The sequence below is a fragment of the Prionailurus viverrinus genome, chromosome F1 (assembly GCF_022837055.1).
Source record: "Prionailurus viverrinus isolate Anna chromosome F1, UM_Priviv_1.0, whole genome shotgun sequence".
NCBI classification, from domain to species: Eukaryota; Metazoa; Chordata; class Mammalia; order Carnivora; family Felidae; genus Prionailurus; species Prionailurus viverrinus.
This window is the reverse complement of record NC_062577.1, coordinates 32833952-32906040: the sequence shown is the minus strand read 5'-3', so window position 1 is coordinate 32906040 and position 72089 is coordinate 32833952. Positions and strand designations below refer to the sequence as shown.

Genomic DNA, 72089 nt, shown 5'->3' with positions numbered 1-72089 from the left:
GTGGGGACTCTGGAGAGCAGCACAGCCTATAATTCCCCAAGTGAGAATCCAAGAGGGAAAGGGGAAAAAAATAGATCTCACCTGCAGTAGGTTCTAACCAGTCACAACTCCCTTGGGAAGAAACCAGCTCAAAATGTCCCTAGGAGTTACTGAAGTTAGAATAGTCCAGTGATTACCCCATAAGGACAGGCAACCAAAGGGAAGGTAAAATTTGGGTGAAATGCTCTTAACCTGGCCAAAGTCATTGCTAAAATATGCCATTGTCTGGACAAAAGTTTTACAAGTGTGGTCTGCGGGTAAAGGGGAGATGTAAAGTTCGGCTTTTAAAAAAAATTGTTCCCAGCGGTGGCCATCTCCTGAGCCGGAATGAGGGTTACCAAGCAACAAGAGAAACAAAGGCCAGTTCCAAGAAGTTCATTAATCCTCACAGCTGCAGGGCTTTGCTCTACTGTTCTCCACCCCAATGGAAGAGACGTCCCCAGTCAGAATTGATCCCACTTCTCTCTGTCTCTGCCCTCCCCACACCCTCGTGTGCCACAGCACTCTGTTAATTTTAGCATAGAAATCACTTTTATTTAGTATGTCTACATGTTTTCCAATTAGATCACTGGCTCCTTTAGGACAGGACTCATGACTTATTTGCCCTACTGAGTGCCTCAAACAATATCTTCCTGTACATAATAGGTTTGTGATATATTGAATGGTAACTGCACGTTCATTCTCTTTGCCTATCAACATTCCAGCCCCCCTTTAAGGTCTATCTCAGCTGCTCCCTCTTTCAAGAAGCCTTTCCTTATCTCCGACGTGCTGTCATTTCCCTCTGAATTCCTACAGAATTTCTTTACCTCGTCTATGAAACTTATTTTGCCTTGTATTGCAGTGATTCTACAGTGCTCCTTCGGGATAGAAACGACATCCTCCTTGGCTCTATAACCTTGGATACAAAGACTTGCACAGACTTGCTCATTCACTTACTCATTCCTTGCGTGAAGATAACTGAGCAGCAATTCTATGCATTCTCTCCTAGGGCTAGTGGTGTAAAGCGAATAAAGTAGACTTGGATTTTAGTCTCGCAGAGCTTAAAGTCTCAAGGGGAATTTTGACAAGGAAATGGAAAGTTAAAGTTCAGTGCTTTGATGGGATATAGAGACCACCAGATCACTTGACCTGATTCGGGGGATCAGAGAAGATTTCCCTGAGTAGGTGACACACGTGCTGAATCTTTTAAAAAATTTTTTTTTTCAACGTTTATTTATTTTTGGGACAGAGAGAGACAGAGCATGAACGGGGGAGGGGCAGAGAGAGAGAGACACAGAATCGGAAACAGGCTCCAGGGTCCGAGCCATCAGCCCAGAGCCTGACGCGGAGCTCGAACTCACGGACCGCGAGATCGTGACCTGGCTGAAGTCGGACGCTCAACCGACTGCGCCACCCAGGCGCCCCTCACACGTGCTGAATCTTAAGGAATCAAGGAGCTGCATATCCGGAGAGTAGGAAGTGAGAGAGAGAGACTGGTATATTTAAAATGGAGGGAGAAGCTTAGAAGTTAAGAAGATGTGGTATATATACACAATGGAATACTACGCAGTGATGAAAAAGAATGAAATCTTGCCTTTTGCAACCACATGGATGGAACCGGAGGGTACTATGCTAAGCAAAATAAGTCAGTCAGAGAAAGACACATAGCACACGATTTCATTCATATGTGGAATTTGAGAAACTTGACAGATGATCATAGGGGAAGAGAAGGAAAAATAAGATAAAAACAGAGGGGGAGTCAAACCCTAAGAGACTGTTAAATACAGACAACAAACTGAGGGTTGGATGGGGGTGGGGAAAGGGATAATGGCTAATTAAGGAGGCCACTTGTTGGGATGAGCACTGGGTATTTCATGTAAGTGATGAATCACTGGATTCTACTCCTGAAGCCAAGACTACGCTGTATGAAAAACAATGTGGATATTTCTATCAAGAGTGTTTGATGTACTAGTTTTGTATTTGGGACTCATTCTCTTCTTTTTTTTTCTTATTTATAACGGGAAGTTTGTATCTTTTTAAAAATTGAAGTATAATTAACATACAGTGTTATATTAGTTTCAGGTGTACAGTATAATGATCGAACAATTCTATTCATTATTCAGTGCTCATCGTGATACATGTACTCTTAATTTCCTTTGTATATTTCACCCATTTCCTTCCCCCCCCCCACTCCCCTCTGGCAACCACCAGTTTGTTCTCTGTATTTAAGAGACTGGTTTTTTGTTTCTATCTTTTTCAATTTATTTTATTTTTATTTTGTTTCTTAAAGAGATTCGTTCTCAATGACATAATTTTTAAACTTCTTTATTGAAAAATTATGACATACAAAAGCTGTATATACCAGGGTGCCTGGTGGCTTAGCCAGTTGAACATCCGACTCTTGATTTGGCTCAGATCATGATCTCACGATTGTGAGATCAAGCCCGATGGTGGGCTCTGTGCTGACAGCGTGGAGCCTGCTTGGGATTCTCTTTCTCCCTCTCTCTGTCTCTCCCTTGCTTGTGCTCTCTCTCTCTCTCTCAAAATAAATACATAAACACTAAAAAAAAAAAAAAAGAACAAGGGGCACTTGGGTGGCTCAGTCGGTTAAATGTCTGACTTCAGCTCAGGTCATGATCTCATGGTTCATGGGTTCAAGCCCCTCATGGGGCTCTGTACTGTCAGTGCAGAGCTTGCTTGGGATTCTCTCTCTTTCTCTCTCCCTCCTCTTCTCTCTCTGCCCCTTCCCCACTCATGCTTTCTCTCTCTCTCAAAATAAATAAATAAGCTTAAAAAATAAAAAATGGAAAAAGAACAAAGCTGAACATATCTAATGTATGCAACTTGATAAATTTGGAGATAAGTATACACCCATGATGCCATTACCACAACCTATGCCATAAACACCACCATCACCTCCAAAAGCTTCCTCTCATCCTTTTTTTTTTTTTTTACTTATTATTAGTTTGTGTGTGTGTGTAATCAGATCACCTATCATAAGATCCACCCCCTTACCAAATGTTTGAGTATACAATACAGTATTATTTACTATAGACGCTATGGGGTACAGTAGATCTCTAAGACTTATTAATCTTGCATAACTAAAACTTCACTCCCTTTGATTACTACCTCCTTACTTCTCTCTCTCTCCTCCAAGGCCTTGGCAATCACCATTCTATCTCCTGCTTCTATGAGTTTGGTGATTTTTAGATTTTTCATATCAGGGTGTCATGTATCTTTTGTGCTTCTGTGTCTGACTTATTTCACTCAGCATAATGTCCTCAAGGTTCATCCTTGTTGTTGCAAATGGCAGGATTTCCTTCTTTCTTTAAGATCGAATAGTATCCTATTGTCTGTATATACTTTTTCTTTAAAAACATTCATCTGTCCATGGACATTTAGACTGCTTCCATGTCTTGGTTATTGTGAACGCAATGAACATGGAGGTCAGATATCTCTTCAGGATTATGATTTCATTTCCTTTGTATATAAACCCAGAAGCAGAATTGCTGGATCATATGGTAGCTATATTTTGAATTTTGAGGAACCTCCATACTGTTTTCCATGGTGGCCATAAAATTCACATGGCTTCCATCCTTACCTTGTCATCTTTTCTTTTGTTGGTAATAGTCATCCTAACCGGGATGAGGCGACGTCTCACGGTTTTGATTTGCATTTCTCTGATCATCAATAATGGTGAGCACCTTTTCAAATACATGTTGGCCATTTGTGTCTTCTTTAGAGAAATTTCCATTCAGTTCCGTTGCCCATTTTTAAATTGAGTTATTTGTTTTTTTGCTATTGAGTGATAGTAGTTCTTTATGTATCCTGAGTATGAATCCTTTAACAGATATATGGTTTACAAATATTTTCTCCTGTTTCATAGGCTGACTTCCATGTTGTTGATTGTTTCTTTGGCTGTGCAGAAGCCTTTTAGTTTGATGTGGTCTCATTTGTCTCATTTTGCTTTGGTATCATATCCCAAAAATCATTGGCAAGGCCAATGTCAAGAAGCTTTGCCCTGCATTTTATTCTAGCAGTTTTATGGTTTCAGGTATTACATTTAAGTCTTTAATTCATTTTGAGTTGATATTTGTGTATGGTATAAGATAAGGATCCACCAAAGAAATGATTTAAATACTGGAAAATATACAAAGAGGATGTTCACCTCTGCCTTATTTGTGATAGTGAAAAACTGGAAACAACTTAAACATTCAACAGGAAAATGGCTGAATAAATTACTGACCAATCAGAAATGTATTATTGTCTGGGGCACCTGGGTGGCTCAGTCAGTTAAGCATCCGACTTTGGCTCAGGTTATGATCTCACGGTTTGTGGGTTCAAGCCCTCCATTGGGCTGTGTGCTGACAGCTTGGAGCCTGGAGCCTGCTTCAGATTCTGTGTCTCCCTCTCTCTCTGACCCTCTCCCGCTCGCACTCTGTCTCTCTCAAAAATAAACATTAAAAAAATTTTTATACAGAAATGTACTATTGTGTAACTATTTTAGAAGTTTTCATTTATATAAGAATGTCCACAATACAATATTAAATAAAAATCATATAAGAAAAAAAAAATGGGATGGAATACACCAAGATATTGAGTAATGACTTCTGAAGTTTCACTTAGAAGGTGTTTCTTCCCTCTTTCATTCTTTATATTTTACTTAATATCAATGATATTAAATATTTTTGAGTATGTAGTATGTGATGTGACACCAAGTCTTTCCTCTTTTTTTTTTTTTTTTTTTTTTTTAGAGATAATTCTGACTAACAGAGACTCAGGACAATAGTCAAACTTCTAAAAAGCCAAGTACTCAAAGATTATTTGTTTTATTTGCTTGTTTCTTCTTTGTGGAGAAAGGAGGGTAAATGACTTGACCTGCTTTAATCCGGCTTCTTGATTTTGAGCAACAGGCTTACATGCTTAATATTTTTTGTGGCCAGAGAAGTGAGAAATGGCCAGCAGTGAGTTCCAAACATATTAACACGAAATTGTATCTCAATTCTAATTTGTATTGATCTTTTTAAAAAAAAAAATGGGTGTTGTAAAAGAATAAATAAAAGACTAGCCCTCTTAGGAAAACTAAAGCCAGTATAAACCATGGGATGAGATGATGGGTATACTTTTTATCATAATGTAGAGCCTCACCTGCCGGCAAAAGCCTTGCATCTTCAACATGGGTTCCTTTCTCTCTAGCAGATTTTTTAAAAATTTGGGTAGGACATAAGACAGCAGAAGAAACCAAACAGCAAGTGGGAGAAAGGAAAGCTTGGGAAAGCCCAGATGAGACTGTGCAGGTGATGTAGCTCTTGCAGTCTCTTCGGGACCCTGAATGCCCCCGTCAATTCAAAGTTCGCTACACAAAGCTTTGCATAAAGTAGACAATTAATATGTATCGAATGAATTAAAAACAGAAGGAGTTCATGGTTCACTTACTTAGACTATTTGTTCTTCAGAGTTTTCTTCTGGTGAAATGTGCTTTTTCTGACAGGTGTAATTTAAAGAGTAGGGACTAAAAAAGAGTTAAAAATCGCAGAAAAATCGGAGAAAGGTATAAACACAGTCTTTTCCTGGAGGATTTGCCATTTAAAACTGCAACTGTTTTTAATGTCAGGTATCCTTGGTGGCCAGTGCCTCATGAAAGCATAGTAGCTGCAGAGAATGGGGTTCAAGTGCTCCCAGGGGGCATGGCTTGTAGCTTTCCACTCATTATGGAATCAAGCCTTTAGAACCAGTTCCCTGACTAAGTCCATTGCACCTCCCCGCCAGAGAGAGAGAGAAGAGGTGAGAGGATCTGAAGAGTATCGGACAGTGATTAAATTCAATGGATCTAAAAAATTTTAATTTAGCCTTCATTGGGGTATGAAAAACATAGCCAGAGAACATATGGTAGGCCATTAGCTAGGCTGAAGGAAAGGGTAGAAGATAAGGTTGAACAAAATTTCCTGTTCCAGATCCTTGGGGATATGAGATACATGAATGGTTTTCCAGTTCTCTGTTGGTTTCAATAACATCAAAAGAATCTTTTTTTCTTTGTTTCCTCCTGATTTTTCCTGTGCTTTATCTCCTTGGTTCCTGAGGGAAATTCAAGGGTTGTCATAATTATGCTTAACTGTCCCTGATCACATTTAACCTAATCAAGCCTGTATACGTGCAAAGAATAAGGGCTTTGGAGCCAGAGAAGTTTGAATCTGGTCCCTTCTCCTCTACTTCCTAATTCTGTGTTCTTGGGCAGCCATTAAACTTCTCTGGTTCTCAGTCTCCTTAGATGGAAAAGGAAAATCAGTGCTACCCTTTGTTGGATTGTTGTATACAGTAGCCCAGTGTCTGATGCATAGTAATTACATAGTGGATTTAAGTTGTTAGTATATGCTCAACAAATATGTTTCAGGCTCTTGCCTTCAGAATTGAGGTAAGGTCAAAGGTAGACAAATCCAGTATAAGGAATAAGAAAAGACTAGGCAATTAGAAAAAGGAAGGAAGGGAGGCAGGGAGGGAGAGGAAGAGGGAGGGAGACAGGATGAGACTAACAATAAATAACACTGGAATCCAGGGAAGAAAGATCACAGGGATAAACCACTCTCAAACTTCCTATTTCATCTGACACTCGCCTCAATTCTGTTACGGAGGTAGGGAAATGATGAATGCATTTGACAGGGTGGAAAAACCAACACACAGACAGATCCCCCTCCTTTTCAGCTGCTGTAAAGTGATGGATTAAGAAAATTCTGACGTGTCTTTTAAGACTGTAATCCCATTATTCGTTGACTTGCCTAAAGTAAGCCTACTTGTCACTATGAGATTTGATACTAGAACTCACATTTCTTGATTCTCAGCCCAAGACTTTGTGCCTAGGCCACAAGAGCCTGGGAACTAGGAGAATTTTGCTTCAGAGGAAAATGAAAATTTCAGCTGTGCAGAAATGTCCTCCTTTCTTTTCTATTGGCATCATTTCCCCATAGACTTAAAAATCTCCATTCGATGCACCTGCCAATTGTGCTGTTTTCAATGGCTTGTCTTCCAACGTGCTCATGCCTAAATAACGACTTCCAACCTCAGATGTCAAAGTACTTTCACTGTGTTGCAATCACACCCAGTTCCTAACCGCTTCTTGGTGTTTGCTTAGTTCTCTGTCAGACTTCTCCACACCCAAGCTTTCCTCCGTGCCAGAAGAAACAACTCTTTTTACCTGTTGGCCTTATTTGTTTTTGTTTAAATGGCTTATTCTACTCACATAAGTCAGTCTTGCTTTCCCAAATACATATTTAGGCTGAGGTTCTACTCTTCTGTCAAAAGACAAGAACAGAAGAGGCTGTCGCACACTTAGAATAGTAACAGTGGAAATCAAGCATTTATACGCATGGGTGCATTCGCATATATATAAAATACGACTCTACTTTCTGTTGTGTACTTTATGGTTGACTTCTTTAGACTCCAATCTGATCTGAAGTCCAAAGTGGCCTCCGCTCCCCAAAGACCTGAGGGCCTTATTTTGTTCCAAGAGACAATGCCATAGCAATGTCATGTTTGCTTGGTTACAAAGCCTTCCACAGAGGCCACCGTATTCCTGGCAAGGTTTAGCAGGCACTGGATTTGAAAAAAACGATCGCATCTCTGTAATTTGGTTCTGACTGCTTTTATTCAATGAATCTGTAAACGAGCATGCAGGTAGTAAATTCCTAGTAGGTGGATCAGGGGATCTGGACTAACTTCTTTAAGTGGAGAAATTACATTTGTGTTAAAGGTAAAAAAAAAATAATAATTTTGGGTGTGCTGAGTCATGTTTCTAAAAATCCCTTACTTTATTACCCTTATTAGAAGAGAAGCATCTCAGTGTGCGGAACCTGTTCTTGCTGCCCTCAGCCAGCACCTAAAATGGAAATCAGTACAGAACAAATGCTACATGATGTGGGATCCACCTAAATGTCAAGAGCATTGAGACTTGTCATGGCCGATACTATACTGTGGAAAATTAGAGGCCCTGGAGGTATATGTGGGATCTAGCGTCTTCTAATGCGAAACTTGGCTACCTGACCAAGTCGTCGACATCCTTCTATGTAAAGTGGTGGTAATAATAATATCTTCAAAGTGTTGTGGACAAGACTTATGTGAAGGTTACGCGCAATTAATGGATGGAGGCGCTTAGCATAGTACCTGGCACATGATAGGTGCTCACTAAAGTTTGTTAAATCTGAAGTAATTGAATTTCAAAGAACATACGGAAGGCTGGGCATTGGGAAGGAGGATAAACATGTTGAAGAGCAACTAAAGGAAACGAGAGAGAATGTAGTTTTGTGATGGGGGTGAAGGGACGTCTCAGAGGTAAGCCAGGCCAGAAAGAAGAAGAAAAGAAAAGGTCCAGCGTGGCAAGAAGGGAAGGTGGACCCAGAGGACGGGCTGCAGCTATGGTAAGGACCTCTATGAATCTTCGTGCTTGGTGAGCCATTTTCTGTAGGACAAATTAATAAACTTATAATTGTAGAAGTGTATAGATTCATTTTAGTTAATAAATTAAAATGAATTTTGAAGTATGTCTGAATTCATGGTAGCTTTTTCTAGCGATATATATATATATATATATATATATATATATATATATAACTTTAATCAAAAGAGCCTAAAAACTAAAACTGCCCTTCGTCCAAGGATCTAGATTTTGACATTCAAAGAGAGTTGTAGTTGTAGGTTGGAAACTAGTTGTTCAGACAGAGAGCAACTGAGGGACTGTAAAACCTCGTATGAGGTCTGATACGCTGGCCCAAGAAACTCCTAGATTCCAGTGATGGCATTCTGCATGTTCTCCAATGGAGCCAACAACACACTTTCATGAAAGCACACACAAATGGCATGTTAGCTTTACACACTTATGTATGAAATATTAAAATTCCCCCTTGCTGATGATGTGACAATGGTGTCAGATCAATTATTATGAATTATAGTGATCGCACACACGAAGCCACACATGGAACTGAGGCCCAAACATGGTCTTTAAGCTGGAGGACGGTTCCTGAGACTGCAGACAAACTGGTTGGAAAGAGTAATATCAGAAAATAGGGGTATTGCATAGTCTAAAGTCCTGAAGGGAAATCCCTCTTCAAAGAGAATGCTTCTTGGGGCACCTGGGTGGCTCACTTGGTTGAGCGGCCGACTTTGGCTCAGGTCTTGATCTCCCGGTTTGTGGGTTTGAGTCCCGCATCAGGCTCTGTGCTGACAGCTTGGCGCCCGGAGCCTGCTTCGGATTCTGTGTCTCCCTCTCTCTCTGATGCTCCCCTGCTCAAACTCTGTCTTTCTCTCTCTCTCAAAAATAAATAAACATTTAAAAAAATTTCAAAGAGAATGCTTCTCTGTGTCTCTGTCTCTTACAGAACTGGACTCAGCTAGCTTTGAGGTAAAACGGTGTTTGCTTATTTTTGTACAGGTCCTGGTAGGCCAAGGTGGGGTGGGGGGCGGTTCTGGGCTTTCAGTTAGAGCAGGCAGTCAGGAATCAAAAGCTCTGGGTTCTATTTTCATTTGTTGCCAACTCTTTCTCTCCCTTCCCTGCCAGCTTACCTGTTGGTAAGAAATGGGTAAAAACTGCTGCCTCTCAAAATTATAAGCTTCTTTAATGAGGATGTGCTGTTACATGATAATAGGAAGGTAATAGGGAGCTCATATAAGTTTTGAGGGTTGTTAACATTAAGTTGCTTCCTGTTGTTAAAATAAGTATTAACTTGCTATTAAATATAGGCTCGCGGATGCGTGTCAGGAACATAGCACCCTGCAGGGGTGACAGATACACGGCATTATCTACACTTAGTCTGCTAGTCATAGGTGGACCAAGAAGTTCAGGTTCAAGTGAAATGAACATTACAGAAGAGCAATCTGAACTCCAAAGGCATAGATGAGAAAAAAAGGAGATGAAGTCAAAGATTACCTGTGCTTCTCAGAAGAAAAGACAAGAATATCAGGTACACAATTTAGGCAAAGTCAACATCAAGATAGTCTCTGTTTATGTCTTCTTCCTCTAGTCTCTCCTCTGTTGCCTCAAATATTTCTCGAAAACTTAACTCTTGATCAAGCCCTGTGGTAGGTCTTGTGTTTCAATTAGACCTGGATGAAGTTTACATTCAAGCATAGAGACACATAAAATAAACTAAAGGGAAGGAGGGAAATATTGGTATGTTAGTTGGAGAGGCAGGCATGAAAGAAATAGAAAGCAACAGTGTGGATTGGATAATGTTGGAGTGGGCTGCAATATTAAAGAGGAAAGCAAAGAAATGCCTTACTGGGAAAGGGAGGTCCGAGAGAAGGCCTTAGGGAAGCGAAGGAGCAAGCCGCTCGGGTAACTTCTTTCACGTTCACAGAAAAGAGAACAACACACGTCTCCTAGGTAGGACTTCCCAGCGAGTTCAAAGAGGCCAGTGCAACAGAAGCAGTGAGACCTCGAGGAACAGTCTGGAAGGATGAGGTGACAAGTATGGAGAACAGGACCCTACCGGGTCTTGTTGGCCATGGTGAAGGTCTGGGCCATTATCCTGGGTGAGATAGGGAGCCACTGGTAAGTTTGAGCTGAGGAGGAACTCTGTGCTCGCTCTGTTGAAAGCACACTTCTACAGAGTCAGGGCAAGAATAAGGAGACCCGAGACCAAGCTACTGCAGGAACTCAGGCTAGAGAGGACAAGACTGGGAGGGGGAGACAGAACCAAATTTGGGATGTATTTGGAGGCAGAGACAACAGAACCCGCTACTAGATTCTACGCAGGGTGTGAAAGAAAGTGAGGCATCAAATAAGACTCCCAGGATTTGGGGCATTGACCTGGAAGGATGGGTTGTCATTAACCAAGATGGGGAAAACTGTGATCTTGGGGGTGGAGTGAAAAATAGGAGCCTTTTTATTTTCCTTTTTGCCTGTTATATTTGGAATTCTTATTAGATCTCCAAGTTGTCAGGGCGCCTGGGTGGCTCAGTCGGTTGAGTGCCCAACTTCGGCTCAGGTCATGATCTCACAGTTTGTGGGTTCAAGCCCCACGTCGGGCTCTGTGCTGACAGCTCAGAGCCTGGAGCCTGCTTCGGATTCTGTGTCTCCCTTTCTCTCTGCCCCTCCCCTGCTCATGCTCTGTCTCTCCCTGTCTCAAAAATAAATAAAAACATTAAAAAATTAAAAAAAAAATCTCCAAGTTGTCAATTAGGCAACAGGGTATTTTATGCTTAGAATTCAGCAGGGGAGGTGATCCAAAGTGGACATACAATTTGGAAAATAATACCATTTAGACTAGATCTTATCAGGGAAGCAAGTGTTGATGGAGGCAGGAACACATCAAACGACTGAGCACAAAAGCACGGTATTTAGAATCCGGGGAGATGAGGAGAAGCCAGAAAAACCGAGAAGACACAGCCAGTGAAATAGGAGAGAAACCAGGCGAATGTGGTGTCCAAGAGAAGAAAGTGCTTTAAGAAGAAGGAAGAGGTCAACTAGGACATACGATGTTGCCAGTCCCAAGAAATGACCATTTGGCAATGTGAAGATCATCGCTTCTCAGCCTTTGGCTAAGATCACGTGTAGCTACGTGAAGATCATTAAGGACCTTGATAAGAGCAGTTTTAGTGGAGTGTTGGGGGGCTGGGCAAAAAAGCCTGATGAGAATAGTCTTAAGAAGGAGGAGAAAAAATAAACCCAGTGAGTATATACAAATCTCTTGAAACGTTCTAAGGGAGGTATAAAATGGAGCAGTAGCAGAAGGCAGAAAGGGGTCAAAAGAGGAGTTGTATTTCATTGAAGATCAGAAAACTAAGAGTACATGTGTACGCTCTCAGGAAAGATCCAACTGAGAGAAAAAGCTAATGATGCAGGTAAGAGAGGAGACAAGTGCCGGGAGAATGTCCTAGAGCAGGAGAGGTAGGCTGGATGGGGATGGGAACCCGGCTAATAGTGCACACTGAGCATCGGGTCCAGCTTGCAACCTCTGTATATTTGACCTGCTCATCCTGAAAACACAATGGACCTTATAGATCCTCCACAGCGGAAAAGCCTTCCTTTGGAAACCCTACCAATATTCAGATTTTCTTCGGTGTAAACGTTGCCAAACTAAAGCTGCTACCCATAATTGGTGAGACATTGATGGACTCGTGTTCTGGAAATAGTCCATTAGATTTTGGTTTGGAATGAAGAAATAAAGACTGAATTGACTTCAAACTGCGGCACCCACATGAGAACTTACATTTCTTTTAAACATGTTGGTCTTGGTCCATGAGGAATAGATAGCTGTATCATTACAGCTACTAGATTAAAACTACTGACATTTCCCAAAGAACTTGATTTGTTTGTTAAGTACATGCTGTTATCATTCCAGAAAAATTCTTAATTTAGAGCCCCCTTTTGGAAGCTTAGACTCATCACCTAATTGAAACAGTGTCAGCTTCAACAAGTAAGAACTTTAGTGCTCTGTCCACAGATCTGGAACTTGTGATCCCTGGCAACCCTTCTGGACTGGCTGCTTTAGAGAAGGAAGGCTCCCCAAGGAGCCCTATTTCTTTATCCTGGGGAAATCCTCACATCAAAGGACCAACAATCCCAATTCCTGGTGCAAAGTGAGCGTATGATAGACAGTTGCTAAACTAATGAATAAAAATTAGTTCTGTCTACTCTCTGAAGCATTGCTACCTCCATTAGACCCTGGACTTTGAATTAGCAATTTTTCATGTGATTTTTTTACAGACAGGGCTAGACCCTGAAGATTTTCTTCCTTTTTAAAAATTTTATTCCAGTTAGTTAACATACAGTGTTATATTAGTTGCAGGTATACAATAGAGCATTTCAACACTTCCATACATCACCCTGTGCCCATCAAGATTTTTTTTTTTTTAATAACTCACAAGGTAATGACCTTTCCAGAGGCCGTTTTAGGCCTTTGATGCATTGTAGGTAATATTCAGGGTATCCAAGCCATTTAAAAGGAAAGAGCTGATCTACGGTTTGCCTTACTTGTTGGATGTGTTTTTTTCCTCCCCTAGGAACAAAGAGTTTTCAACTTATGCCTCTGTTCTGGATTTTAAGTTGACATCCAGTTTTTTCAAAGTTCCTAGCTAAGTGCTTCATAAATATTGGCTGATAAATTGGTGTCCGTTCTTTAGGTGATAATAACATCACCTGAAATGGTTAAGCTGTACATAAATACATTTATATTGACACTGACTTCTAGTTTAAAATGATGCGAAATGAATATTCATGTTTATTTCTCTTCTTTCCCCGATGCCACTGAAACAACAGTAATTTTCTTCAAAGGCATAAAAACGTAAGAGAATAGCAGTGGGTAAGATGTTTGAATGGTTACTGATTTAGCAAAGAGGAGAAACCTAGGTGCCCCCACAGGGAGAAGCACGTCTGTTTATGCTGAAGAACCTCAGAAAAGCTGAGAAATTGGGGGCACCAAGAACCTCTGAAGGTAAGGGTGAGAGTTTGTGCTGAAAATGGGGGAATAGGTAGAAAAGCTATGCAACGTAGTTGCATCCCAAGGACTCTTCTCATACGCAGAGCGCCCACGTGACTATCCCATAGAAGGCACAGGGTTTTAAACGCAAAAAAATCATATCAGAGTAATTCTCAACTGTAGGATGCTAAGGGGAAAGATTTTCAAACCAGAAAGTATGAAACAGATATTATTAAAATGCAGATAAGTTGTAAGAAGCTCAAGTAGAATACCTGCTTCTTAAAAAATTGAATTCAAGGGGCGCCTGGGTGGCGTAGTCAGTTAAGCGTCCGACTTCAGCCAGGTCACGATCTCCCGGTCTGCGAGTTCGAGCCCCGCGTCAGGCTCTGGGCTGATGGCTCAGAGCCTGGAGCCTGTTTCCGATTCTGTGTCTCCCTCTCTCTCTGCCCCTCCCCCGTTCATGCTCTGTCTCTCTCTGTCCCAAAAATAAATAAACGTTGAAAAAAAAAATTGAATTCAAAATACTGGATTCGAGCCAGTCATACCCCAGAATAATCAAATGTTTTGCAATTATGATCTTCAATCAGCTGATAGGGTTTCTTTTAAGATGAAAATAAAAAGGGGCACCTGGGTGGTTCAGTTGGTAGAGCGTCTGATTCTTGATTTCAGCTCACGTCATGTCTCACAGTCGTGAGATGGAACCGAGTCAGGCTCTGCCCTCATAATATGCCTCCTGCTTGAGAGTCTCTCTTTCCCTCTCTCTCACTCATTCTCTCTCTCTCAAAATAAAGAAACTTAAAAAAATAAAATGAAATGAAAATAAAGATTTCTAGAATTAATAGTAATATATGCTCACTATGGAAAATAAATACAAGTAGAAAGAAGAAAAAAAAACCAGTAAGCTTACCCTCCAGATATATCCATAGTTAACATTTTGGTTTTTTTTTTTTTCAAGGTCTTTTTTTTTAAATTTTTTTTAACGTTTATTTATTTTTGAGACAGAGAGAGACAGAGCATGAATGGGGGAGGGCCAGAGAGAGAGGGAGACACAGAATCTGAAACAGGCTCCAGGCTCTGAGCGGTCAGCACAGAGCCCAACGTGGGGCTCGAACTCACGGACCACGAGATCATGACCTGAGCCGAAGTCGGCCGCTTAACCGACTGAGCCACCCAGGCGCCCCTCAAGGTCTTTTATATAAAGCTTATTTCTGTGTTAATACATAGTTAGATTGATTATCATATTATGTGCAAAATTTATCATTTTCATCTTATTTGAATAATGAACATTTTAATGAAGCATTTCATAATCCATTACAAATATATTTGTGAACATAACTCTTTTTTGGGAGAGAGAGAGAGAGCACACGTGTGTTAGCACAAGCAGGGGAGGGGCAGAGGAAGAGAAAGAGAATCCTAAGCAGGCTTTATTCATGGACCCTGATGAGGGACTCGATCTCACGACTGTGAGGTCATGACCTGAGCCAATCTCAAAAGTCGGATGCTCAATAGACTAAGCCACCCAAGTACCCCTGTAAATACAACTCTTAACATCAGTAATGTGAGCCTGTGTCCTAAAAGGTATTTAACCTAATATAATGATATGTAAGCACATTCTAAATGTTCTTCTTATATAGTGTAGTATCTTTTTGCTTAAAATCTTTCTTCTGTATTGTGAATTACCTCCTTAGGCTACTTTCCGAGATAACAACCTTTAAGGAAACCAATGGAAAATGAAACGTGAACAGTTTAAATATAACTTCTATTTAAGTGAGGATGAAACAGTTAAACAGCAAAACCTTAGCAAGGCATCAAAATGACTGTTTTCTAACCACACTGCTGCCCCTGAAGGACAACTGATAATGACTCTCGGGAAATAATCATAGCATAGAAAATATCTAAGGAAGCACAACCAGGGCTCATCATGAACGGCAGAGGCACACTCTAGTTATATCTATATTTGTGTGGTTTTATGATGCACTTAAATGTATTTACATGTATCGACGCTTAAGTTAACTAGGAGTATGGACATCGTACATTCTGAAGTATGGTCGTTAATTTTTCTTAGTTCATCGTGTTGTTGTTTTAAATTTTTGAATTTACAGAAACGGTAGACGTTATTAAGAAGAGATACCGGAGCCAGTTAGCAGCGCCTGGCTCTCATAGCGAAAATTCTGGTGCCAAGTAACCAGACTAGGTACGCAGCACCCTTTAATAGATGGTGCCTGTAGGGGTCGGCTTTGCATTTGCGGTATGTTGGAAGTGTGAGTGGCGAGCCGTGCAAATCGCAAAATCTGCAGTCAGATGATTTGGGTTCAAGTTTCAGCCTGATCATTACCAGATGTACGACTGTGGACTAGTTAGGTAATCCTTGACATTCACTTGGGAGATGGTCCTGATACCTACCTCACAGACTGGAGCTGCGGATTAACTGAGATGTCAGTGAAAAACACCCCAGGGGCAATAAAGTCCTGTGCATACCTAAATTGTTGCTGTCATTACTTCGGTCCTCTGCATCGTGCCAGCACAAGGTTTAGTGGGGACTGAGCAAGGGAGAGGTCATTGGGAAAAGAGACAGAAACTCTCTTCACCAGCTCTGAAAACATACTCAGCTGGAGTGTTAAGAGCAGGCTGGGGTTGAAACCATCTGGATCATGGAATCTCTTTGGTTCTTCTTTGGTGGAAGTCACACTGGAAGGTCCCCTGGTTGTCCTGGCAACAGTGAGCATTCTGATCTGACCCTGTGCCTCTCAGAATATAGTTAACAACCAACATTATGCCATCGAAATCAAAAGGTTGATCTAACATGCTTGTAATTATTTTTAGGGGCACCCAGGTGGCTCAGTTGGTTAAGTGTTCAACTTTGGCGCAGATCAGGATTTCGCAGTTTGTGCGTTCGAGCCCCGCATCAGGCTCTCTGCTGACAGCTTGGAGCCTGGACCCTACTTCAGATTCTGTGTCTCCTTCTCCTTCTGCCCCTCCTCCTCTTGCACTCTGTCTCTGTCTCTCTCTCTCTCTCAAAAACAAATAAACATAAAAAATTAAAAAAAAAATTGTTTTTGTCCTATCAATTTCCTGGTATATATGTAACAATTTGGTTTTTTTGGAAGCCAGTAAAATGCACTAACATTGTTCCATATAGGCTAAGATTATTTCACAAGCAAGGTTAATACTACTTAAAACTGATCTACTAAATTAGGAGGCAAAAAGGGGAAAGGTATGTTTGACTGTGCTATCCTTGGCATAATGGCTTATTTGGATCTTTGTAGCTAAAGCCCACAAACTCCAGAAGTGAAGTCTTTGATCTCATTTTATGGTTTTTAATCAACTTTAGGTGTAATTTACATGAAACAAATAGAAACATTAAAAACATACATTTTTTAACTCGAGTAGGGTTGACACACAATGTTAACATTAGTTTTAGGTGTGCAACACAGTGGTTCAAGAAGTTTATTCATTATGCTATGTTCACAAGTATGGCTATCATTTCTCACCATAAAGCACTATGACAATATCATGGACTACATTCTTTATGGATTTTATTCCCACGACTTATTTGTTCCATAACTGGGAACCTGTATCTCCCACTCCTCACCCATGTTGCCCATCCCCCCCACCCCACCCCTCTAAGCAACCATCAGTTTGTTCTCTGCTTTTATAGTTCTGATTGTGCTTTTTGTTTGTTTGTTTGTGTTTATTTTAGATTCGACATATGAGTGAAATCACGTGATATTAGTCTTTCTCAGTCTGACATATTTCATTTAGCATAATACCGTCTAGGTCCATCCGTGTGACCACAAATGTCACGATCTCATCCTTTTTTATGGCTGCATAATATTCCACTGTATATAGGTACCACATCTTCCTTATCCATTCATCTACCAATGGATGTTTAAAGTTTTCAGTTTGATGTGTTTTGATAAATTCATACACATGTAATGTAACCCAAACCTAGTCAATATAGAGAATATTTTGTTGTCCCTAAAAGGTCCCTCTTGCCCTTTTGTAGTCATCCCTCCTACCCCTCTGAACTCCCTATTCTAGACAGCCACTAGTTTGATTTCTGCCATTGTAAATTGGTTTTGTCTGTTCTAGAACCTCACATAAGTGGAACCCTATGCTATGTATTCTCATCTATTTAGCTTCTCTTGCTCAGCATGTTTTTAAGATCTGTCCATATTGTGTATGTAGCTAATTTGTGTCTTTTCAATGCTGAGTAGTTGTATGGAAATTTCAATGTATGGAAGCATCACAATTTGTTTATCCTTTCAGCTGCTGATGGACATTTGAATTGTTTGAATTGGCCGTTCCACTTACGCACAAGTCTTTTGTAGACAGGTTTTCATTTCCCTGCATCAATCCTTAGAAATGGAATTGTTGGGTCATAAGGTATCTGTTTAATTTTATAAGAAGTCACCAAAGTGTTCTCCAAAGTGGTTGTATTTTCTTACATTCTCACTAGCAATGCATGAGAGTTGTTTCCGCTGTTCTATATCCTTACCAACACCTAGATTTTTTTCAGTCTTTTTAAATTTTTTTTTAACATTTACTTATTTTTGAGACAGAGAGAGACAGAGCATGAACGGGGGAGGGTCACAGAAAGGGAGACACAGAATCTGAGACAGGCTCCGGGCTCTGAGCCGTCAGCACAGAGCCCGACGTGGGTCTCGAACTCATGGACCATGAGATCATGACCTGAGCTGAAGTCGGCCGCTTAACCGACTGAGCCACCCAGGCACCCCTTTTTCAGTCTTTTTAAATATTAGTTGTTCTAGGGGGTGTTCAGTAGAGTCTCATTGTGCTTTTGATTTGCATTTCCCTGATGAATAATCATGTTGAGGCTTTTTCTCCCCGCTGTGCTTCTTTTGGCCATTCCAATACCTTCTTTCGCAAAAGGTCTTCAGGCAACAGATGTGAAGACACCTAGGTGTGGGTGGAGAATGGTACCATTCTTTGAGGTAAAGCAGGTTTGAATTAGAGACAAAGATGAAGAGAGTATGGAAGTGAACTCACTTCCATATATTTCCTATATAAACTCAAAATCATCTTATCTAGGTCTTTTATTCTGGGAAACTGGTTCCTCTCTTTTCTACCTATTAAAATTCAGATCTGGTATAGAGGTCAGGGAGAGTTTACCTAAACCATAGAGTAAGAGACAAAAAGAGCCAAAGGTTGAAACAATGTTTTCAGTGCTAATGCAGGATCCTGTCTGCAGGATTTATTGAATGAGTGAGTAAGTTCTAGGGTCACAAAGAAGGCAGACCAATAACTATGATTTCACAAACATTTATTCAGGGCCTCCATTAGGCATGGTATTGCACTGGAGAGTAAAAGACACAAAGATAAAACTCAACATTACACTTGCCCTCAATAAATTCATATCTCCCTGGGATTTAGATTTGAGCCTCAGTTGGCCTAGATGTGGCAGAACAAACTAAGAAAGTACCAAAGGAGAGTCCAAGTGCTCTGAAACACAAGGACTGGCATTCAGGAGAGGGCAATAAAGGGTATCACAGAAGTCTTTGATTAGAGATGGAGGTGGTAATAGATGGGGACCTTGAGGAAGAGAGTAGCATTTTCAAGAGTAATTGCAACTATTGTGTTTTTTTTTTTTTTTCAGGTAAATTGCCTTCTTTAAAGCAGACTATTTGGTTTTGTACAAGAAATTACAATTTATCCTAGGGAAGTGCTCACCATTTGGGTAAATGGCTTTGATTTGACAACTGAGAGAGAAGTGTTAGGAGAATATTTACCCATTAATGAATACTCCGGAGAAATATCAAGGAAACATTTACTTTTAATTATGCACCAACAACTATAAGGGGACGCACGTAGTGGAAACAGCATGATTTCAGAGCTACTTAGACCTGGGTTCAAATCTTGGCTTTGCTATCTATATCCTTTGGTCCGGGCATTTCCCCATCTGAACCTCTGTTTCATCAAGTGAAAATGGATGTTATAATAGTTTAAAAATGGCACTGATGTAATGGCTGAGCAGGAAGGGTTGGTCTCAAACTAAGAGCACAGGGTATGTGATCCTTAAAGGCAAATTTCTTTCTTCTGTCCCCACCCTTATGCGATTCTCATGAGTGCAGTTCTTCTTAATCTGAAAGATCATAAGTCAAGGCAAACAAAATACAGATGGACTGGAGGGAGGGAAAGAGGACAATGTGTAAACAAATCTGGACACTTTGCAAATCATCTAATCTTTGCCAAAGAACATATTCCATTGGGTGGGGAGAGAATGGAGAATAACCGAATGATCTCAACTCTATTAGCATCTCCTTTGGACATTTTCCATTTCTTTTATAGATTTTTTTTTCAGATCCTGCATCACGACACGTCCCTTTTTATAGATTACATGAAAAGTGGGCAAGTTCTGGTATATGATGTGTTCATTCATGGCCATCATAGCCATCAATTATTGCTACTATTTCTTGGGTATTTACAGTGGGCCATGCCATGTACCAAATGCTTTACGTATATCATCGAATTTATCCTCCACGGAAACTATGAGGTGGGTAATACTATCACACCGGTTTTAAGAATGAGGAATGTGTGGTATGGAGCAGTTTGAAAACCAAGCCATACAGAAAGGAAGAGGGCAATGGAGTCAGTATTTCCGCCTAAGTCAGTTAGACTCTCAAACCTGCCCATTCAGTCCCAGTGCTATGTTGTCACTCACCACACACACACACACACACACACACACACACACACACACCATACGCTCACATTTACACACATACATACACACACACACACACCACGCTCACATTTACACACATACATACACAACACACACACACACACACACACACACACACACACACCCCACGTAAGTTTTCTGGCTCCTGCCACCACTCCCTCCACTTTGGCAAAAATTCACTGCAATCTCAGAAAATTAGGGCTTGGCAAAGAAGTGTTTGCTCGTGTGAGTCAGGCATTGCCCCTCCGTTTGGCCCGTGAGCCTTTCCTCACATACCGGGAAGCCAGAGGGAAGGCAAGATACCATCAAGTCAGGTAAAGGTATCACATGAGAGGAGGCCATTTTACTAGGTCCCGCTACCCCTTTACCTCATGAGGAAAAAAAAAATACTGTATTTGATGAAGTACACTGATAACTTGATTAGTGAATTCCTGGAGAATTAAACTTTCCTTACGAAAAATAGGAGTCTGCTAATTTGTTTTTCAAAAGTACACCACACTTATTCTGCAAAGTACAACTGCCCTCATTTGCAAACATACCTCAGTTAAAAGTTTTTTTTTGTTTGTTTGTTTTTCCTTGGCCATGTCAAGATTAGTTGGGAATAATTCTAGGCTGAGCTCTGAACGCGAGTATGAAACAGACGGATGTCTTAGACTGGAAGACTGACGGACGCATAGAGTACTTTGGGAGGGTAGAGGAAGGGACAGGGTCTGATGTCGTAAGCAGGGAGGCTTCCTGGACGAGGCGATGCCTGAGCAATGTACCAGAAGGGGTAAGATCTTAAGCCTAGCTCCACCTCCACAAACCCTGTGGTTTGGGGCTAGTTACTTAACTTCCCTAAACACAAGTTGCCTCACCTATAACTGGAATGATAACATTTGGCTCACTATTTCATATCCCTGGGCTTTAAGGAAATTGCACTACCCTCCTTCCTTTTCCACTACCCTCTCCTTCTGCTTTATTGTCTGAACTCAGTTCAGTGTGGTTGTGGGGAGTACCCAAGGCTCACCCTTTGGGCCTCTTTGAGTTTTGGTTTACACTGTCTCCGTTGGTCACCCTGCCTGTAGCCGTGTCTCATCCAGGCTCCAACTGAGTCTGCCCACGTGTCCATCCCATGCTGTGCATCTGCACACAGACACCTGCCAAGCATTTTAAATTCAACAAGTGTGCGGCCAAATTTGCTATTCCTTCCCTAAATCCTTCCCTTGACTTTGGAATGGATAGTTCTTCTAAACAGGGCCCCTGGTCTCACAGACACCAAACTTCTGAGTCATCTTGAACACTTTCTCCCCCACTTGTTCCTTATCTAATCAGTCACCGAATTCTGTGAGTTCTTCCTTTGAAACTTCTTTGATCAGAACAGACGCAAACACTTCAATGGCTATAGTAATCGTGTCAGGGGTTTTATAGAGTAACAAGGCTATTTCGTCATTATAGATTTATTAGTTTGAAGACGAAAAGACATTTCTATTCTCCAATCTTAACAGCCTGAACTATTGCATAGTTAGTAAAATTGGGTCTTTGCTCACGGTCACCTTCGCTGTGGCATCTTGCACACGACGTCCAACCTGTCCTTGGACTTCTCTGCTGAAGATGTTCAACAGTCCATCAACGCTTCTGAGTAGCAGAAGAGGAAGAAGCCTTGCGTTTAAGGCTCCCACGTCTCTTGCCAGACCATCTCTTGCCCTCTTCACCACTTCCTCTATGGTTGTAGTTCACTCCCCCATCTTCTCTGTAACCTTACTATTCTTGGAAGCAACTAACCTTGTTGTGACTGCAACATGTGCTCATACCATACTTATCACCTCTAATATTTTTTTCCCTATTGCACTGATGATATTCATTCGTCATATTTAGCTGAATCACTAGGCCGTTGGCCTCCTCCACCCTGGTGGCCATGGTCTTTTCTCTCTTTTTGATCCCGCCCCCCACTATACTGGCTCTGGCATTCTCATAGCGCTTGTCCCCTAACACCTCCATCGTAGATCACAGAGTCATGAACGCAAGTTTTGGCACTTTCTTAATGCGCTTCGGAATACTATGTGCACCTCAGTTTATTAAACGTCTTTGATTTAGTCATTGTATGGTTTCTGGGACAGAGGGACAGCCATGTTCCCTAACCTCTGCCAAAGTCATAGACCTACGTGCTATTTTTTAAAAATGTTGTCGACCTACTGACACAAACCTACCATTTTGGAATTGGAAAGCTCTGCAGAGACTATTTCATTTCCACTCCATGCCCTTTCTAAGTCAAAGTGGGAATGAGGCCTTAAGGGGCAGAGTGACTCATTGAGAACACACAGCTAGTTTCAGGAAGATCAGTTCTGAAGACTTGAGTCAACTGTTGACACCAGAAGCAGCTGGATTCCCTAAGCACCTCCCAAGGGTCCTAATTCAGCGTCCTCTCTTTAGAAGAAATCTTTGCCAACTGGTCCCAATAAAAAGAACGTTGTGTGGTAGAACTGGAGAAGTATAGGTTTTCGAATCACACAAGCCGGATGTAGATTCGGGCCTGGTCACTTGTTGGCTGCATGGATTCTGGAAACTTACTTAACCTTTCAGCATCTGAAAAAGTGGACAGTGATTTCCACTTCTGGAAGTGGTGTTAGTAAAATGGGGTAATGTGTGTATGAAGTGTCTGGAACACATTTATTTATTTATTTATTTATTTATTTATTTATTTATTTATGTGTACTTATCTCGGAGAGGGAGAGACAGAGTGCTATCGCAGAAGGGGCAGAGAGAGAGAGAGAGAGAGAGAGAGAGAGAGACAGAATCCGGGGCAGGCTCCAGGCTGTCAGCACAAAACCCCCGAACTGTGAAATCATGACCTGGGCCAAAGTTGGATGTGTAACCAACTGAGCCACCCAGGCACTCCTGAAGCCATTGTTTAAAAGAATCCTTGTAACTTACCAAATTGCATATTTCATTTTTCTCAATGCATAGGTTTTTATAGCATCTTTTTTCTAAATTGAGTAAATGGGTACTGGATTCCTTTCTTTCCCTTTGCCCTCAAAATGTTGAAATTTTGGGTGGTCACAGTATTACCCAGTTGTTCTTGGAAAAGTTCCTTTTTTTTTTTCTTTTTTATTGAGAACAATATATTTTGGAAGGTGAGTGTAGCTAAACCGGGTGTTAAAGATCTTTTTTAGAAAACCCTTTTCAGAGCTCATTGTTTTCCTGGATAAAAAGGTATTACATTCACTTAATAAACAGAAAGTGCTAACGGGCCTCAAAGTTTTCTGACAGGTCTTAAGGTAGTGGCCTTGACCTTCAGATCTTTTTCATGATGCCACCTTGCCTTTCACACCAATTTGCCTATAAATGTAGGACAGAAGGGGATGGTGGTTAAGGTCACGGGAGCCTCTTAGGGAGAATACACGAAGATCTGGTATGAATTCCAGAACACTGCTGGGCCCTGATATACTTTGTTTTTATTTCACATATGGGAGTAAAACCAAGGTGTTTTAATATCAAGTATGAGGGTCACGGTAGATAATTTTAAGTGTCCCTGCCCAACTTCTAAACTCTACAATGTTTGGGCTTTTTTTTTTTTTTTAAGTTTATTTATTTTGAGAGAGAGAGCGAGAGAGCAAGAGAGCGTGCAGAAGCGGGGGAGGGACAGAGAGAAAGGGTGAAAGGGAGAATCCCAATCAGGCTCTGCACTGTCAGGACAGAACCCAACTCCAACTCAGGGCTTGAACTCACAAACCAAGAGATCAAGAGTGGACGCTTAACTGACTAAGCCACCTGGGTGCCCCTAAACTCTAAAATGTTTTAATACTGATAGGTTTCCGTGAAAGCCTACAGGACTTCCTTTCCTGGAATGCCCATACAATTGGTGCTAGCACTGGGTGACACTGGGTTCATCCAGTTCACTACACTAAGCATGAGCCAGAGAAACTGGTATTGTCGAAACTGTTGTTTTCCTTCTTATAAATCTCGTACTAACATAAAAAGAGTGATCAAAAGCATTTAGGAAAGAGTATCATGACAGGATGCCACAAATACCCCCCCACAGCTGGTCCACGGACCAAGGCACATTTCCAAGTCAAGGATTTCACCTAACAAGGTAAGATATTTGAGGGAATAGGAAAATCTAGGGTAGGCCTCTGCTAACCAGATCCAGGTGAATTACTAAAGGAAAATGTTCTTGGGGTTACTCTCCATGAAGAGGAGTAACCAGCCTTTCCATCAATGTCCTTTCCTGTTTCTGACAGGGACAGTGCTGGCCTGGTGAGGGTGGGAGTCCCGGGGGGATCATTACTCTGACCACCACCATGTAGATTTGTGTTTCTCAAACTGCTGCCCAGTGGAATCACCTGGAATGCTCTAAATCATCCTGCTGCCCCCTTCCGATCCCCAGAGATTCTAATCTAGCTAGTCTGAGGTGCAGTTTGAGCATCTGGAATTTTTAAAAGCTACCCACGTGATTCCAATGTGTAGCTAGTATTGCAAAGCACTGGCATATACGTAAAGTCTTCCAACAAACTTTCCTCTTAAAACCACCACCCTATCATTTCGTTTTCTGGCGTTTGGTTTCTGTTTCGGCATTTTTCTCCCCACCCAACACACACACACGCACACACACACACCCGCAGGATGGTGAATTTCTCCCAGCAGACGGACTGAAATCGTCCCAAAGTGGAATTCATGAGCTGTCCTTGGTAAATGAGAACGCTGGCGAGGAAAGTGATTCCCGCCCAAGCATAGTATGAACAATGGCCACTCCTTGCTGTGCTGCTCGACCTTTCTTGGGCCATTTCCCACTTGCAGTTTTCAGATTAGGGACTGTCCTGGGAGACCACACAACTTTTTTTTTTTTTTTTTTTCCTATTCTGGTTGGCATTTGACAGACCTCTAGTTGAAGGCACGTCCCTGGGCGGGCACTCTCTCAGCCTCCAAGAGCTACCTCCGAATCCGAGGCACCTTCCTTTCCGCCTCAAGAGCGCTTACTTTCCTGGTAACCTAACTGAGATTCCTGGGGAACCAAGCCAACGCCACTCGCTTCTCCTCCGTTCCCCCCAGTTTTTTACTTGGAAGGCAGATATTTACTTTGCAGATGGGAGCTCATCGCAGGCCCCACCCCAGCAAAGAGAAAAAGCGAGCCCCTCTCCCGGCCCCTTATCCGCCTTTCCAAGTCTGGGATCCCTGGGGGCGGGTGACGCGAGAGCCCCCGCCCTCGCCCTCGCCCTGCCCGGCACCTGGTGCAGCAAACTCCCCCACCCGTCTCTTTGCCCCACCCTTGGTGATTCAGAGCGCCAGCCCCGCCCAGGCGCTAATTTAACTCGCCCGGCGGAACCGTCGGGCGCTGCTGCTACTTACGGCTACTTGCTGGAGCCGCTTGGACTCGCTCCGGGTCCTCGTCCCCGCGCGCCATGGGTCCCGCGCGGCGGAGCGTCCCCGCAGCGCTGCGTTTCCTTGGCGGGCTGAGCGTGCCGCTGCTGCTGCTGCTGCTGCTGCTGCTGTGTCCACCCGCCGCGCAGGGTGAGCGGGGGACCCGGGTGGGGGGGCAGCCCCCCTGGGTGAGCCCCCCTGGGTGAGCCCTTAGTCCGCGTGGGAGGGGCTGGATCCGTCTCCGCGGAGACCGGGAAGTCTGGGGACCCGGGGGAGGTGAGGAATGCGGGCACGGGTAATTGTGCCCGTAATCCCCTACCCTTGAGGCTCAGAGCTCCCACTAGCACGACCCCTTGGGGACAGGGAGAGGATCGCCGCTGCTAAACTGCAAGTTTTGGGGTCTTGCGGTGCCGGCCCCCAGCTCGCGTGGCTTTAGGAGTGAGGCGTGGACGGTTGAGGAAGCGCGGGCTGAGTCTGCGGAGCAGCCGAACACGGGGAACCCAAAGGGCAGGGCTCAAAGAGTGAATGCTCAGCCTCCCCTCCCCCCCCCCAAAACATCTCTTTAAGGGTGGGTGGCCAAAGAGTTGACCACTCTCACCTCTTACACAGTTGGGTGCTACACGGGACGCTACAAGTTTGCGCGTCTTCTTTGGGTAGTAACGTCCGGAGGGGGCGTCTGTCTTCATTGTGCGCTTAGCAACTGTATGCGTGTTCTAAACCACTTTACAAACAAAATAAAGAAGGGAAGGGGTTCCTTCCTTATTTTAGCACTGAATTAATTGACAAGAATGGCAGCCTAGCAAGTTCCTGGACGGAACTTGGAAGTTCAGCGCTGGATGGAACTGTTACATGTGTATCAAAAGCCCTTGCCGCTTCCCTTACTCCTCTGGGAAAAGGTGTGTTGCTGTGAGTTGAAAAGTATTAATTCCTTCAGTGCATTTTTTCTTTTTTTTTTCTCCCTAGGTGACTGCAGCTTGCCCCCAGAGGTACCTAATGCCCACCCAACTCTGAGTGATCGTGATCTTAAGAGTTTTCCTGAAGGAACCACAGTAACATACAAATGTAATGAAGGCTTTGTAAAAGTCCCTGGCAAGCCAGACTCCGTGATCTGTCTCGGTAACAATCAATGGTCGGAGGTGGCAGCATTTTGTAACCGTAAGTTCTTAATTTTTTTGTATGTAAGTTATGGGAATGGAATGTATCTTGTTAGCTTAATTTTATCCCTCTTCGCAGTGACTGGTAATTGATAGTTTTCAAGCATTATTAAACCCCAGGGTATAGCTGGCACTTTACCCTGCAGCTAATTGACTGTCATTACTTCCCAGAATAGGTCCTGCTTCTTCGTTAACAGGTTTGGGGTTTCTGTTGTTTTTTGTTTGTTTGTTTTGTTTTTTTGTGGGTTTTTTTTTTGTTTTTGTTGTTGTTTCCCCCTAATGCTGTACCTCCTGAAATAATAGAGAAAATAAACAATAGGTACAACGTAGGAAGTAAATTATGTATGTTTGGCAATCACCTTGAGACACGTAACAGAGGTCTGTTTTCTTAAATTTCATTTTGGAAGGTAGGACTTAGCGAATACCACTCTGTGGTGGTGTTTTAAAAAGTTCTCTGTTTTTACCTCCAAATCTATCATTAGAGGCATAGTCCTGCATTAGCTTTGACATATACAAGTAAACATAAAGGTAAGACTTGGTTCCTAGCTTTGGACAACCTACAGTAATAGCAGGTACATAAATACAGGACCTGCCGCAAGTGTTTTTTGCAACCAGGTGTGAAATCAGCTTTAACTTTTTGTTTTTACGTATCCGTGATTTCAGAAGGCAGTGTGTTGAAGTAAGTAGGCCTTTGAGCATGTATCAAGTTTTAGAGTTTATAACCTTTCTACATATATTGAGTTGGGTGGGGACCCTTCCCCCCATTTTACAGCTGGAAAACAGTCCCCCAGAAGTGAGATAACTTCTTGAGATCAGCAGTTCTTTTGCATGAGAGCCAGCGTCTGAACTTGAGCCTTTGGACTGGACATCCAATGTCCCTTCCACGATCCCATGCTTCTCCAAATTCACAATTGCCCAGACATTTCCAGTTAATACTTTTATGTACATTATCGGCCCATCTGATCCTTGGCCTCCTGGGTTGTTAGGATTAAATGAGTTTTTACATGTGTAAGACATTTAGAAGTATTCAACAAATATTAGCTATTACTGTCACTGGTATTGTCATTGCCCAGGACATTAGCCCAGGAGTCTGGAAATACTGGTTTTCATCTGATCTCCTCCCCATCCTCCATAGGGCAAATAAGCGTCAGTGCCAGAACTGTGCCAGCAATTTAAATGGGTTCTACTTCCTGCATTGTGGGCATAGTGATATCTACATACCCAATTTACTTCATAAGCATACGTGTGAATATGCTCGATGTGCTGTAAATGTCATAGTCATATTAATATGGTCAAATACCAAATATGTACAAAGAAGTACCGAAAAAGGTGTGATGTAAAGGATCAAATAATTCTGGATAATTAAACATAGATTATGAAACAAAGTGATGTTACCTATGTTGTTGCTTTTGTTAATACTTTCAGGTAGCTGCGATGTTCCACCCAGGCTACGTTTTGCATCGCTCAAGAGGTCTTTTAGCAAACAGAATTATTTCCCCGAGGGTTTCGTTGTGGAATACGATTGCCGTCCGGGCTACAGAAGGAACCAAACTCTCTCAGACAAACTAACTTGCCTTCAGAATTTTACGTGGTCCACGCCAGATGAATTTTGTAAAAGTGAGGATAATTTTACAGAGTATTCTCAATCACACGGTATTTGGGGAAATAGTATTTCTTCCTTCATTCATGGCAGAAGTCTACGTGTGCCTGTGATTATTTAGAATTTCTAAAAAAAACCATTAATTTTATTTTAAATTAGGCAAACTAAATACTCGTGAGAGGGGCGCCTGGGTGGCGCAGTCGGTTAAGCGTCCGACTTCAGCCAGGTCACGATCTCGCGGTTCGGGAGTTCGAGCCCCGCGTCAGGCTCTGGGCTGATGGCTCAGAGTCTGGAGCCTGTTTCCGATTCTGTGTCTCCCTCTCTCTCTGCCCCTCCCCCGTTCATGCTCTGTCTCTCTCTGTCCCAAAAATAAATAAACGTTGAAAAAAAAAATTAAAAAAAAAAATACTCGTGAGATAGGAATATTAATTAACTCACACATTTCACATTTAATTAGTTTAAGGCCACCTCAGATGTAATGAGTGTATATTCTAAATATGTTATTTGAAACTTACCATATGAAAGCAGGGTATGAAACATCTACGGATAAGAAGTGACAATGCATTTGCATAGAAGTGCCTGATAATCTAATGAAACAATAAATTTGTGCTCTCTTCTAGAAAAATCCTGTCCTACTCCTGGAGATATAACACATGGTCATGTCAGTATAACAACTGACATATCATATGGTGCATCTATTTCCTTCTCGTGTGACACAGGGTACGTTTGAGCATAGTTTGTATTTATACTCTATATTTAATTAGTGTGAAAACAGGATGGAAGGTGTAAGTGTTTACATTTGTGGTCAGTGTTTTCAAGCTAGTCTCCATAAAACGAGTCCTCTGCTCAAAGATCTTTTATCATGAGCTCATCACAGTTACGTGTAATAAAATGGGGCAAGAAAAGACAATTTCTTGTAACATCAAATTCCCTCAGTTGCTAGATTTCAGTACGTCTGTGATTCACTAGAACGTTTTAAATGTGATTGGCAAAGGAAGAAAAACATGTTTGCATTTGTAGAAATTAAGTCCTTCAACGGTTCAAAAGAAACCAGTCCTTAATTTGCCTAAATTTACCATATTTTCTTCTATATGCAAATGGCCTGTTAGAAAGTATGATGTGTTAAAGACATTTATTCCTAGTGTGAAAATACCATTCTGCCCTGAGGTCTTTTCTAAGTCCCATATGTACGGAAGAGGAACTCACTCATTGAGTATCATCAGTGTCTCAGACACTTCTGGAAACTTTATGTTCATTTTCTCATTGAATATCTGCGCATTGAATTATGATATTTTACTCCGTGTGTGTGTGTGTGTGTGTCCCTGCTCTTTAGAAAATAAAAATACCAGCATCACTTGTCTCCTGTACGAAACAGAGATGTTTGGATCATTAATATGATTAATATCAAATCTGGGGAGTACTTTGAACCCTTAAAATATGTTCTGTTATTCTGTGAACGCCTTATTGATCGTTTAGCATTCAGAAATATAAAATATCCAAACATCTGTATCACCGTAAAATGTTTCAAAACACTTTCATGTTTTCTCACACGGACTCCACCCAAATCAAAAATGTTTTGCCTGTCTCCTACCTTTTTTTCGTTTGGATATCACCTTTTTAAAAGTAAATTTTTCTTTTCCTTTGCACTGCCATGTGAACTTCGATCAGCTATTGTCTCGTCTCCATCTACGGGGATAGTAAATATTTTAAGGTGATAATTCTGGAGAATTTAAACGAAGTCAAACACGTGTGGATGAGACCTAACTTTTCTTTCCATTCATTGTTTTAGGTATAGGCTAGTAGGTTCAGCTTCTAGTTACTGTTCCCTTGCAGACCAGGCTGTGGAGTGGAGTGACCCATTGCCAAAATGCGAAGGTAAGACTGAAAAAAACCGAAGTGCTCTGGTGGTAAGGCTGAATAATCAGTGGTAAATTACGCTCTTATTTCTTTTTTAAGTTTGTTTATTTATTTTTGAGAGAGACGAAGACAGCGCAAGTGGTGGGGGTGGGGTGGGCAGAGAGAGAGGGAGAGGGAGAGGGAGAATCCCAAGCAGCTCTGTGTTGTCAGCGCAGAGTTGGATGCGGGGGTTGAACTCATGAAACTGGAAGATCATGACCTGAGCCGAAACCAAGAGTCGGTGCTTAACCGACCAAGCCACCCAGGCGCCCCTGCGTTACTTTCTCTCATTAAGAATTATCCACAGTGTATATTTGTAATACCCTTACTTTCCAATGTAGGAATTTCTTAGCTACTTTATCAGTAATGTATTTTACTTTATTAGTTATGGAGATAAAGGATTAAAAACCCAACAAACTCCAAAACACACGCACACACACACACACACACACAAGCCAACAAACTAAGATATGTATTGTGCTCAGTTGTACATTATCCTACCCTTCCTTCTAACAATCAAGCAAAATAGATAGAGTTTTTCTTCCCCCACAATTTTTAATTTTATGGATTAAAATACTTTTTATCAGAGAATCTATATGATCTGACCCTACATCCCAACATAAGTGGCAAGAGAAGGCATTTAACCCAGACTTCTGGATTCAAATCCATTATTTTTCTAAAACCCAGTGTTGCCTATCTGCCTCTTGTGGGATTATGAGCTGAGCTAATTATCAATAAATGTTTTCAAGTGTGATTTATTTTTCATCATTAGGGAAATAAGGTTATACAATATAGAAGACATATGATTTCTGCACTTGAGGATCTTACCTGCCAAAAGGGAGGTAGGGCACAGAAATAATATCATAAATACATGTATCAAGCCAAATTTATATCCACTCTAGACATAGGTCTCCTGAAAATTGAGAGGGGTAAGATCCATGGGACATACTTCTTTTTTCTTCTTAAGAAAAAATGTAGCATTTAAAAATGTAGACTTGAGGGGTACCCGAGTGGGTGCAGTTGGCTGAGTTCTGGCTCTTGACTTTGGCTCAGGTCATGATCTCACGGTTCGTGAGACTGAGCCCCACATCGGGCTGCATGCTAACAGTGCACAGCCTGCTTGGGATTCTCTCTCTGCCTCTCTCTCTGCCTTTCTCTCTCTCTGTCTCTGTCTCTGTCTCATTCTCTCTCTCTCTCTCTCTTTCAAAAATAAATAAACATTTCTTGAAAACTTTTAAAATGTAGGCTTTATTTCTCCCATCTTTGCTAAAATCATTGCTAAGTTCAAGTTTTTGGTGTTCTTAGGAGCAGGAAACTAGTATAGACGTAGCGTAATTTGTCCAGCACGTATTGTCTCGTCTCTCCTACAGTGTGTAGGAGGCAATGTGTGGGGTCAGTTGATATGAAGACAAAGAAATTGAAGCCTTGCCAGCCAAGAGCTTACAGGAGGAAGCTGATCACACCCACACCCTTCTTGCACTCACTCCACCCTCCTCTCTCTGCTACATCTTTGTCTCGTTGTTATTACTTCGAAAATTTTAGCATTACTGCCCCCCACCATCTTTCCCGTTTCCACCATCCAGCAGGGGATGTTGTGCATGACACTAGAGTAAGTTTGGACGGCAAAGAGGAACCAGACTGTATTTTTTTCCTGACACAGACAACTTGTCCAGGAGTCTGGACAAGCAGTCTCCCGGTCTGAGGCTGCGATCTTCACAAGCAACTGCTGTCAGGAACTTCACAGACATGTGGACACCAAGCACGTAACCCAGCACAGTAGAGCTTCTGCACTGCAAACACACTTTCCCTTCACGTTTGGCCAGGGCTGGGCCACAGTCCTACTCCCTGTCTGGTAACTTGAACTCCATTTTCCTCTTTGGGGTTCCTGTTTTCCTCTTTGATTGTTCTATCCATTTCGCAGTTCAGCAACCATGGACACCTGTGTCTTGCAAAAAAGGAGCCCTTTTTCCTAAAAAAAAAAAAACCTGTGCCTTCAGCTATCCCTATAAAGCCCAGTTCTTTTAGGCTCTGATTCTGATTTTCCACGTGACTTAATTTTTCTGTTTGGACAATGCCAAAGGATGAAGTGGAAAATACACATTCTTAAACAGTGAGCTGCCTCACCTTAAGTACACAGCCATGGCCTCTGGACACACCAGAGTGCTTTAATGTCAGCGTGTAGACTGAGGAAGAAAAGAAAAGGTTAAGGTCAAGATGTGTCCTTGGCTATACATCAAACTTCGGTAGTGCTTGGTCCTTTCTGAATGAAGCTTCAATGTCAGAAGGATCTGTTTTCCTATCTTTCTCCCAATGTTTTCTTTTCTTTTTTTTTTTTTTTTAATTTTTATTGTTTATTTATTTCTGAGAGCGAGAGAGAGAGAGACAGAGTGTGAGCAGGGGAGGTGCAGAGAGAGAGAGGGAGACACAGAATCCGAAGCAGGCTCCAGGCTCTGAGCTGACAGCTCAGAGCCCGACGTGGGGCTCAAACCCAAGGACCGCAAGACCATGACCTGAGCAGAAGTCGGACGCTCAACCGATTGAGCCACCCGGGTGTCCTTCCCAATGTTTCCTTTTTTCAGAAGTACCTTTAGTGAACTGCTATCCCCTGCAATCCTGGAATATATCTGCATAATATCTGCCATCCAAGATCCATCCCATTATCTTCACCTCCCACTTCTAATCACTAAATCGTTTTGCTTTATCTCCTTAATATACTTCCAAACTTGTGTCTTATCCTCCATCTGTATGACTTCTGTGTGGTTGATTATCCTTCATCTGGACTCTTGCAGTAAGGGCCACTCCTAACATTTTCAAGGGCCCAGAGCAAATCTAAATGGAGGTTCGTGACCTAAGACCCAATCTGTCTCAAATAGGTATCCCCTTCTGTCGCTGTGAGAAGTCTCTGATGCCTGTCAATGGACCACTCGGCCCACACACCCAAGCCGTGCACCCTGTGACCTTTTTTTCCCACTCCACCGAACTTTGGGCTGCAGATGTACACATCGACAGTATAGACCATTCTCAACAATCGGGACCATGTGATTGCTTCCACAGCATATATACTAAAATTGGGACGATACAGAGATGAGCGTGGCCCTTGCTCAAGGATGACACACAAATTTGTGAAGTGTTCCATATTAAAAAAAAAAAAAATAGAATACAGACCAGGAGAAGGGACCTTTCAGGCCCTGCAAAGGGTGCTGGCATAGGGAATTCTGGGCCAGTTCCTAGAGCATGATTTACAGCGGGAGTGGAGGGGGAGCTCGCAGTGAGCACGCCTTCGTGCCCTGCAGATATCCCACCCGGTAAGGAGAGGCACAGTCAGAGGAGGGCCACAGCGTGACATTTTAAAGTGTGGGAGCCAGGGGTGTCTGGGTGGCTCACTTGGTTCAGCATCCAACTTCGGCTCAGGTCATGATCTCGCGGTTTGTGAGTTTGAGCCCCACATCTGTGCTGATGGTGCAGAGCCTGCTTGGGAGTCTCTCTCTCTCTCTCTCTCTCTCTCTCTCTCTCCCTCCCTCTCCCTCCCTCTCTCTCTGCCCCTCCCCACCCCGTCTATCTCAAAATAAATAAAACTTAAAAAGAAAATAAAGTGTGGGAGCTAGGGCAAGAGTCCCCACTTGCCTGAGCTCAAAAGTGACACTGTTCGCAATGGCCCCATCCTCTATTCTTGTAATATTTCATTCACACGCTACCCAGAGTGATGCATCTGAAACACAAATGTGTCTCATCTCTTCCTTCTTTTTTTTTTTTTTTTAATTTTTTTTTCAACGTTTATTTATTTTTGGGACAGAGAGAGACAGAGCATGAACGGGGGAGGGGCAGAGAGAGAGGGAGACACAGAATCGGAAACAGGCTCCAGGCTCCGAGCCATCAGCCCAGAGCCTGACGCGGGGCTCAAACTCACGGACCGCGAGATCGTGACCTGAGCTGAAGTCGGACGCTCAACCGACTGAGCCACCCAGGCACCCCTCATCTCTTCCTTCTTAAAGCTGATCCTTGTCTCCTCGTCACTTACAACGTCCAGACTCCTTGGTGAAGCATGCAAGGCTAGCCGTGGCCTTCCTACTTGGTGCTTATGTCTTGCCCTCATGCTTCATGCTGCACCCACGCTCACGGCCTTCCCGCTTTCCTTCTGTGACTGCCTCTGCCTGGAGTGTCCTTTGGCCCCTTCAAATGCAGGACTTCGCTTTTTTTTCTTATTGAGGGTTTGCTTTGATAGTCCTTCTAGAAGTTTCTCCTGACCTTCCAGCTGGTTAACTGTCCTTCTTCTCTCTTTCCACACCACGGTACACACTTCTGCCGAAAGTCTCCCTATCTTGTGTTAAAATTAAAATCTCTTGTATTTAATTAAAGATCAAATGAAAATCTTTTTTGTCACTCTGCTTGAAGACCCAGGACTTAATGTCTTCTTTAGTTTTGCAATTCTGTTTCTAGAACAATGCCTGGTATGCATTAGGCACTCGGAAAATATCTGAACTGTACCGATGGTGATATGTGTTGTTATCAGACACCCAAGCCCAGAGAAAAGCAGACTAACTTGTTTTTGCTCCTTGCTTTGATCGATGGCCTAAAAGTAATTTATAAATTTTCTAGTATTCTCTGGTTACTTAAGGCCGCTTGATGTATACAGGTGATCACATTGCTTTCCTGATTCAAGGGAAAAAAAATAACAAACAACGTCATGGCTCTAGAGAATGTGGAACCATTGCATTGTTTTTTTAATCAGGGCAACTTCTAGAGAGAGGTCTCTTTTTATAGTATAACCAGAGAGACTCTGCTTGTATTTGTTTGACATATTCTGCTGCTCAATAAATTTACGTGAAGTAAAAGGTTGTGAGTCAATACATGCTTAAAAAAATTTATCCTAAAGGTTAAAATGTAATCCTGACATTTAAGGTATTTTGCTCTGTCAAAATGATCTATTCGTATTTCCCAAGTATGCCACTTAACTTCTTTATTTTTTTAAGACTGATTCATTTTTCAGAGACAGAGCGTGAGTGGGGAAGGGGCAGAGAGGGAGACACAGAATCTGAAACAGGTTCCAGGCTCTGAGCTGTCAGCACAGAGCCCATTGCAGGGCTCAAACTCACAGACCATGAGATCATGACCTGAGCTGAAGTCTCAAAAGCTCAACCGACTGAGCCACCCGGGCACCCCGCCACTTGACTTCTAAGCTCCTTTCATTTAGCATCATTTTTCCCTGGAATAAAGAGCAGTGCCCTCTTCTCTGCTGTCTTCGCAGAAGGGTACGTCTCAGTATTAAATTCAAGTTCCATATCCTCCTTAAAATCTCTGTCCTGCTTTTACTTCTGAACTCTGGCAGTATTTACTTTTTTCTAGCACAATTTGATCTGGAATATGTGCAGACTTTATTGTAATTTTTGCTTTACATATATGTTCTAAATCTTCTTTCTTTCTTTCTTTTTTTAATACATTTTGAGAGAGAGAGAGAGCAGGGAAGGGGTTTGAGACAAGGGCAGAGACAGAGAGAGAATCCCAAACAGGCTCCATGCTGTCAGAGCAGAGCCTGATGCAGAGCGAGATCCCACAGACTGTGAGATCATGACCTGAGCCAAGATCAGGAGTCAGGTGCTTAAATGCCTAAGCCAACCAGGCGCCCCTGTTCTAAATCTTATTTCTATATATTGGTCTCAAAGTTAGCATTCATGTTTTACAACATTTGCATCCAAAGCTCCAAATATATTCTTGTTACTTAATATGTATTTATAAGCATCCCTTGTTGATAATGCTGAATTTAGAGAAATGGTAGATTTTTAATTCTTTACAATAATTTAACATATCTTAGTCTTATGTAAAAATACCTTGGCAGTTTTATTAATTTAAAATATGTTGGAATTTTTAAAAGAAATTGTTTGTCCAGAACCACAAGAAATTAGCAACGGAACCATTCAAAATCCACGGAAAACCTATGTGTATCAACAGTCTGTAAAATATCAGTGTAATCAAGGCTTTACCCTGATCGGAGAGAACTCTATTTATTGTACTGTCAAAGATGACCGAGGAGAATGGAGTGGCCTGCCCCCTGAATGCAAAGGTAATCAGTTTGCATAGTTATGTTTTTGTTTTATTTTTACCTTTAGGACTATATGTGGGCTACAGAGATTCCATGAACCCCCTGAGAAATGAATGTACGATGTTGTAAGTGTGTATATCTGCATTTTTCTGGGGGACACAGTTTTTTATCAGATCCTCAGAAGAGTCTATGGGTTCCAAGAAAGAAAGAACCACTGATATGGAGAACATATGATAATGTATAAATAAATACATACATATACACACACAGCATATACAAATACACACGTGTACGCGCGCACACACACACACACACACCGTAATGTCTCATGCTATAGTGAATTAGCTTAAGTTTGCTACTTCTTAACATATTACTTTCAATGAGTTAATATTAATACAAAGGTCCATAGGGTGGCTTATTTTATTCAGTTAGGAGGGAAAGTTAGATATTAGACTATCTAGGATCTAGATAGTAGTCCCAGTAGGCGGTATTTGTTTTATCAATGTCATGTTTGAATGCCGGTATAACTCAAGCAAATGCTACTTTTATAATTATACTTGGAATTGCATTGGCATGGATTTTTAAATATCAGTGTTTGTGAAAAGTAGGTTTGTGTTATAAATGGTGTACATTAACAGAGCAGTAATATTAAAACCATGCAGACTAGTATAAAATGAGAAGTAAACCCTCAGAAGTGACCGCTGTTCACAAATTTTTGTGTTCGATTCTAGAAAATAAACATACATACGCATATTTTTTTACAACATTTATTTTTTTAATCATAGCTGTTGTATGGATGTATCATTTATTTAACCTGTGGAGGGGAATTTAGTTTTTGATTCTAGTTTGCTTTGTAAATTATTATGACAAAAGATGCTGCAAGGAATATTATACATCTGGAATTGCACGTGTGGGCAAGTACATTTTGTACAATAAATTCCTTGCAGTGTAATTACTGAAGCAAAGGTATACGCATTTGAACTTTTGATAGATGTTATCAACACTGTTTCCAAAGAAAATGTAGCAATTTACTCCCCTACCCATATCGCGTCATTGTGCTGGTTCTCTACACGGTTAATGAGCATGGTTATTATGATGTGGAGATGAGACAATATAAGCAGTGAACATTTCATTTTATTGTTTGAGTTAATTTAATTATGGGTGAGGTTTGATATGTGGTTTTTTTCCCCCCTTAATCTATTTGACACATGTCATGGTTACTTTACCCTGCTTTATTAAATCATCAGTTATTTAGAGCTTACAACTCTAGGATAGTGCCCAAGTAGGCCATGGTAGGCTAATGTTTCTATTACCATAACTGCCAAATCTGGATCCATTTTTTTAAGTCATATTTTTTAAATTCATTTTTATTTTTTGAGAGAGAGAGAGAGAGAGAAAGAGAGCAGGGGAGGGGCAGAAAGAGAGAGAGGAGGAGAGAGAATCCCAAGCAGGCTCCACACCAAGACCACAGAGCCTGATGCGGGGCTCGAACTCATGAACCGTGAGATCATGACCTGAGCTGAAATTCGAGAGATGGACACTTAACCGATTGAGCCACCTAGACGCCCTCTTTTAAGTCATATTTTTAAAGGCATAAGATACAAGTCCTGGGAACAAGGAGGACTGCATGAACTCGAATTCCTGGAGGTGGCGAGTGAAGGCAAGATGTTCTAAGGTACACCTGGGCTGGGGATTCGTCGCAACTCACATAAAAAAACCACTGCCAGGAAAGAGAGAAGTGGGCAAAGCTTTTATTTATTTATTTTTAAATTATTTTTTAATGTTTACTTATTTTTGAGAGAGAGAGAGAGACCAAGCATGAGCAGGGAAAGGGCAAAGAGAGAGGGAGGCACAGAATCCGAAGCAGGCTTCGGGCTCTGAGGTGTCAGCCCAGTGTGGCTTGAACCTACAAACCGCAAGATCATGACCTGAGCCCAAGTTGAATGCTTAACCGACTGAGCTACGCAGGTGCCCCAAGAAATGGGCAAAGCTTTTAATGGTTCTGGTGGGTTAGGAAAATACACGGAAAATTGAGGTCCTCACATGCAGTGCTGGTTTCTCCAAAAGGTCATTTGCTGATTTCTGGGCTGCAGGGGAGACTGGGGTGTTAGACCCAGAGCTTCCAAAGTACAAAATGAAATTCCTCAGATCTTAATGGTATTTGAGCAATGAATACCTGTCTGAGGAAGAAGCTTGGATCAAGCACACAGCCAGTCTCCCCCTTAAGATGTTTGTGACCATTTTGAAGCTGTGTGGGGAAGGAGGCTGGATTGTTGGGCTGGGGACTCTGAAGGACAGACCTGGGATCCCCCACAGTTTCCCAGCGATGAGGAAACAAAGATCTTCCAGGTTGTCCAGGAAAAGCCCACAGGGGCCATCCCCAAGGATCGGAGGCATTGGTAGAATAGACTGAGCCTTACTGAGGCTGAGACCCATCTCAGTTCCTCATGGGCTGAGGAGGTGATCACCTCCATTACCAGTCTGCCTATCAGAAAAGGGGACATGTCTTTGGAAGATCATAGCTTCTGAATGTTTTAGATACAAATGTCTATAACACAATAAAAAAGTTATTAGGCATGGTGAGAAGCAAGAAATTATAACCAAACCAGGAGAAATAAATCCAGATAAAGGAGATCCAGATAATTGAGTTAGCAGGCAAGGACTTTAAAATAAGTGATTAATATGTTTAAGGTATTAAAGGAAAAGATAGAGAATTTCAACAAAGAACTGGAATCTGTAAAAATGGAGTAGACTTTCTACAGCTGAAAAATACAAAATCCGAAACGAAGAGCATGATAGATAGGTTTCACAGTGATTTGGACACAGCAGGAAACAGTGTTAGGAACAGGAAGGAAGATTCATTAATAATGCCCAGAAGCACAAAGAGGGGGGGAAATGTAAATTAAAGATACAACTTTAGGAGATATTTGAGACATGTGAAACTGTTCTAACCTAAGTTAGCTAAGGAGGAGAGACAGAGAAGGAGATAAATAGGAATAGAAATATTCAGAGACATGACACACTGTTCCAAAACTGATGAAATACATCAACATATTGCAAAAGTTCTCCGGACTCTAAACAGAATAAAAATAAAACCATTTCCAGGCATCTCATAGCAAAAATTTTGGAAACTTAAAATAATGATAAAAGTACCAAGAGACAAAGAGACACATTATCTTCAAAGGAGCGACAACTGATCACGGACTTCTCGGCAAAAATTATGGAAACCAAAGACAACAAGAAGAAATCCTTCAAGTAAAGGAGAACTGCTCACCCTGGGCTCTTTCCCTGGTGAATACATCCTTTAAGACTGAAAGCAAAACGGGTATGTTCTCCTATGAAAACCAAGGGAACTTGTCTCCAGCAGACCAGACCTGCACCGAATGACACGGTAAAACTAGTCCTTCAAGCAGAATGAAAATAATCCCAAGTAAAACAGGAAAATGCAAAAGGAAATGAAGAACGCTACCAAGATTATATACATGACCATGGACTCTACAAAACAGTGAACGTAGTGCCTCCTGGGATGTGACTTCTATGTCAAATACAAATGTGTAATAGCAAGTGAGCAAAAGACAGAAGGAGGTAAATTAAATTCAGATGTTACAAGGTTCTGGCAATACTAAAAAGTGGTAAAGATGTTAATTTGCATAATTGACCTCTAGTCTAATACATGCCATGCTCTCTAGGGCCATCATGAAAATAATAGCAACAGAATGTAGAAATCATAAGCTAATAAGGGAATGTTAATGAATAGTTCGTCCAAAAGGAAACAAGAGAGGAAGAGAAACATAAAATAGATGGGTGGAATGGTAAACTAAGAGTCAGGTGTTTGATATAAACCCAACTGTATCAGTAATTATACTAAGTGTAATTTAAGATTGCCAGACCGGATTTAAAAAACAAAAAACAAAAAACTGTCTGCTTTACAAGAGACCCAATTTAATGATAAGAACACTGAATGGTCAGACGTAAAAGATGGAAAAATATACTTTGCAAACAATTACCAAAAATAAATAAATAAATAAAAACAGCTCATGCAATTCTATTAGTATTAAGGCATACGTAAGGTAAGAGAGTACATAATGACAAAGGGGGTCAGTTCAACAGGAATCTATCACAATCTACGATCTACGAACACTTGAAAAAAAGCTTCAATCCACACATTGTTAAAAATGGACAGAAAGAAAAATAGACAAATCCATGATTATAGTTTGAGAATTCTACATACCTGTTTCAATAGCTGATAGAACAAGCCACCAAAAGGAATATAGAAGCAACAGGTAAACTTTAAAAAACTGATATATTTTCATATAAGCGTATTTCATTCAGTGCTCTTAAGAGCACGGAACCCTGAAAAATTCTTTTTTTTCAAGGGTGCATGGAACATTGACCGTATTCTGGGCTCTAAATCACAGTATATCGCAGCAGACTGAAATAATTCGGAGCGTGCTTTCTGATGGTGAGGGAATTAAACTAGACACCAAATAACAAAGAGGTAACCGGAGAAGCACTTTCCAGGAAACTTAAGCTCCACTAGCCCCTAAGCCCCCTGGGTCAAAAATGAGAACTAACATGGTGGAACAAAGGATAAATTTTACATGTGAGCATCTTAGAGGAAAAACCCATGTAAAAGCTTTACTTACACTAAGAGCACCGTCTATCATTTGTTGAGTGCCTAAGTACTGTGCCACTGGCTAGGTATTTGATGTGCCTTATCCTTTTCCCAGTGTCATTTGAGGTAGATACAGGAAGCAGAAGTAAAGGACACACAACTTGTGAGTGCATGTTGCAAAACGTCTGTTGGTGGAACTGACACTATGCTAAAATGTGTTGCTTCAGGGACAAGAACTGTGGGGAATAACTTACCTCAATTATACCTCTCCTTCCTTACAATAACGTCATAAAATCTGCTTTGTTTTTATCTTCATTGCACACATGAGAACACCGAAGCTTAGCAGAATTAGAGAACTTGACCACAGTTTCTAGTGTGTGGTGAAATGGGTTGCCCTACTCGGCACTGCCTTAGGAAGGAATTTGCAAGCCACGCGAAGTCAAAAAGGCACCGAAGACCTAAAATTGTGCCAAGTTTTTAGATTTGTGATTCTTGTAATAGGATCTTAACGGAAGCTGCAAATTCAGATATTTGTTACCTGACCTAAAATCCAAGGAGGAACTAAATTAGGATATGTAAAGTTGGTAGCCAGCACAAGAGGAAAAAGTTATTTTATTCAGGTTGACTTTATTATGTGAAAAAAGAAGTAAAGCAAAGACGTTTCCGAGGTCGCTAACATGCCAGAAAGCATTGGAAAAAGGAACTATGTTGTGATTATCTCTGTCTGTCCAGTGTTGTTCTTTGGTCTTGGTATAAGCAAAGGAAGACATTTTGTGAGAGAAAACATCTCAATTTGGGGTGTGTCACAGGCTGAGATTACTACCAACTCTGACTTTGGTTTCCTTTCTTTACACAGAAAACAGTTTACGAACCTCAGTACTCCTTTGGTGCAAACCCACTTTAACTGGCTGTGGGTATCATTTATATCAGAGCAAAAACAATGTGACATTTCAGGTCCTTGGGAAATTCACAATAAGACTTGCTTTCCTAAATGTCAAATTTAGGTGTTTTTAGGGAGAAAGGGAGAAGTCACAGAGCAAGCAGTTGGTTCCTAAATCTTAACTTGACAGCATTATTTAGCTAATTTTTGTACAATTCTCTTCCGCAGAAAATTCCCAGATTTCTAAGGGCATGCCAACAGTTCAGAAGCCTTCAATGGCAAGTGTTCCAAGTACGAAAGTCCCATCAGCTCCTCAGAAAACCACCACAGTGAATGTTCCAGGTACTAAAGCCCCATCACCTCCTCATAAAGCCACCACAGTGAATGTTCCAGCTACTGAAGCCCCATCAACTCCTCAGAAACCCATCATAGCAAATGTTCCAGGCACTGAAGCCCCATCAACTCCTCACAAACCCACCACAGTGAATGTTCCAGGTACTGGAGCCCCATCAACTTCTCAGACACCCACCACCACAAATGTTCCAGGTACCAGAGTCCCATTAGCTCCTCAGAAACCCACCACCATAAATGCTCCAGCTGCAAAGGCCCCATCAATTCCTCAGAAATTCAACACAGTAAATGTTTCAGCTACAGAAGTCCTTTTACCTCCTCAGAAATCCAACACAACAAATGCCTCAGCTACAAAGTCCCCCTCAACTCCTCAGAAACCTGACACAATAAATTCTTCAGCTACAGAAGCCCTACCAACTCCTCAGAAACCCAGCATAGTAAATGTTTCAGCTACAAAGGCCCCATCAACTTCTCAGAAACCCAACACAATAAGTTCTTCAGCTATGGAAGCCCTACCAACTCCTCAGAAACCCAACACAATAAATATTTCAGCTACAAAGCTCCCATCGACTCCTCAGAAACCTGACACATTAAATTCTTCAGCTACAGAAACCCTACCAACTTCTCAAAATCCCAGCACAGTAAATATTTCAGCTACAAAGGCCCCATCAACTCCTCACAAACCCAACACAATAAGTTCCTCAGCTACTAGAGCCCTACCAACTCCTGAGAAGCCTACCACTGTAAATGTTCCAGGTACAAAAGCCCTACCAACTCCTCAGAAATCCACCAAAATAAATTCTTCAACTACAAAGTCCCAACCAACTCCTCAGAAACCTACCACAGCAAATGATTCAGCCACAGCCAAAAAATTCCCTGTATCAAATGCTGTATCTACAGAGACCCCACCGGCAGCCCAGAAGCCCATCGTGGCAAATGCGTCTGCTACACAGGCCACACCAGCAACCCGTAGATCCACCACAGCAAAAATTTCATTTACACAGAGTGTTCCAGCAACACAAAAGTCCACCGCTGTCCATGCCCCAGTGACTAAGGGTTTCCATACAACAAAAAGATTGACCTCTGCTCATATTACAGCAAAACAGACTTCAGCTGTTGTTCCCAGGGCAACCACGCACTTTCGCTCAACAAGCTCGCATAAAGGAAGAGGAACTCCTTCTTCAGGTTAGTTAAGACTGTTCAGGTTTTCCTGAGTATGGATCTCATGTGGTACGGTGGAAGGAGTTTTTCATGCTAGCGCTCTTGACTTTCTTCAGAGGCAGATTTGGAGTATGCTAGGGCAAGTTGTTTAAAAAGACACATTTTACAATAACATAGAAAAAGATTGTGGCTCCATAAAAACAATGCGAAATTAAGATTGGTGAAGAAATTCTGTTTTCCATGTTAGCTTTAGGGAGTCATTGACTTCTTCAAGACCCTTCTGAGAACCAAACATGTACCATCCTTAAGGTTGATTTCTGGGTCTGGTTGATTGATAGAGGTCCATCCCTTAAGCATGCTAAAGGGTGTTCCAGATTCCCTAGGGTTGGTAAAGCATCTCAACAGTGTCTTCTAAGTAAGGGAAAACACAGAATTCTTTGAAGTAGTCTATGTTAACACAAGGCTCTTTAAATGACAGTTTTTATAAAAGTGGAGTAAAATAGGCTGTAGACTTCAGAAATACCTGTTGAGTGAACCAATGAAACCCTTCTTACTAGTTACTGCTGCTTCAGGCTACTGGGATGTCCTTTTGTCTCATAACTTATCTAACGTGTAGCCAAAATTTTTATGGACGTTCTTGTCCGTATGAGAGATGTCTATTTTTTTTCGGTTCCTTCGAAAATCTCAATAGGACTGTGAGCCAAGAGATAATTTTTTTTTAAATTTTTTTTTCAACGTTTATTTATTTTTGGGACAGAGAGAGACAGAGCATGAACGGGGGAGGGGCAGAGAGAGAGGGACACACAGAATCGGAAACAGGCTCCAGGCTCCGAGCCATCAGCCCAGAGCCCGACGCGGGGCTCGAACTCACGGACCGCGAGATCGTGACCTGGCTGAAGTCGGACGCTTAACCGACTGCGCCACCCAGGCGCCCCGATAATTTTTAAAAAATTGTTGTAAATTTTTGTTTGAACAAATACACACACACACACACACACACTGCATAAAATACCCAGGTGTGGCTCAATAACTTTTCTAAAGCAAATATTTGTGTAACTACCACAAACGTCAAGAAATAAAATCGTAGAAGTCCCTCAGATTTGCCCCCTCCCTTTCCAGATGCTCTGTTGATCCTGAACTCCATCCACTGACTTATCCAGCCAGGAGGCCCCTGGCATTCTGCCCCTTACACCACATGGCCAGGGATTTCCTTCCCGGCAAACACACAAACCGCGTTCCAGGCAGTTCTTCTCCCTCTTTTGGTCTTGACCAATTTCTGCCTGTCTTCCTGTGCCCTCTGATGCCATCAAATCACCGTCATTATGTTCTTGCATATTTTGTTCAGGTTTTATAACTGCTATGATGAGGTCTATTTTGCCATCACCCCAGACGATTTTTAAGAGCTGAAAACATTACAGATATCATTGTTGAAATTTCCTTCGTATATTTCTTGATTCCATTAGGTAAAAAGCCAAATACAGGCAAATACACAGAATCTTAACCCATTCCTACCTGCTTTGAGTCATTCCTCAATGGCATCAAATAACTGTTTTTTCAAAGACAGTTATACACATTGTGACCATATTTTTGTAACAATTTCAAACATTTCACAGTTGTTATCTTGAAGTCTTTCTTGCCATTACCTGGGTATTTTTAAGAATTTGAACGTTGCAGACACTGTTCTGTGTCACCATTTCTGTCTCCCTCAAGGCAATTACTGCCTTGAGGTCTGTGTGTAAGCATCCTATCTACGTTTTAATTCTCGTGTTGTATGTGTATTTCCATTAGTGGTACATGATATTGTTTTGTATGTTTTTATAATTTATGTAAGCAGTATGGCATATATTTCATCATCTAACTTGACTTTTGGTACTCAATATTGGTTTTATAGCTTACATTGACACCTTTATATTTAGTTTGTTACTTTCAACACTTGCAGGAGGTTATTTGACGTCTTCAACCTAAATGGTTTAGGTTGAATACATCCAATTTTTCATAGAGCATGGAAAAGAGAAATGTTTCACTTTATTTTTAATTAAAAAAAAATTGAACATTTGTTTATTTTTGAGAGAGAAACAGAGCATGAGCAGGGGAGGGGCAGAGAGAGAGGGAGACACAGAATCCAAAGCAGGCTCCAGGCTCTGAGCTGTCAGCACAGAGACCAATACGGGGCTCAAACCCTCTAACTGAGAGATCATCACCTGAGCTGACGTTGGACACTTAACCGACTAAGCCACCCAGGTGTCCCTTAAATTTTTTTTTAAAGTTTTTTATTTATTTTGAGAGAAAGAGAGAGCATGAGCAGGGCAGGGATAGACAGAGGGAGAGAGAGAATCCCCAGCAGGCTCCGCACGGCACGCAGCCCAAAGCAGGACTCTATCCCACGACCTGAGCCAAAATCAAGAGTCAGACACTTAACCAACGGAGCCATCCAGGTGCCCCATAAGTTCCACTTAAAAAAAATTTTTTTTAATTTATTTATTTATTTTTTTTTAAATTTTTTTTTCAACGTTTTTTATTTATTTTTGGGACAGAGAGAGACAGAGCATGAACAGGGGAGGGGCAGAGAGAGAGGGAGACACAGAATCGGAAACAGGCTCCAGGCTCCGAGCCATCAGCCCAGAGCCTGACGTGGGGCTCGAACTCACGGACTGCGAGATCGTGACCTGGCTGAAGTCGGACGCTTAACCGACTGCGCCACCCAGGCGCCCCTTTTTTATTTATTTTTGAGACAGAGAGAGACAGAGCATGAGCAGGGGAGGGAGGGAGACAGGAGACACAGAATCCGAAGCAGGCTCCAGGCTCTGAGCTGTCAGCACAGAGCCCGACGTGGGGCAAGAGCTCAGGAACCACAAGATCACGACCTGAGCTGAAGTCAGACGCTTAACCGACTGAGCCACCCAGGCGCCCCATAAGTTTCACTTTATATAAATTTGTTATAGAGCTAACTTTGTTGAAATATTTCTTTCTGCCAAAAAAAAAATACAAGATAATTTAAGAAACTTAAACTAAACCTGAAAAAAATAAATTAAACCTAAGTCAAACATTGTGATAAAAATACAACCAATATTTGGGGTCAATTTTCTCTCTTTTAAGTAATTAACTTACTCTTTTTTTTTTTTTAATTTTAACGTTTATTTATTTTTGAGACAGAGAGAGACAGAGCATGAATGGGGGAGGGTCAGAGAGAGAGGAAGACACAGACTCCAGGCTCTGAGCAGTCAGCACAGAGCCTGATGCGGGGCTTAAACTCACGGACCGTGAGATCATGACCTGAGCCGAAGTCGGACGCTTAACCGACTGAGCCACCCAGGCGCCCCATTAACTTACTCTTTAAATATCATCTACCACTTTTTGCTCATATGGAAAAAGAAAGTAGCTGCCGTCACTTAACTGGGTACTTAACGATTACAGCATGTACCATGCACTTTCCATTTCTGGACACGAGTCCTTATAACAAGCTTGCAAAATAAGTCTTTTTAGCTTCGTTTTATAGATGGTGCATTCAAGGCACAGAGATTAATTTGTAGGATTCAGACCGTGCCTAGTACTAGGGAGAAAATTGGGGGGGGGGGGCGGTATACACCTGTTTGCCAGCTCTCAGTCCTGTGCTTTTTCTGGTGTGTAATATTGCCTGTTCTCAGTGGTCCCATGAGTAAATTTGTTCACTACTTAAGAGAGCAGAATATTACTATAAATATATTTACTTGAAAGTAAAGTTTACTTCATTGCCTTCACTTGCCTCATTCACAGTCATTGAAAGGTATAAAAACTAAGGTGCTATGGTAATTTGAGTTTTGATAGAGTCTGCTGAAAGAGACTTGTTTCTGATAGTTTCTCGGTCAGAGGATTGGATTGCAGTTTACTATTTAAGCTTTCAAACTCGCTTCTTGCCATCAAGTCCCAAATTGTATGGTGTTTGTTGCAGTATTCTTAGTCATGTGTCATATTTACAGTGTTGACTCTGCTGAATAGATACGCACTGTGGTATATGTCATTTGATTAAGTTAATACATAACTGTTTCATAAATTTACTTACAATTATTTCTTTTAGTTACGAAAATCTGAGTTACTTTTGAACTTTGGAGTGCATTTTGTTGATAAATAAAATTGCTAGGAAATCATTGACTTTATTTATTTTTTTTGTAATTCTTTTGTTTTTGTTTTTTTTTCCTTCTTCAGATGCTAACATCGCTGCAATTGGTAAGTTTGGTTCTTCGGCAGTTAAAAGAAATTGTCGTCACTGTGGGATGTACAATCCATATTCCTGGAAGAGAATCTTGTCTTTTAAGTGTCTTAGGAATACTATTAAAATGCAGTGTTTAAGGGTATCGAAGAGAAAACAGGTAAATCCATTTTATCGACGTATTTGGTGGACACCATTAGGTACTCGGTATGTTCCTAAGTATTCCCAACCGTGTTCTTGTTCCAAGGTAGTTTTAGGGCAACTTCAAATCATGTGGCCAGTCAGTCAGGTATTATTGAATGCTTATTGTCTTAATGCATCGTCAAGCTAGGGGCCAAAGAACAACAAAGAAGAGGCAGGTACCAATACAGTTTTTAAGCCTCTAGTATTCTACAAGTAATCATAAACGACTCCTTGACTGTTTCTAGACTCCTGTCCCATTCCAGAGACAGCAGAGTACCTTTGGTTATATCCTCTTCCATTTCCCTGCCCTGTCAGTGATGTAAAGCAAAGTTAGCTTTAAAAAATATCCCGTTGGTGTAGACCTAAGGACCTACTGTGTCGCCATTTATTCTAGTTTTTGTTCGTTCTTTTTTGTTGTTCTTAAATATATTATCTGATGTTATACCTTTTAACAAGAAGATTAATAACTCCTAATGAAGATGGTAAAAGAAAGGTTTGCTCAAAAGCAATACAGCTAAGTTGGCATATTAATCATACCCACTAGAAGATACACTCTTATAAAGAAAGTATTTCAAAATTATGTCCTTATAAGCCAAAGTCTCCTATCTATATATGCATTAGTGTGACAAGGGGCTAAAGCTGAAAGCAGGTATTTATTATTATTATTTATAGTTCTTTTATATTTTGAATGAACCTCCCCTCAGCTAAAGTATTTATCTTGAGAGATTTGAACAGTTGGAATTCACTTTGTCTGTTTGACATTTTAAATAGAAATAAATGTATTCTAAATGAAAATCTCACGATTTCATGATTTAATGTTAAGAACGGTGAGTCTAACGGGTGGGCTTTTTCTCAGCTGCCCAGTAGCATCGGATGTAGGTCTGAAGTGCTTATTTTCTCTGACATTCTTGAACTGTGGACTGTGCGATCTTCCAGAGACTTTCTCTCGGGGGTAGTTGTAATCCCAACTTGTGCTCAAAACTAAAGAGGAGCTCTTCCCTTCTTAAAGAAGATCTGCAGCGCTCGTTCTCTTTGGGATCCTAGCTTTGTAAAATATAAACCTAAACGTTATCCTTATTTCTTCAAAGTGTTCTGTGAATCGGGCCGCTTTTCTCATTCTGTTTGTTGTTTATATTTGTGCGTTGTTTTTATTTGAGTGTAACAGACACTCATTTTCCCTTAGTCTCAGGTGTACAATACAGCGATCCCGCAAGTGTATACGTTATGCTTGCTCAGCACTCGTGTAGCCAATCTTTTTTTTTTTTTTCCATTATTGCCTTCTCTCCCTCAAGGAACAGTTCAGACATTTCCCCCCACTAATCGTCTCCCTGTGACATTTTACTACCACAAATATAATGCAAATCTATTTATATACTGCATTTATATCTTTATACATAAGAAAGTAAGATTTGTTTCAGCCTCTTGGGATGATACTACACCCCACTGAGAATACATGCTCTTCATAGTTGTATTTTGTTTTCGCTCTTGTTTCTGGTTTTGTTTTTTCTGCCAACATTGTATAGAAGGAGACAGTCTTGGGCTTCGGAGTCAGGCAGACCTTGGTTTGAATCCTGGTTTGTTTTGTTTTGTTTTGTTTAATTTAGTGATTATTCAGCCCCAATGATTGAGCTTAATCTGAGTCCCGGTTTTCTCTTTTTATGATCCCTATTTAAAGTCTTTGAAGCCGAATGAGATAGTAGGATATGAAAACTCCCAGCACGGTGTTCAACATTGAATAAATAGTAGCTTAAAGAAGTCCTAGAATGCAGTCACTGTTTTTTTCCTAAGATGGTGTTCTGACAGTTTTAGCAACTCCCTCTGGCCACACCAAAGAATAAGAACAGTCCTTTATTAAAGTAATATTTGCGTGTTGGCTGTGTGGCAAGTCCTGTCGTGAGATTCTTATATGTATTATTTTATTTACTTCTCAAAACATCTTACAGTGTCTCTATGTCCCATTTTTTTTAGCGGAAAGAACTGTTTTTGCAAGACTTGTAACTTACCCGAGGTCACACAGCTCTTAGGTGCTTCAATGGAGGCTTGACTTGTTTCTCCAGCACTAGGTACTCAAAAGGATAGAAAGATTCTTCTCCTATACAAAAACCTGCACAACTCAAATTTGAAAATTAATGTGGTCTTGGTTCTTTACTTTTTTCCCCCGTCATTGCTGAAATCCCATATTGTGACATTCATAAATTTCTCATGGTGGTGAACAGGTCCGCTGAAGGAATATTTAAGAAAAAATTAGAGACTACTCAGTGAAATACCTAAAATGCTTTTTCTGTATCCTTTAATATCACATGCTTATTCATTTATGCTTTATACATATCCGCCTGCATACGGCATATGTTATAGACTAGCCCAAGTGGACGTGTATTTCCAAGACTCGTGAATCATCAGCAGTAATTTGAAAGGCATCGGATGCTGTGATACGAGGTCTTTGGTGTATGCTATTACCCATCTCTGTGTATGACAAACTTAAATCCCGTTATAAAAAATGACTTCAATTGTCTATAAGTTACTCAGAGTTAAGAAGTCAGGTGGCATAATTATAGCATTTTTCCTTGATCTTCTTAGGCTGGCAAGAGAAGTGTGAACGTCTCCCACTTAAAAAGTACGGAGGCACAGAAAAGCCATTGATGGTAGCAAAACCCTGACAGGGTCCCATGGATGTTGCTGAGGAAACAGTGTTGAATTCTGGTTTCTCAATCTGGAAATGAAAATTTAAGGTTTAATCAAGCACATTCTTTTTCCACCAAAAAAAAAAAAAAAAATCTCTTTCTGTTGTGACGTCAGTTCCTTTATTCTGTTTTGTTAAATAGGATTAGAAGGCAGAACAACCCATTCACAACTTTTTAAGTTTTTTTTTTTTATAGCATCTGGACTACATTTCCACTTTATTAACAATATAAGTGAGACCTTTTGAAGTGAGGAGACAAATTCACATTTCTTCAGAAAAAGCATCACTAAATTAACATCAGATCTTGTATGTGGAATCTGACTTGGGTTCTTCAGGAATGGAGAAGGCACCCCATCTGATACAAATTGGGCTTGAATAACTTCAGGTATCTTTACTGAGAATACTAGAAACAGTTCAAATCATGACCAGAGCCTGGGGTTAGAAATACGTTTTTCTACAGTAATAAACTGATCACCTCACCGTTTTTTGGTCTCCGTTTTCTCTTATGTAAAAAGAAGGTCCATCATTCAGCGTAATTTAATAAATATTTACTAAACACTTCCTACTATTTGCCAAGTACCGCACTAGTTATTGGAGTAACGGGATACAAGGTGGCAAACTGCTTTGCGATGTTTTAAACACGAAGTATCATTCTATACAATGAGGACCATTGCTAAAACACTCTTTTTACTTGGCAGAAACCCATTTTGTAAAATTCTATAATTTTCCTACCTAAAAACTCTTCAGTTCATGACTAAGAATGTGGCTGTCATAATCATAATCTCATTGCCTCATTTATCCCAAGTGGTAAGTCTTAACACCCTTGGGGTGGTTTTCTGTAGATACCAAGTGAATTTTGAGAACGTAACTATTGCCTTTTACCTTAAAGTTTTCTTTGCTTATAATTTGGAGGGTAATACTCTTATTATTTACTAAAGAATCATTTATGTAGAATCCTGTTTCTCCTATTTCTGTATTTTATTCTAGTCCCCTGTGAAAACATGAGTCTCCACACACATTGTTCTAGAGTTACATGCGTTGATCAGTGTTCTAAGAGTAAGATTTTAGTTCTGTCGTCCAGATACTCTGGATCACTTTAAAATTTTCTAGCTTCATTTATCATTCAAATTGAAAATGGGATGGTTTTTCAACAATTGAAAATGGCAGAGGTTAATGGGGAGTGTGGAGGGAAAAGAAACCCCAAATTTTTGAGGAGCCATGATATATTTTATGAATATAGTCTTTCCACGCTAATGATGTGGTAGAGAATCAGTTAAAGAAATTGATTGGGTAAAATACTATAAAAACTTACCTGTGGTAGAAATAGCTGTTTTGTTAAATCATGTATCGATATGACAGTGCGATTGTGTGACATCTGTAGTTTGCTGATTTGGAACCGATTTGTGATTTGGCCACATTTAACCTCACTCAGTTGCTTTCCTTTTGTTATCTGTAGTTTCCTATGCAATACAGATCTAAATAATAGGTTTCAAGGACCCTAGAGGGTGAAGTAGGGAGAAAAAGGGAGACCAAGAATGGCATAGACAAAGGGCAAATGGGTGGGTTTTGAGAAGAAAGATTATGTGTAAAAATCAAACTAAAAAGTATTGTTGACCAATTTATTTGACCAATTGTTCTATCGTTCAACTCAAAATAGTGCATTTAATCCTAAAAGTAAATGTTAGCTTTCCTAACTGAAATTTTATCTACAAAAGACTAAACACTGGAGGGCATATTCTGTAAGCAAAGTAAATATGTTGTACCACCCCCTGCACAGGTGATCTTACCTTTCCTGTGATGGAGAAAGGCCTACATCTCTTATCTTCACTATGAACTAAGTGGCCTTCCCATTAACAACCACAGATGTAACTCTCACCTTTCTGAAACTCAAATTACTCATCTGCAAAATGAGAGTGAACTTCAAGATACCTCCTAGTGCTAAAATTACATAAGGCAGTCATCATAAAATTGGACATGGTCAGGTTGAAACACTTCATTATCCTCTCCAACCCGTTAAACAAATTTTATTTGAGCACGGTGATACTTTAAATATTTTATTTCATTTTGCTTTGAAAGAAAGCAGGATAAGTACCATGCAATTTTTACTGTCAAACGGGACATAAAAAAGCTATAGACAAACTGTCATTCATGGTCTCCTATTTTTCTTTAACTTGTCTCATATCCAATGTATTTGTCATTGTGAAACTGCATTGTATATGTAATTGTTCATGTTTCTATTAACTGTGTTACTAAATTTTTTCCTCCTCAAGGACTTGTTGCTGGTACTGTAATTGGTACCCTAATTCTAGGCAAAATTGTCTGGCACTATGGAAAATCAGGGTGAGCAGAAATTCTGATGATTTAAAAAAAATTGTTCTTAGCTTCTTTCCAGTAAAACCTGACAATCAGAAGGTAACTTTCTTAGCTTAATTGTATGCTTTGAAATCTATCTCTTTATTCCTTTTCTCTGTAATTACAACCCTGGGTCAACAGACTTTGTGTCTTTTTTTTTTTTTTTAGTTTTTCAGTAAATTCAAGGACATTAACATTTCAAAGGCAAATGATTTGAAAGCCAAATTCTCACTTTGCCATCCATTAATCAAATCACCTTGTGTCCCTACTCAGTACAACTTACGATAGGATCTGTGTTACACAGAGCAAAACCCCAAGAAGAGTCAGACTCTGACATATTGTTAACGTTGTCTGTGGGTAGCCTTTTTCGGAGTCGTATTTATTAAAACACACCAAAACAGCTAAAAACAGCCCATTGGTTAGGAGGGCGGGCTCAGGAGCCTGACCACTGGCTTTGAATCCACCTGGCTCTACACTTTATGTGCCATGTGACAACGGGTAACTTCATCTCTCTAATGCCTCCGTTTTCTTATTTGTGAAGTGGGAGAGGCATAGTACCTGCCTCAGGGGATGGTAGTAAGGATCAAATGAGTTGCCCACCATAAAGAAGAAGGTAGAATGTTGCTTGGCACGTGGAAAGCCCTCAGATGGTAAAACAGCAACACATTAAAAAAAAAAAAAAAGTCGGTACGATTTGGAACATCTGACCTGCACTAAACGTATTTTAAGTATGATGCCTTGGTTGGCTCTGACATTTCCTGTCAACAGAGGATTATTTAACTTGACCCTCCTCTGTTCAGAAACCTTACTGTAGAGTTCATATAAACTTGAATTATTTCTAAACTGCCCTAATGCCTATCTATTTTTTTATCAATTCAAAACAACCATATATTTTTTATTAATTCAAAACAACCATATATATATGTATATGTGGTATATGTATATATATACACATATGTACATATACATATATACATATTCATTACATATGTATATATACATATACATATGCATATATATACATATACCACATATATACATACCATATATATACATATTACACATATATACATATATACATGTATATATATACATGTATATATATACATATACCACATATACATATATATATGGTTGTTTTGAATTAATAAAAAATATATGGTTGTTTTGAATTGAGAAAAAAATAGATAGGCATTAGGGCAGTTTAGAAATAATTCAAGTATACATATGTATACATATATATATATCTATGTATATATGTATACGTATATACATATACATACGTATATATTATTTATTTATTTTGAGAGAGAGAGTGCAAGCAGGGAAGGGGCAGAGAGAGAGGGAGAGAGAGAGAATCCCAAGGAGGCTCTGTGCTGTTGGCACAGAGCTGGATGTGGGGCTCAATCCCATGAACTGTGAGACCATGACCTGAGCCAAAATCAAGAGTCGGATGCTTAGCCGACGGAGCCACCCAGGCCCCTCAAAACAACTATATTTTAATGCTGTTACTAAATGGCTTGTTTTAATTTGGGGGTTGATGTGAGCTATCTACTTTTTACCCTCTGTAACTCTTACCTTTCTCCTTAAATTAACAATATGATTTAAGCCTATTATAAGCTAAATTATGTAAATGTTCTTTAAAACACTGAATGGTTCAGTCTTCCGGTAAAATTATCTGACCACTGGGTCCTGGGCTTTGTGGGTTTTTAAAATAGTTTTTACAGCTATTTGTTTACTGCCAATAAAGTATTCTAGATATATATATATATATAAATAATATATATGTATACGTATATATATGTATGTATGTTTTATTGCTATAATAGCAAATGTAGTAAAAGAGTTCAGATTTTTCAGAAGCTTTTTAAGAACGTGGTTTAGGGGCGCCTGGGTGGCGCAGTCGGTTAAGCGTCCGACTTCAGCCAGGTCACGATCTCGCAGTCCGGGAGTTCGAGCCCCGCGTCAGGCTCTGGGCTGATGGCTCAGAGCCTGGAGCCTGTTTCCGATTCTGTGTCTCCCTCTCTCTATGCCCCTCCCCCGTTCATGCTCTGGCTCTCTCTGTCCCAAAAATAAATAAACGTTGAAAAAAAAAAAAAAATTTAAAAAAAGAACGTGGTTTAGAGTTCACCAAAAACATACAGCATTCTAAGACCTATTAAGTGAGTTGCATTGGTACAGATGCTTTAGCAAAACTACTGTGGAAAAAACCGTAGACTGCCCATCTTCTGTACTTCTTTGCCCTCATTCCAGCTCTCCTCTTGAATTAGAGCGTTATCAGTTTGCCTTCCAAAGCCAGTGCTTGGTAGGTGAGAGGGGTGGAAGGGAAGGTGGAGTGTATTGGGCGCTCTTTGGGCTGCTTCAGTTTCTTTACCTACTTTAGTAGAATAATCAGCCATGATGGTTTTAATAGGATGAAAAGTGCTGAGACATAGAAGGAGAAAATACCTGTTTTGAATTTCACTGGGGTTTTGCAATGAACCTAGTCCCCCTATTTCTGAATCAGAGAAATTCACGCAAACCCCTGAGGAGGAATTTGCCTTTTTCAAGTGCCCTTAAAAAAACACTCCACTTGCCTAGTTTTGCAAGTATAAGCTGTTGAAGGTAAGAGAAAATTTCATACATTCCTGGTTATACTCCAGATCTCATACTGATTTAATTAAACATTGGATCTTGGGGCGCCTGGGTGGCTCAGTGGGTTGAGCGTCCGACTTCAGCTCAGGTCACGATCTCACGGTCCATGAGTTCGAGCCCCGCGTCAGGCTCTGGGCTGATGGCTCAGAGCCTAGAGCCTGCTTCCGATTCTGTGTCTCCCTCTCTCTCTGCCCCTCCCCCATTCATGCTCTATCTCTCTGTCTCAAAAATAAATAAATGTTCAAAAAAAATTTTAAAAAAAACATTGGATCTTAATAGGGACTGGGAAAAGGGTTAATGAGTATGAAAGTGATAATGTACCTTCGCCTGGTGATCCTTCATGTTTGCCTATCAAAGGATTTGCTTACTTCTTTTTAGAAATGTTGGGTTTGGGTGATGAGTTTTAGTTCAAAAGAGGGACCCGGTTGTAAGGGAAGGCTGATCTTGCTTTTCGGTTGAAATTACCATTCTATAATTCAATTGGTGTTTTCCTTCTCCACTACTCAGCTCTTATTACATACATGAAAACAGAAAAGCATGCAGTTGTCTTTCGTAATTTCACCGTGATTGGTGATACCTCAGAAGTCAAACCTCTGGTCAGTTCTAAAAGGTATATGGTTTTCTAAAGTCGCATCTGTGTCTTGCAGAATGTCCATCAGTACACTGGGGCGGGACTTAACCTGTGACTGTTCAAGGACTTGTCAGAATTGGTTTTCATTATTGAGTGACTAACTCATTGAGTCTCTCATTCGCGTGCCGTGTCTTCCATTCTGTGTTCATCGTCTCGCCTTGGGTTTTGCACTCAACTTATTGTAATGACTGGATGCTAGCAAAACCGCAAATATCTCGTCAAACAAAAGGTGGATGCATTAGGACTTACAAATAGGAATGCCTTTCTTATGACTGTTTGCATCGTGAGATGATTGGCTTCTAGTGTATTTGTATTTGTATTTCTCCGGTTTGGTTGGTGGCTTTTAGAATTTCCAGTGTGTAGGAAATATTAAAATTGGTTTTACGGTATCTTTCATAAGTCACGTTTATAGATCTTATAGCCCTTTTATATTATACAAAATTATGATGCAAAAATACCATAATATAAACGTATCTGTGAAATTTTCTGGGTGTCTTTTTCTAGGTGTCTTTTGACGAAACTTTCCTCTATTGCACATGTAGCAGGGGTTTTCATTGACTTTTATTCTGAAAGTATCTTCATTGAGTCTAATTTGACTGCTTATTTTCAAGAAACTAAAAAACTCAGGTATCCTAGTTTAGTTGGTGTTGCTATGGCAACTAAATACTAAAGTCTACCCTGGCTGAAGTTGGATAACTTACTAATTTCCATTTGTTTTGCATGCTACATTAACGGATTAATTTTCATCATTTATCACATAATAACCAAAAGATTAATGTGTATCATCAGTCAATAAAATTATTTTGATTTTAATTTTCTTTTTTAACTTTCAGGACACACATGTATAACATTGACAGTTTTGCTTATGACGCTAGTAACCATTGGCTAGCTGACTTAGCCGAAGAAGAGATCAGAAGAAAATATACACAAGTGTGCAGAACATTTCTAGTTTCTTAGAACCTTGTGGAGGAATGGACACAATAAATGTAATAGTGCTCGTCGTTTTTCATGTTATCACTGTCTTTACGGGGCATAGGAAAATCAATGGAGCAAGTCTGTCCTAAACCTCTTGAAAATAGAACCACTTGCAAGATTTAGGGTGATTACTTTCCTTAAAGCGAAGGAAAGTGCAGAGGTTTGTTCATGCTTAGAACGTGAGCGTGAATGTGAAGGAAATAAGTGAGTTTTTTCACTAGATGTGTAATGTTACTTTTGTTTACAAAGAAAATGAAATATTAAAAACAGTGATTGGATATTGAAAACAAAAAACCGGAAGTCTCTTCTGAGCAGACTTGCCAAAGAGAGATGAACCGTATTGTAAAATAACTCTTGACTATTAGGCACTGTCCTGTTTTCTTATTCCATTATGATGAGGCTGAAGTCGTTGGCAAAATTTTTTAAAGGAAAAACATGCAGAAGACCCAAGAGCGTTGATTTTTCAGGGGTTAGTTGGTGGAAATGGGGGAACACAGAATGAAGAAGTAATTCTTTGGCTATAATTTTGTTTAAAAACAATCTTTTTTTTTTTTTTTTTTTTTTTGAGAAAGACCCCTGTGAAAGGTTGAAAGGTATCTTCATTGACTTAATGTCTTTAAAAGTATATTACAATATTAACATAAGAGTCTATATTTCTGAAGTAGGGGGTGTTCATAGCCAAATCCTAAATCTTATTCTTTTGTAATATTAAGATTAATTTATTTATATTTATTCATGTCAGTGAATGCATTGATTTTACATGTATAGCAAGAAAAATTCAAGAAGATATGTAAAGAAAAATTTATTTTCCCTAAATGGAAATAAATAATGGATTGCATTTTTGTCTCATGTAGTACTTGAAATTTATTTTCTTAAATATAAATATTTATTTCTAAATAGGAGATTATTTTCCTGCATCTCATAAGTACTTAATAATGCTATCATTTGGTTCTCCTGGTGCGAAACATTTTCAGTTACTTTTATTTACTTATTTATTTATTTAGAGAGCGAGCGTGAGCAGGGGAGGGGCAGAGTTAATTTCTTTTAACATTTTTTTTCATTTTTGAGAGACGGAGAGAGACAGAGCATGAGCGGGGGAGGAGCAGAGAGAGAGGGAGACACAGAATCCAAAGCAGGCTCCAGGCTCTGAGCCGTCAGCACAGAGCCCGAGGTGGGGCTTGAACTCACGGACCGCAAGATCATGACCTGAACTGAAGTTGGTCACTTAACCGACTGAGCCACTCAGGCACTGAGAGAGAGAGAGAGAGAGAGAGAGAGAGAGAGAATCTTAAGCAGGTTCCACTCTCAACACAGAGCCTGACTCGGGACTTGGTCTCATGACCCTGGGATCATGACCTAAGCCAAAATTTCAGCAAGAGTCCCATGCTGAACCAACTAAGCCACCCAGGTGCCCCTTAAGTTACTTGTAAATTACGCCATATTGTACTACCTCAAGCATGTCATATTCTCATATAAGAGTTGTGTCACTTGTTATTAATTTACCTAAGGACAATCACATTACTTTCTAGATGATTATCCATTCTTCTCATCTTACCGATTACGTTTGAAGGGCTGGAATAGACTAGCATATACATATAACTAAATTTAACAATAATTATTTTGCCATATGGCTTCATCCATTTTGTTGTTAAAGTATTTTAAAGTAAACGTCATATGCATCATGGTATTTCACTATAAATACTTCTGTATGCATTTCTAACAAGAAGGACATGTTTTCTACCTAACCACACTCATCACAACTAACGAGATTAACAATAATTTCCTAATAGCTTCTAATATTAGGAAATTTTTTGAACTTTCCTAGAAGTTCTGCATTTAGCCACACATAGCTACTAATCCATTTGTTTGTTAAATAAGAGGGCCTGCTCCGCCTGCTTTGTGACAGTTTGGTGCTTCCTGGGGTAGCAGCGAGCATAACACCGATTCAGCTATTTAGAAAAACACCTGAGCACCTACTATGTGCAGGTCACCATGTGCTAGGTGTGTGCTTACCAAGATCTACAACACAGTGGCTACCCCCAATTTGCTTATGTTCTATCACAGGAAAAGCAAAACTAACACAGTGAGAGAAAAAGTGTAGAATTAACAAATATTACAGCAATCACCTGTACAGAATACAGGGAGTATCTAAGCTATCTTTGCTACACGAGCGCGTGGTGGGCAGGGAGGCGTTCGAGACAGGATGTGAATTAAGGAAGGGCAAATAGATGAGATTCACATAGCAGGAGTGGAAAGTGCAAACACAGTGCGCCCAAAGTAGGAAAGGCTCACGGAGAAGACTTGTGTTCAGTGGAGAAGTAAAAATGGTAAGTTCCGCATAATTATTCTGTATGATTAAAGTGGAATCAATGGACACAGGTTTATAATCACAGGAATTTCAGATATTGGGAAATATTGAACTTCAGCAATACAATACACTGAGTTAACCTTTATATCTTACTATTTAGATAAAGGTAAAGCTGAAAAAATATTTAATAGTTACCTTGAAGAAAATAAACAGTAGGCGTATTGGGGCTAATGGCATTGTCTTACAGGATTTATAACTACTTTGTGTCCTGTTGTCATGAACTTGAATAATTTTATGTTTTTTCCCCAAGGTAAGCTCTCCTTTGAGATGATACTTTGATTGCAAAGATGGTATTGCCTTTACACTGACAAGGGCAATGGTATTGCCCTTGACACTGTTGCTGATAATCCATGCAGGAAATTATACTTGCTTACCACAGAAATTTGTGTAGTATATTTAACCTACTATCACTATCACGTTTCTTAGAACACTTAAATATTTTTTGTCTTATCACACCCTACTACTTTTTGTTGGTTAATGCCCAAGGTGGAAATGCCTTTTTTTCTACTCAACCAACTTGAGCGTCCCCTCCACCCCCTTGCCTAAATTAAAAAACGGCTCCCTCCATGGGGCGCCTGGGTGGCTCAGTCGGTTGAGTGTCCGACTTCAGCTTAAGTCACGATCTCGCGGTCTGTGAGTTCGAGCCCCGCCTCGGGCTCTGTGCTGACAGCTCAGATCCTGGAGCCTGTTTCAGATTCTGAGTCTCTCTCTCTCTCTCTGCCCCTCCTCCGCTCATGCTCTGTCTCTCTCTCTCAAAATAAAATTAAAAAACTTAAAAAAAAAAATGGCTTCCTCCCTAGTCAATGCTTCTTCTGCAAACTAGTCCAGTGGTGGCTGGTTCGTTTTCATGCTCCTTGTTGTCTCAGTGTTAAGAGGTGGTGGTATTCTTTTCCTTGCTTCCCATTGCCTCTACTTCACCCATCTCAATATATTCCTTAAATTTTCTTTTAGTGTGTATTTATTTCAGAAAGAGAGAAAGAGAGAGCATGAGCCGGAGAGGGACACAGAGAGGGAGACACAGACTCCGAAATGGGCTCCAGGCTCTGAGCTGTCAGCACAGAGCCCCACTCGGGGCTCGAACTCATGAACTGCGAGATCATGACCGGAGCTGAAGTGAGATGCTTACCTGACTGAGCCACCCAGGCGCCCTTCCCATATATTCTTTAAAAGTGTATCTGTTCTTTACTCCGGTAGGACAATTTACTAATATATTAAGTTTTTTCCCTATAGTTTTCCCTTTCTCAACTCCAAGTGGGTAGCAAATTTTGGTCTTCCTTGCTCTAGGGGAACATCCTGACTTATGGGAGCAGAACCACTAAAAGACGTCTCTCTTCTTTGCTGTTCTCTGAAATCCTATACTCTCATCATAGACTAACTAAGCTGGTGGGGCGGGGGGGAGGTAGAAACAGAACCAGGAAGAGGGAAGATTCCTGTGAATAATAAGACAAATGTTGCTAACAACCTCAAAGTCTCTGAACCAGGCATCCTGACAGCTTCTGGGGTGAAAAGGTAAGGACTCAGAGGTATATGATGGGAAGCATAATGTTATATTTTTAAGTTGAGACTAGCAGGATCTGTTAAAGGATTAGGTGTGCAGTTAAAAAGGCAAGAAAGGAATTAAGGATGACGCTAAGAGTTTTAGCCTGAGGGACAGAAAGGGGGAGGTTGCACTTACTAAACCTTAACTCCCTTGGGGAAGACTTTTGTAACAGAAAGGTCAGGAGTTTGTGTTCCTACATGTAAGTTTGAGATGCGTTTTAGGCATCAAAGTAGAGATGTTGTATAAGTAGTCAAAAATACAAATCTGGAATTCTGAAGTGGGGGTCTAGGCTTGAGATGTATATGTGGGAGTCATCAATAAGAGAATATGTGTCAATGAACCCAAGTGATGAAAACAAGAGGAAGACAGATTCAGCATTAAGGTTTACGATATGGACATCATTGGTGGCCGTGAGCAAAGCTCTTTCAGTACCGTGGTTGTGAGTCAAAGCCTAGGTTAAGAGGCCAAAAAGCGACTGGGACAAGAGAGATTAAAGATGGCCAACACAAGTGAATACAGGCAACTTTTTTTTTTTTAATTTTTTTTTTCAACGTTTATTTATTTTTGGGACAGAGAGAGACAGAGCATGAACGGGCGAGGGGCAGAGAGAGAGGGAGACACAGAAACGGAAACAGGCTCCAGGCTCTGAGCCATCAGCCCAGAGCCTGACGTGGGGCTCGAACTCACGGACCGCGAGATCGTGACCTGGCTGAAGTCGGACGCTTAACCGACTACGCCACCCAGGCGCCCCCAGGCAACTTTTTTGAGACGTTCTGCAGAAAAGTTTGGGCAGAGAAATGTTCGTTGGAACATACTGGGAGCTTAAGAAACATGCCATTTTAAAATATGGGGAGAAGTATATCATGGTATACGCTGATGGGTATGATGCAGGAGAAAGAAGGGAAGATTTCTAGCTCTTGAGGAGGCGAGAGGTAAGTGACTCCATCCGGAAAAATGGTATAATTAGTGGTTAAGCGCATGAATTATGGAGACAACCTGCCTGCGCTCAAATCAAACGCCTGCCATTTAACAACTGTGTGACTTTAGGAAAATTCCTTGCCTGTGTACCTTATTTATCTATCTATAAAGTGCCTTTCCATCTGTGAAGTGGTGATACATAGGATGCTGCGAGAAGTAAGTTAATAAACGTAAAGGGTTTAGAATAGTGCCAATCACATAGGAAGTACTCAGGAAGCTTTAGCTGTTATTAGTGCACAAATGGAGAGCCTGGCCTTAGATAGAAGTAGATAGAGCAGATCATCCATAGTTAATAGGAAGGAAAGTAGCATATAAAGGTTCATCTGCGGAAGCGTGTGGGATGCCATGGTGGCAACTTCTGCAAATTTCCTTCTACTTTTTTATTGACATAGAAAGCAAGGTCATCGCGAGTATGAAGTACGTGAGAAGGTGTTATACATTTGAGGAGAGGAAGAGAAGGAAAAGACTGGAGAAATTTAGTAAAATTAGTGGGCCACTTGGTGTGAGTGCTCGTGAATCGAGACTGCAACCATTGAGCGTGGAGTGGCCCAGACATCTAAAGATGACAGCAGAAAAGAAGGTAGCCGGTGATGTATTCTGATGGCGTGAGATTCGAAGGAAAGGGCTTTGTGGTGAGGGAGGAGGGAGACTGGCCTACAAGTATCAATAATGAAAAACATAGGGCACCAAGTTCACCACCAGGCCTGGTAATATGTGGAGTGAGGGAGGTCAACAAGGGATGCTTTTGCCCTACCAGAGATTTGTGTGCAAGTTCAAGTGCAATGTACATTCCTCTTCCACTCCTTGTTATCATAATCTGTCTACTTTCCCATCCCTCACTCATGTTTACTGAGGGTCTTCTACATGTCATACATTAAATGTACATTAGATCTGGTCTGCTCAGAAATTCTAGGTGCAATGAGACTCCAGAACTAGATATCTAAATATCATCGTCCAATAAAATAAATCCAAGTTCCTTGGAGAAAAAGGCCGATACTAGTGCTGGGGCAGGGAAAGTAGAAGATGACCCTGAAACATCTTGTAGTATCCGAAATTAATGGGTTCAGAAAATAAATGCTCAAAAAATGATGGCAACCTGTCAAAAGGACTCAGAAGCCAGCTTGAACAAGCTCCCTTTGACCAAATCTGGGACAATTAGAAAAATAAAATAATGGCAGTGGATTGTAATACATAGGAAAAAAGTGGAAACTTGAGTGCATGCTGGTATAAATAAATAAATGGGAAAGAAAATTCTTTTTTTTTTTTTTACAGCAGAATTCCAATGAATACATGTACAAGGAACGATTTAACTAGAAAATCAGCATTTGGCAGCCCTCTTTGTAACGATGCTTTCAGGCAAGAATCCTCAATGGATTCTGCAATTAGTGAGTGAGGGAAAGCCTGATGAAAAATAAGAGAAGTATATAGTCTCCAAATTTTCCTCACAAGACACATTACAATAACTTCCTCACAAGTAACTTTATAGTAGAGAAACCTGACAGACACCAATTCAGCCGATTGGTCAAAATTAACATTCCCAGTAATGGACATGAGGTTCCTCCTGATAGGACATGCTGAGAAAAATGCAGCATCATTTCTGGGTTATTTCTGCCAAACATTGCATAATCTGGATCGAATTATGAAGGAGCACCAGAAAAAAAGTAATTTGAGGGACATTTTTACAAAATGGCCTGCCTGTGCTTTTCCAAAGCAATAAGGTGATGAAAATCAAATAGAAGAAAGAAAAAAATGAAGATAAATGTAAAAATCATTGAAATGGAAAACAGAAAAATAAGAGAAAACCAATGAAACCAGAAGTTAGGTCTTTAAAAAAACAATTGATGAACTTCCATTTGGCTGGTAAAGAATACAGAGAAAAGACAAAAATCACCAGTATTAACAATGCAATAGAATACATCACTCACTGCAAAGCCTGGTCATTAAAATAAGCAAGAAGAGCCCCCTCAGTGGCTCAGTCAGTTAGACGTCTGACTTCTGCTCATGTCATGATTTCATGGTTTGTGAGTTCAAGCCCCCACATGGGGCTCTCTGCTGTAAGCACGATCCTCTGTCACCCTCTCTCTCTGCCCCTTCTCCACTCGCTCTGTCTCTCTAAAATATATTTTAAAAGAAACATTTTATTTTATTTATTTTTTTTTTAATTTTTTTCAACGTTTTTTATTTATTTTTGGGACAGAGAGAGACAGAGCATGAACGGGGGAGGGGCAGAGAGAGAGGGAGACACAGAATCGGAAACAGGCTCCAGGCTCTGAGCCATCAGCCCAGAGCCTGACGCGGGGCTCGAACTCACGGACCGCGAGATCGTGACCTGGCTGAAGTCGGACGCTTAACCGACTGCGCCACCCAGGCGCCCCTAAAAGAAACATTTTAAAAAGAATGTATAAAAGAACAATAAGAGAATATCAACTTTATACCAATAAACTTAACTTTATACCAATAATTTAACAAATTAGATGAAATGAGCAAATTAACTTGAAGATATTAATTACAAAGTCTGACCCAATAAGAATAGAAAACTTGAATAGACCTCTATTAATTGAAGAAATGGAATTTTTAGGGGCGCCTGGGTGGCTCAGCCGGTTAAGCATCTTCAGCTCAGGTCATGATCTCATGGTTCGTGGGTTTGAGCCCTGCGTCGGGCTCTGTGCTGACAGCTCGGAGCCTGGAGCCTGCTTTGGATTCTGCGGTTCCCTCTCTCCCTGCCCCCTCCCCACTCGCGTTCTCTCTCTCTCTCAAAAATGAGTAAACATTAAAAAAATTTTACATAAAAAATGGACCTTTTAATAAAAAATCTTTTCAAAGAGAATATTTCATGCTCAGATGGCTTCTTCACTGGTAAAGTCAAACATTTAAGGAAGAAATTATACCAATCCTACACAAACTCGTTCGGAAGGTAAAGATACTTGCAAACTTACTTTATGAGGCTAAAGACATTCCAAGAAAAGAGGACCATAAACCAATATCCCTCATAAACATAGACACAAACATCCTTAAAATTTTAGCAAAGCAAATCCCACAGTATATAAAAGATTTATGGTACATCACGATCAAATAAGTTTTTTTCCAAGGAGTAAAAGGTTGGTTTAACATCCAAAAATCAATGTAATTCACATACTCATAAAATAAGAAAGAAAACCACATTATCATTTCAGTAGATGCAGAATGAGCATTTGATAAAATCCAACAGAAATTCATGTTAAAATCTCAGCAAACTGGGGCGCCTGGGTGGCTCAATCTGTTAAGCATCTGACTTCGGCTCAGGTCATGATCTCAGGGTTTGTGAGTTCGAGTCCCGCGTTGGGCTCTGTGCTGACAGCTTGGAGCCTGGAGCCTGCTTCGGATTCTGTGTCCCCTTCTCTCTCTGTCCCTCCTCCACTTGTGCTCTGTCTCTCTCTATCAAAAGTAAACAAATGTGGTTTTTTTTTTATTCTCAGCAAACTAAGAAGAGAAGGGAAATTTCTTAATCTAATTAAGGGCATCTTCCATAAACCTACAAATGTCATCATACTCAACAGTGACAGGCTCAATGTTTTCTAAGGACAAGTCATGGATATCCACCCCTTCTATTCAACAGTCATCTGGAGGTTTTAGCCAGTTCAATAGGGAAGAAAAAGAAATGAAAGTCAATGAATTGGAAAGGTAGAAGTAAAGTTGTCTTTATTGGCAGATGGCATGATTATGTACCTAGAAAAGAATCTACCAGAGCTAATAAGGGAATTTAGTAAGGTCACAGGACACAATGTTAATACACAAACAACAATTTTACTTTGATATATTAACAACACACAATTAGAAAATGAAATTTAAAAACAACTGTTTCCAATAGCGTCCAAAAATGTGAAATATTTAGAGATACATTCTTTAAACCATGTCAAGAACTCTACAAAAATTATAAAACTTTACTGAGAGAAATTATAGACCTAAATAAATGTTATGAATTAGAAATTAATGAATTGTAAAACTAAGTTTCCTGTCTTCAAAAAGTCAATAATGTTAAGATATCAATTCTCCACACATCAATCTATAGTCCCAGCAGGGATTTTAAGAAACTGATCCTAGAAATGCCTGGGTGGCACTCAGTCGGTTAAGAGTCCCACTCTTTTTTTTTTTTTTATTTAAAAAAAAATTTTTTTTTTTCAACGTTTATTTATTTTTGGGACAGAGAGAGACAGAGCATGAACGGGGGAGGGGCAGAGAGAGAGGGAGACACAGAATCGGAAACAGGCTCCAGGCTCTGAGCCATCAGCCCAGAGCCTGACGCGGGGCTCGAACTCACGGACCGCGAGATCGTGACCTGGCTGAAGTCGGACGCTTAACCGACTGCGCCACCCAGGCGCCCCAAGAGTCCCACTCTTGATTTCAACTCAGGTCATGATCTCACAGTCTGAGATTGAGCCTCATGTTGGACTCTGCTGGGCAAGGAGCTTGCTTAAGATTCTCTCTGTCTCTCTCCCTTTGCCCCTCCCCTGCTTGCACACCCTCTCTCTCTAAAAAAAAAAAAAAAAGAAAGAAAAAAGAAAAAAGAAACTTATCCTAAAATTTGTGTAAAAATGTAAATTTCCTCTCTTAACCCTGTTTTCACAGTTGTTTTTTTTTAAAAATCAGAAAACTAAAATCTATATTTCTCCCAGTCCATGGAAGCTAGGAGTCTAATTGGGTCTACCATGTAAAAACAGTCATATAATATTTGGCAGAAAATGGCATGGAGACAAAGAAGCCTGATTCACCCCAAACGGGAACAATTAAGAACAGATACTTCAAAAAGATTTGTGGAACCCTTCCTCACAGCAGTGTTCTATACTCTCTATCTGACCAATTTATAAATATCTTAATTGGCACTGGAACGAGATTCATTGTTAAATTATCTTCCACAGCACTTGGAGCCCTGCCAGCCCAAACATGTCTATCTACAGAATATCAGTAAGGATTTAGGAATTCCGTATGCTCTGCTTTCCCTCTGATTCCTATATTGTAAGTCTCATTACAGCCAACACCATTGGTCACTAGTATTGTGGATCTGCCCCGGGGAGGTTGCTTTTTATTCATTTATCTCCCTGGTCACTTCAGAATGACCATGAATGGAGGTCGGGGGCTCTGTTCTCTTTGACACTTACAGCTTTTGCAACCCACTTACTGCCCATGAAATTTGGGGCACCCAAAGGCTTGAACAGCCAAAGTTTTTCTAAGTCCAAGATCTTTTTTTTTTAAATAAACTCAAAATGGTTTATTTTTTTTTAGTATATGATAATGACAACATTTTATTTATTTATTTATTCAATATATGAAATTTATTGTCAAATTGGTTTCCATACAACACCCAGTGCTCATCCCAAAAGGTGCCCTCCTCAATACCCATCACCCACCCTCTCCTCCCTCCCACCCCCCATCAACCCTCAGTTTGTTCTCAGTTTTTAACAGTCTCTTATGCTTTGGCTCTCTCCCATTCTAACCTCTTTTTTTTTTTTTTCCTTCCCCTCCCCCATGGGTTCCTGTTAAGTTTCTCAGGATCCACATAAGAGTGAAACCATATGGTATCTGTCTTTCTCTGTATGGCTTATTTCACTTAGCATCACACTCTCCAGTTCCATCCACGTTGCTACAAAAGGCCATTATTTCATTCTTTCTCATTGCCACGTAGTATCCCATTGTCTTGCAGAAGATCGATTCAAGTTACGTCTGAAGGGAGCTCTCTGTGCCTCTTGGATTTCAATGCCTTTTTCCTTCCCCAGATCAGGGAAGTTCTCAGCTATGATTTCTTCAAGTACAACTTCAGCACCTTTCCCTCTCTCTTCCTCCTCTGGAATACCAATTATGCATAGATTATTTCTCTTTAGTGCATCACTTAGTTCTCTAATTTTCCCCTCATACTCCTGGATTTTTTTATCTCCCTTTTTCTCAGCTTCTTCTTTTTCCATAATTTTATCTTCTAGTTCACCTATTCTCTCCTCTGCCTCTTCAATCCGAGCCGTGGTCGTTTCCATATTATTTTGCAGCTCGTTTATTGCATTTTTTAGCTCCTCATGACTATTCCTTAGTCCCTTGATCTCTGTAGCAATAGATTCTCTGCTGTCCTCTATACTGTTTTCAAGCCCAGTGATTAATTTTATGACTATTATTCTAAATTCACTTTCTGTTATATTGTTTAAATCCTTTTTGATCAGTTCGTTAGCTGTTGTTATTTCCTGGAGATTCTTTTGAGGGGAATTCTTCCATTTGGTCATTTTGGATAGTTCCTAGAGTGGTGTGGACCTCCAGGGCACTTCCCCTGTGCGGTCTTGAATAACTCGCGATGGTGGGTGGGGCCACAGTCAGACCTGATGTCTGCCCCCAGCCCACCGCTGGGGCCACAGTCAGACTGGTGTGTGCCTTCTCTTCCCCTCTCCTAGGGGCGGGATTCACTGTGGGGTGGCGTGGCCCATCTGGGCTACTTGCACACTGCCAGGCTTGTGGTGCTGAGGATCTGGCGTATTAGCTGGGGTGGATCCGCAAGGTGCACGGGGGCGGGAGGGGCAGGCTCAGCTCGCTTCTCCTTTGGTGATCTGCTTCGGGAGGGGCCCTGCGGCAGCGGGAGGGAGTCAGACCCACCGCCAGAGGTGTGGATCTGCAGGAGCCCAGCGTTGGGTGTTTGCACGGTGCCAGCAAGTTCCCTGGCAGGAACTGGTTCCCTTTGGGATTTTGTCTGGGGGATGGGTGAGGGAGATGGTGCTGGTGAGCGCCTTTGTTCCCCGCCAAGCTGTGCTCTGTCGTCCGGGGCTCAGCAACTCTCCCTCCCGTTGTCCTCCAGCCCTCCCGTTCTCTGAGCAGAGCTGTTAACTTATAACCTTCCAGATGTCAAGTCCCTCTTGCTGTCGGAACACACTCCATCAGGCCCCTTTGCTTTTGCAAGTCAGACTCGGGGGCTCTGCTTGGCTGGCGGGTCACCCCTCCACCCCGGCTCCCTCTCGCCAGTCCGTGGAGCGTGCACCGCCTCGCCGCCCTTCCTACCCTCTTCCGTGGGCCTCTCGTCTGCGCTTGGCTCTGGAGACTCCATTCTGCTAGTCTTCTGGCGGTTTTCTGGGTTATTTAGGCAGGTGTAGGTGGAATCTAAGTGATCAGCAGGACGTGGTGAGCCCAGCGTCCTCCTACGCTACCATCTTCCTCTAGTCCCTAAGTCCAAGATCTTAATTTTCTTAACTACACAATTCCCTCAAAAACTCAGAAGGCTTTGGATCTATTTGCTTCCTGTGCATACTGTGGGACAGATGCCTCTGCCAAATAATTTACTAAATTGAATTCTTTTTCTTTATGTTTATTTATTTCTTTTGAGAGAGAGAGAGGAAGGGAGAGAGACAGAGACAGAGACAATCTCAAGCAGGCTCCACCCTCAGTGCGGAGCCCAATGGGCAGCCTGACCTCACGACCATGAGATCACGACCTGAGCCAATGTCAAGAGTCAGATGCCCAACTGACTGAGCCACCCGGGTGACTCTTTAAATTGAATTCTTAAGCCTGATCTATTTCTCTGACTCCTACTCACCGTGTCATTGTTTCCCTTGTTTCTGCAGGTCTTATTCATGGGGGCTTATTTCCTTATGTGCCCAGTTGCCTTTGATTGTGCTACTCATTAGTCTTTGCAAAATTACTTGCTGGGATTCCGTAAGGCATAGGGTGAAGGTACTCTCTCCAGAGATACTTGGTTTTCCATCTACCAAATTTATTTCACACTATCATTTGGGCACTACCTTAAACCACGTTTAGGGCGTGGGGTTATCCTGACACACTCAGGTCTCCAGAACTTGGGCTGTGAATCCTCGCAATGACTGAGCAATGGTCACAAATTCTCAGGGTTAAGTGTGTATATTTCTATTCATTTTTAATTTTTTCTGCTTCATTCAACACTATGGCAACTTTCCCTGCAATCCTCCAGGGTTGGGTTCAGAAGCAGCAAGTTGACTTTTGGTTCATTCTAAGCCTGAGGGTAGAGTCCTTTGCAAGTCCAGGGCAAAGCTGGGACCACATCTGGTAAAACTTTCCACCTTGGATGGGCCTTGGAAAATGACTTCTGTTCCTCTTGCCCCATGAAATTAAAAAGGTAAACATAAGTTTCCTGCTTTCCGTAAACAACCCTAGGGCAGATTTAATGTTGTTGCCAATATTCTCCCTTTCTTTTCTGGGTTCAGGTTTTCTCCCAGAGTTTTCTCTGGTAATCCCCACTCTATTTTGTTGACTTATCAAGGGGTGTAAGATAATTTCTAATGCTTTAAATGCAGTTACATTAGTTTCTCCTCAGAGGGTAATTAGCCCCAATTTTAGGCCACCACTATTGAAAAATAGAATTCCTAAGCACAATGTATATTCTTGTCATATATTCCTATGAAAACTGAAATGTTGAAAGAAAAAAACAGACACGACAGAATAATACAATATAAGTAAATTTAAAATATTAAGTCAAAGAAAAATGTATATGGTAGACCCTTGAACAATATGGGCTTGAAGTGCAAAAGTCGACTTATATGTGATTTTTTTACAGGACACTACTGCAAATGTATTTTCTCTTCCTTAGGCTTTTCTTAAATTTTCTTTTCTCTAGCTTACTTATTATAAAAATACAATATACAGTATATATAGTGTTCAAAATATGTGTTAATTGGCTATGTTATTGGTAAGGCTTCTGGTCACCAGTAGGTTGTTAGTAGTTACGTTTTGGGGCAGTCAAAAGTTACATGCAGATTTTCTACTGTGTAGGGAGCCAGCCCCTTACCCCGCCTTGTTCAAGGTCAGCTGTAATTTAAAGTGTTTTAAACTGTTCATAGTTGGGAAACCTGGGTGACTCAGTTGATTAAGCATCCAACTCTTGATTTCAGCTCAGCTCACGATCTCACAATTTGTGAGATCGAGCCCCACATTGGGCTCTGCAGTGAAAGCATGGAGCCTGCTTGAGATTCTCTCTCTCCCTCTCTCTCTGCCTCTCCCCCGCTCATGTGCCTTCTTTCTTTCTCTCAAAATAAATAAACTTCAAGAAAAATAAAATAAGAAAAATGAGAAAAATAAAATTTTTAATAGTTAAAAGCATTTCAAATTGTACAAGAAAATTTTCTCATTGATAGTGACCATCAAGATTTTCAAAGGGTCATTAAAGAATCATGATCAAGAATTATGTGGTACATTTCAAGAACCAAATTCAATATAAAAAGTTATACAAGGATACCCTTGTATAACTTGTATAGCCACCCTTGTATAGCCCTTGTATACCCTTGTATAGCCTTGTGTAGCCACCATTGGGTGGCTCTGTGCCTTAAGCATTCGACTTTGGTTCAGATCATAATCTGATGGTTCATGGGTTCGAGCTCTGTGTTGGGTTCTGTGCTGACAGCTCAGAGCCTGGAGCCTGCTTCGGATTCTGTGTCTCCCTCTCTTTCTAACCCCTCCCCTGCTTGAGCTCTGTCTCTGTCTCTCTCTCTCAAAATAAACAAACCCTAAATTTTTTTTTAAATTTAGACAAAAGCTACAAGAGTGAGAGAGCTGACGTTTCTAATTTAAAAATTTGAAAATATTCAATTTGGTAACTTCACATATACTCAATATACAAGGTCTTTCCTAATTCTTGTACTTTTATTATTCCTACCATAACAATGTGGTATTTTAATGTAATGAATTTTTTCATCACGCCCTAAATAGAGGCTCCCAGATACCTTCAGTTTATCATAGGATGACTAATGTTTTCTATTCATGCCCATATATTAAAACAGTTGAAAGTACTGGGAGAGAAATCAAGACCACAGGAACATGCTAGTTAATAAACATAGAATGAGCTGGCTTTATTTTTGAGTAAAGCAAATATAATACAGGTAGGAACACATGCAGGTAGCCAACAAATGCCCACAGAGCTGCAGAGGATTTTCGACTCCATTTTACACAAAATTAAAACTACTGTGGCTACACCGCCCTAGTTGTAGCAAACAGCCCGCAGGGATTTATTTTGTGTCACTGGTTACATGGCACGTATTCGGACACTCCAGTCTTTCCTAATTCTTTATCAGGCTTGCTCTGATGTTCCGATCTTCATACTTGATCAAAGTCTCCTACTTTTGCCCCTAACGGTAGAACTTGTTCGTCTGTTTCGTCATATGCTTCAACATTCTTTAGTGAGGTCAGATGAAGCCCAGTTTCCTCGCCGAGGCACTATCCGAGGCAGCTGTTCTGAGCCCGGCAGCGCAGGAGAATAGCAGGAACGGGTCAACTCTGACTTTGAGGAACATACGTCTCTAGAGAGCGCTATTATTTCCACCCACGGTTTAGAGATTGCTGGGCGCATATCTGCTGTATAATCTGCTGTGTAACTTGGATGAAGTGCCAATACCTGCCTGCTTCAGTTTTTAAGTTGTTTGGAAGGTAGAATGC

At 40.8% G+C, this 72089-nt stretch overlaps 1 protein-coding gene and 1 pseudogene across 8 annotated transcripts; both read left to right on the top strand.

Annotated features, from left to right (window-relative positions):
• Positions 1-25432: 25432 nt before the first annotated feature.
• CD55 (CD55 molecule (Cromer blood group)) lies at positions 25433-57640 on the top strand. Of its 8 annotated transcripts, XR_007148109.1 has the most exons (12): positions 25434-25617; positions 26431-26622; positions 28047-28238; positions 28842-28941; positions 30011-30096; positions 35987-36175; positions 41878-41991; positions 43099-43185; positions 47344-47364; positions 52481-52550; positions 55704-55806; positions 56661-56828. XR_007148109.1 is itself a non-coding variant. In XM_047840345.1 (11 exons), the coding sequence occupies exons 1-11, from the start codon at positions 25509-25511 to the stop codon at positions 56782-56784; spliced, it is 1317 nt and encodes a 438-aa protein (XP_047696301.1). In that variant the 5' UTR covers positions 25434-25508; the 3' UTR covers positions 56785-57640. The 8 variants fall into 8 exon arrangements, 6 of the variants coding, with proteins under 6 accessions (XP_047696298.1, XP_047696297.1, XP_047696301.1 ...); XR_007148108.1 differs by having other exon boundaries at positions 25433-25617; positions 41878-43185; XM_047840345.1 differs by lacking the exon at positions 52481-52550 and having other exon boundaries at positions 56661-57640.
• Positions 33160-33259, top strand: LOC125155926 (uncharacterized; annotated as a pseudogene).
• Positions 57641-72089: the final 14449 nt, after the last annotated feature.

What these genes read in the sequence shown, in the direction of transcription:
- CD55 (XM_047840341.1), top strand. Translation starts at nt 25,509, where the DNA reads ATGGGTCCCGCGCGGCGGAGCGTCCCCGCAGCGCTGCGTTTCCTTGGC. An exon ending in TCCTTCTCGTGTGACACAGG is followed by an intron (nt 28,942 to 30,010) that starts GTACGTTTGAGC and finishes TCATTGTTTTAG; the next exon opens with GTATAGGCTAGTAGGTTCAG. An exon ending in AAGAGGAACTCCTTCTTCAG is followed by an intron (nt 43,186 to 47,343) that starts GTTAGTTAAGAC and finishes TTCCTTCTTCAG; the next exon opens with ATGCTAACATCGCTGCAATT.